General features: G+C 35.3%; 4 protein-coding genes across 4 annotated transcripts; 3 read left to right on the forward strand and 1 right to left on the reverse strand.

Annotated features, from left to right (window-relative positions):
- Positions 1–5,413: 5,413 nt before the first annotated feature.
- LOC132543291 (sodium- and chloride-dependent glycine transporter 2-like) lies at positions 5,414–27,911 on the forward strand. Its single transcript, XM_060206779.1, has 15 exons — positions 5,414–5,546; positions 8,248–8,379; positions 9,312–9,524; positions 10,412–10,433; positions 13,792–13,869; positions 14,942–15,074; positions 16,212–16,346; positions 16,768–16,871; positions 22,512–22,636; positions 22,868–22,983; positions 23,606–23,737; positions 25,898–25,997; positions 26,507–26,607; positions 26,954–27,121; positions 27,729–27,911. The coding sequence occupies exons 1-15, from the start codon at positions 5,414–5,416 to the stop codon at positions 27,909–27,911; spliced, it is 1,875 nt and encodes a 624-aa protein (XP_060062762.1).
- Positions 27,912–30,559: 2,648 nt separating this feature from the next.
- Positions 30,560–33,362, forward strand: LOC132543392 (protein unc-93 homolog A-like). Its single transcript, XM_060206889.1, has 3 exons — positions 30,560–31,450; positions 32,388–32,667; positions 33,124–33,362. Exons 1-3 carry the CDS (start codon positions 30,560–30,562, stop codon positions 33,360–33,362), a joined length of 1,410 nt encoding a protein of 469 aa, XP_060062872.1.
- A 6,526-nt stretch (positions 33,363–39,888) lies between these two features.
- Positions 39,889–44,974, reverse strand: LOC132543350 (leucine-rich repeat-containing protein 47-like). The gene is made up of 5 exons (XM_060206846.1): positions 43,982–44,974; positions 43,546–43,662; positions 42,979–43,097; positions 41,996–42,098; positions 39,889–40,876 (listed from the first exon to the last, which is right to left on the reverse strand). The coding sequence occupies exons 1-5, from the start codon at positions 44,963–44,965 to the stop codon at positions 40,568–40,570; spliced, it is 1,632 nt and encodes a 543-aa protein (XP_060062829.1). The 5' UTR covers positions 44,966–44,974; the 3' UTR covers positions 39,889–40,567.
- A 4,556-nt stretch (positions 44,975–49,530) lies between these two features.
- LOC132543398 (acetylcholine receptor subunit alpha-like) lies at positions 49,531–50,847 on the forward strand. Its single transcript, XM_060206902.1, has one exon. The coding sequence runs from the start codon at positions 49,531–49,533 to the stop codon at positions 50,845–50,847; it is 1,317 nt and encodes a 438-aa protein (XP_060062885.1).
- Positions 50,848–72,089: the final 21,242 nt, after the last annotated feature.

Here is a 72,089-nt window from a genome sequence, read left to right on the forward strand (position 1 = left end):
CGACTTAAAAAAAAAAAAAAAAAATCGAAAACAACCAGTTACAGTAGATCAGAGAACTTTTAATTCGAGGTTAAGGAGTACATCATAGAGAGCTGGTTCAGTATATTTTGAATTCTAAGGGTTTATCGAGGTTGAATGATACATAGTGCAATATAAAGTTATTTATTGGTTATATTTTGATTGAACTTGGATAATATTGATTACCTGTCCTTTGTGGCAGATTGACTAGAAATTGTTCACCTGAAGCAGCAATAACATTGTCGACATTATGTATCCTACGGTCAAGGTAATGCACAGTAAATTATATCGATTAATTAAAATCACAAACACGTTCCGAAATTTTTATATCTATTATAAAATATGAGAGTCGTTATTTTATTATAAATCATTAACGGAATACAAGATTGTTTTCAGCCATATTCGCTAATGACGTAAGATAAAGTTTGTTTCCAACCATAGTCGCTAGTGATGTAAGATAAAGTTTGTTTCCAACCATAGTCGCTAGTGACGTAAGATAAAGTTTGTTTCCAACCATAGTCGCTAGTGACGTAAGATAAAGTTTGTTTCCAACCATACCTAGTGATGTAAGATAGTCAACCATAGTGATGTAAGATAAAGTTTGTTTCCAACCATAGTCGCTAGTGACGTAAGATAAAGTTTGTTTCCAACCATAGTCGCTAGTGACGTAAGATAAAGTTTGTTTCCAACCATAGTCGCTAGTGACGTAAGATAAAGTTTGTTTCCAACCATAGTCGCTAGTGACGTAAGATAAAGTTTGTTTCCAACCATAGTCGCTAGTGACGTAAGATAAAGTTTGTTTCCAACCATAGTCGCTAGTGACGTAAGATAAAGTTTGTTTCCAACCATAGTCGCTAGTGACGTAAGAAACAATAATTTTAGAAGATTTGAGGGACTTCAAGAGAATTAAATGTTGTTTCGTACAGCGAAATGTCGTTCAAATCAGGTATAAGCATACAAATGACTCTGTTCTACATTTCTTTTGAACTGTTTTAAAAGCTTATCCACATTAACTTCCCTTTGTAAATATGTAATCTCGTTTGAGTTTGAATTTGAATGAAAAAGTACATTTAGCTGATAATGTTTTCCTGTATGTATATTTGTCATCAGGTTCCGACAAAGCGATGAAAATCAATAATCAATACTGCAGGATAGTCTAAAAATGTTGTACAGTTATATTAAGAGAAAAAATGAAAACAATTTTGTACCGTTTTAACACGGTATTGTTACTTTTTAGTTTTTTTTCTATTCACGTAACCGGGTCTATTTTTAATGTATGTTTTCTTAGACGCCTACTAGGCTTCAAACTATTCACTTAGAGTCATTGACGAGTCCCACTGAGACGGACCAGTTGCATTAAGTGGTTTAGTTATTGACAGTATCTTATTCCAATTGTATGCCATTAGGTTCTATTAACGCGTGTGTCGTATTGTACAATCTTTGTTTGGGGTTTGCCATAACTTTCATGCCACGTTTTATTTCAAACGCACTTTTGCTTGGCGCTCCTTTGAAATAAATCATTATCTAAATTCAAGAAATATATTGAAATTTGTGATTACCTCAAACAAATTTGAATATGGTAAGTATGGTGGCATATAACTGCCATCTACTTGTCGTGTTGACGTGATAATTTATCGCTACAAGTCGTCATATTAACTTAAATTTTACTTTCTCTAAATATAGATGGTACGTTATTCGGGATGCCTCGGTATTTCGCCAAAGTTTTTGTGATTTCCGGTGAAGAAGAGAAGAAATGGCGGTAGGTAGCTGCATCCAGTGTAGGCATGCTCTTTATACACTAGACTAGGCCTATTGCTTGTTGATGACATATTGATAATTAATTTTCCACGGACCCCCGAACATACTCTGTGGGGTCTCGTCATGTCATCGGGGAAGGGGAATATACATGGAATGAACAACGCGCCAATCTATATTTAGAGAAAGTAAAGTTTTCCCGCATGTCACTTCCGAGCATTATCGCAACATAAAGTCGTGTTGTCGTGATATTTAGGGCGACTTAAAGATCAGTTTAACACGATAATTATCACGACTAGTCGTCTTATCAAGACGTCTTACCATGTTATTATCGTGACGAGTCGTGTTAATATGACGACTTGTCGCGATAAATTATCACGACAACACGACAAGTAGATGGCAGTTATATGCCACCAAAGGTAAGCGTACCTATCAGAAAGACAATTTGAATTGTGTTTATTTCATACCGTGTTTACTACATATTCGTGCATAGATACTGAATATAGAAGAATTAACAGCCTGAAATCTAAAATGAAAACAAAACACTGGTCGGTGTTCCTCGTTCCTAAGTCCACACCTCATAAATACGCTTCAGTATAGTTCACAACTATATCTTTGTACCGCCTATCACCTTTGTAGGAAAAGACATCAAAATTGGAAAAATTGGCCAAAAAATCGACATACTATTTATTCCACTGAATCAGTATCATAATAAGACTGTATTCTGGATTTGATATGACAAAGAAAAATGATAATGATAAGGACAAAGGTTTGATGAAAATATAAACATACCAGCAATGGAACAATATTTATGGATTCCTGTGAAGTTTAGAGATTCGTTATAAACGGAGAGGTCTATATCCTTATCATGAATAGGCAATTTGAATGAACAATAATAAGTTGATTGAGGGGTAGTTCATTCAGCTGCTGCTATTGGCTACGAGTAACTGTAGAAAATAACAGGGGTATTTCAGCAAGGAAGGTATAGTGAATTATCTTGTACAGATTTCTGGTGTAAGATATTTGTGATGTTAATAGCGTGCACTCTCATGTTCGCAAACTGAACCTCCCTAAATAGTCAAGCAGCTGGAGAATTGCGGGTATCCGATAGTTTTAAAAGTGTCATCTGTGCCACATTACTAGTAAGTGATTGAAGTATCCAGACTAGTTTTCACTTGCTTCAAGGAACAGCATGCTCTGAATCCTGATGATGGACACCGAATGGTTTCTACAACTCGACTGTCCAGTAGTGGGTTATGAATAATACTGGGACTTTTCAATATCAACTCTTCTATCCATTCAACCATTCACACAACTTCCTACATTGAGAGTAAACTCATCTGAATACCTTTTAATTATCACAAAAGAACGTATAAGATACATCTTTCTAAAATCGTATCGACAATCCTGCCATAACAGTACCGGTTCAATGTTTCTTGGTCCATCGATTAAATACACTTACATAAGCCTTATGACATCCTCCTCGCTATAACATAGGCTGTTCTGAGACTGATGAAAACTTGAGCCCGAATCAGCTCTCTTCTGTCCTGACGATGTGTTGTATGACCTTTCGTTCCATATTTCTTGCATTTCTAAGATCTGTAAACTTACCCATGAGAGTTATGTTTTGGTCTTGAACAATGGTAACACGATTAAACATTGTGTGTGTACCAGGTTTGTGTGTTTCCTCCGATATTTTCAGGAATCTCCGTGTACATCTTTCTTCTATCATATTTTGAACTAGTTTGATTAAATCTGAGTTTAAATTCAGACTACATCAACATATCGGGTCTTTTTTTTTTTTACAAGTCCAAACGATCAACTAGATTTACAAGCTTTCTTCTTTCTAAGGAAATGTCCTTGTAGATATTTAAGAGACTCCATGATAATAATAAAGATATCGGTTATGTTCAAACATGTACAAAATGGGGTTTCGGATATCCGACAACGTCGTGTAGATTCGTCTCTATTCAAAATCATCTAAAATACTTATTTGTGTTTTCCAAAACAAAAAATCGATACAGCGACCTAATATTTCGATTGATAAACATGCTGGATATATTACAAGATATATGTTTATTTCGCTTGTTTTTATTTTATTTTTATCACGTAAAAGTACAGTCGGCAGCTCTACAGCATTTTCAGTCCCCATCAGCTGTCAAGCTTATCACTATACCAGCGGACAGTGAAACAAACGGAAGTAACTCTTGCAGATCAAAATGCATTACAACTGCTAAATGTAAGAGTTGGCGCAAAGTGAAGAAATTGTGAAAATCCTAAATTTAACATCAAGAGCTATGGTAAATATGTGATTTATTTATTTATATATTTATTTATTTTTGTAATTTGACCTCTTCAGTACACTTCGTAATCATTGTGGAAGACTGTATACATTGTGTACGTGACATTGGCAATCTGGTTTATATTTCACATACAATTCAGATCTGCTTTGTTTTCTAGTTTAGTTTAGACATTTTAAATACCGAGTTCAGTGTTTTTCACACATTTTCAATGACGTAAATGAGATCGGGACTTTGTAACGGCCATAGTAACGTTGTGATGTTGTTTGTTTACAAAAACTTGTGTACGTGTTCCGTCTCCGAAGTAATACATCTCTGAAACATAATAGAAATAGGAACATGCCATCAGGATTTTGAAGTCTCCGACACTGTTAAGTTTTCCTCCAAACAAAATATTTTCCAGTATTTGTCTCTGTTTCGGTTTCGTCACTTTCAGGTATCGTTGATGAACCAGAAGACACTTACTCATCCGGAATACCTGGTCTTATTATCCATGTACTTTAACAGGAGGGTCATATTTTGCCATAGTTTTATTGACTCTGGATTATGGTTTTATCGACATATTGGTATTTTTTTGTTATTTTTTATGACCAGTTATTTTCATCTGTCCCGTTAAATTTAGTTTTCAAAAAAGAACTTGCCGCTCGGGACCGAAGTCAATTTATCTGGAAACACCTTTCCATTGATATCTTTATCCAGAAAGCCTCCTCTTATGATAATTATCAGTCAGAATAGTCATCATGTGTCGTTTAAAATACGAAGTAGAGAGGGATTACATTGGACACAATATTGTCTTGTCGTCGACCTTCTCGGCTGATATTCAACATAACCTCGTTGACGGAAGCGTTTTTCAAATTATCTAAACAGTTTTTTGGTTTTTACTATGGTAATTTTGAAATATTCTAGGTTAGATCATCATAAGGAAAAAAAATCATGTTTTCTTTCAATAAGGATGTCAATTCAGGACCTCTGGTAGGCAATGACAGAACGGATGACAAGAATCAGATGTGAAGGGCAATTGTTCTAATTAATTTGTATATGTTACAGATTGCACCCACTAATTTGTTCGTAATGACTTTATATGATATACAGCACCAGAAACAAATATAAGTCATCAATGACGTCGCCATGTTGTCCAAATACATGTCCCGGTGAATGTATGTTTGCTGTTCTAATACAATATCCAACAGTAACAACCACGTGATTTATCGTCATGCTGTACAAGTTATCGTCCTTTATCGGAGGATTCATTCTTACAACGACAGGGAAAATCTGTTCTGATACCAACGTGTTCATACCATATCCATTAGACAGCTGAGTTTTTTTCGAAAAAAAAAAGGATGGAGAAAAGTAATGTAGCTTCCAGTGTGAAATGGTCTTCCCGAATTGAATTTGTTGTAGCGTTACTTGGATATTCCATTGGTATGCCGGAATTCTGGAGAGTGCCTTATCTTACGTTCCGGAATGGAGGAGGTAGGTTTATAGAAACATCATTCGGGATATAGTTTGTCGTAAACAGCCGCATTATGTTATGCTCCAGTTGTTAAACTTCAACATTTAATAATATGTGTTTTACGTATTCAACTATTTCAGTGCGTAGCTGTCGGATGAATGTGTGAAGTCAGCCGTATCTTATACCCACCACATTATAAAACTGTGATATAAACACATTTATAAATCTTCAGTATCTTATACCCATCACAATATAAAACTGTGATATAAACACATTTATAGATCTTCAGTATCTAATACCCATCACAATATAAAACTTTGATATAAACACATTGATAGATCTTCAGTATCTAATACCTATCACAATATAAAACTTTGATATAAACACATTGATAGACCTTCAGTATCTAATACCCATCACAATATAAAACTTTGATATAAACACATTGATAGGTCTTCAGTATGTTATACCCATCACAATATAAAACTTTGATATAAACACATTTATAGATCTTCAGTATCTAATACCCATCACAATATAAAACTTTGATATAAACACATTTATAGATCTTCAGTATGTTATACCCATCACAATATAAAACTTTGATATAAACACATTTATAGATCTTCAGTATCTAGTACCCATCACAATATAAAACTTTGATATAAACACATTGATAGATCTTCAGTATCTAATACCCATCACAATATAAAACTTTGATATAAACACATTTATAGATCTTCAGTATCTAATAACCATCATCATATAAAACTTTGATATAAACACATTGATAGATCTTCAGTATCTAATAACCATCATCATATAAAACTTTGATATAAACACATTGATAGATCTTCAGGAGCTAATACCACCACAATATAAAACATTTATATAAACACATTTATAGATCTTCAGTATCTAATACCCATCACAATATAAAACATTGATATAAACACATTGATAGATCTTCAGTATGTTATACCCTTCACAATATAAAACTTTGATATAAACACATTGATAGATCTTCAGTATGTTATACCCATCACAATATAAAACTGTGATATAAACACATTTATAGATCTTCAGTATCTAATACCCATCACAATATAAAACATTGATATAAACACATTGATAGATCTTCAGTATGTTATACCCTTCACAATATAAAACTTTGATATAAACACATTTATAAATCTTCAGTATCTAATACCCATCACAATATAAAACTTTGATATAAACACATTTATAGATCTTCAGTATCTAATACCATCACAATATAAAACTTTGATATAAACACATTGATAGATCTTCAGTATCTAATAACCATCATCATATAAAAATTTGATATAAACACATTTATAGATCTTCGGTATCTAATACCATCACAATATAAAACTTTGATATAAACACATTTATAGATCTTCAGTATCTAATACCCATCACAATATAAAACATTTATATAAACACATTTATAAATTGTCAGTATCTAACACCCATGATCTGTTTTTGTAATACCATACATTTTAGGGAAAGGTTGTTGATGCAAGTCTAACATGTGCAGAAGATATGTTGAGTCTGTCTATCACAGCCTTCAAATCACGTTACTATCAGTCTGTACAAAACAGTGTTTGAGATATTAATGCCTCTTTGTTGACGGCCACTATTTCCTATTCATTACACATAAGCACAAAATGATTATAAATAATCTTATATCCTAACTTGAACTTATTTATTCATCTTTTATGTTATCTGAGATAACCCCAGTCTTAATTTATTAGTGTAGCACTTCCTTATAAAGTAAGAGAAATCCCAGCTCCAGTTCGAACTGTTAACATAGCTACACGACATTGGAAATTTTCCTAAAGCGCTTTCGCGTAATCTGTTGAAACAGTTTGACAGGAAGAATCTGCAAGGAAAACGTCAGGTACAGATCGAGACCGAGGCTAGGATGCGGAATATTTGGCACGTGCAGAATTAGTTGTCCAGTCGAACCTGTCCGAAACAACTTGCTTAATGTCATTAGTTTTCAGAATTCCAGCATGAAATAGGATCGGTTCACTCTCATATTTCCGGAAGGATTGTACTATCAAGTATAAGTAAAATGGATGGTTTCTAATTTCACTTAGTTGTTTTATGAATGACGGAAAATTCAGGAATTGTGCATTCTGAGCTATATATATATATCAGGTTCAACATCCGGTACAAGTTTGTTAGTGTAAAAAAGAGAGTTTAGAAGACGGTCATTTATACCTTGATTGTTGATGATGTCAGTCTGATGTTACACAATTCACTCTTGCCATCTTCTGGACAACCATATTCAAATGTCATGTTTGCTACAACTGTTGGCTTCAGCTTTTCAAGCCCCACGTTCTTCAGCACTATTAGGTTTTTGATTCACAGCTATTCTCTACCAAGTGGGAGAAATTTAGCTGTTCTACAAACACAGTATCTGTTGCATGAATAAAGTACTGAATTTCTTTATATCAATTTAGATACACGATAGTTTTCACCCAGCCCGGCATCATCGTAATATTTGCCATATCTCAAATTGATTGTGTAACATGTTCGTCCAGAATGCAAAAGAACACCTACCAATAGCGTTTAGAGATCTATAAACGTTATCCATCCAGATAGTGAATTATAGCGACTTGTGGAGAGAAGAGAAATATAGCTGTATTTGGTTTTATGTATGGAGTTGAGGTATGCATTGTTTCATTACAGGATCTTTCATTATCGCTTACATCCTCCTGATGTTAGTGTGCGGGCTACCATTGTACTTCGTCGAGCTAGCACTGTCCCAGTACTCCGGGAAAGGACCATGGAGGTTCTGGGATATCTGTCCATTACTGAGAGGTGAAAAAATATCTGAAATATCTTATCAACCTTTGCAAAATACTTCTGATTGTTCAGTTTCATGTCAATTAAAGGAAAAAGTGTTTCCGGTTTCCCGACGTCCCAATGTTTTTGCTGCCGACCTATATTTTTTAACTTTTCGGCTTAAACATTACTCTTGTTTGCTGTCAATCCTTAGAAGTCCTGTACTCTGAGGCAAATTCACTTTAACGCTTGATATATATATATATATATACGGAACGGTGTAAAACATTCTGTTGACACCCTCCTGCGAAGGTGATGGTCGCCTTACTGTCAAGAGTAGCTGAGACGTTTTTTTCTCAGTTTGTTACGATGGTAGCTGTAATAGAAGGTTGGAAACTTATATCAAATACATTTCTCGAGTCTAATTCAACTTCAACTTTCAAATAAAAGCAAATCTGCATAGTCGTGTATTTTTTCCAATTTCTTTTTATATCCCAGTAAACAAATAGAGAGAATTAGTATAGTCATCTTGTCTGTCTGTCGGTCGGTGTATTATCCGAAGGAAAACTCCGGCACTCATTAGTACGAGGAAGACTATCATTTTTTGAAAATCGAATGTCACAGATGTCCCATGAAATTGTGATTGTAATATTCAGCATTATTATCAATAAATGTTGAACAGCTGTCAAGACACAGCAATTTCGATCTCAATGAAAAAACAAACCACACCAAACAATAGATTGAAAAATATAAACATGATCTTATCAGTTAGGTTTTTTAATGAACTGAAATGCAGTACGATTTGATGTGTTTTTATGAATGCATGATATTGCATACAACAGAGAAATATGTTGATATTAAGAGGGACTTAAAAGGAGATGCATTTTTAAAAACAGTATTTGGTCCCTTGTATCTAATTATACATTTTAATGTGTTTTTTTCTGGTGTGTATTGTGTACACCTTACAGGAGTGAGCATAGCTGTAGCCGTCATTAATGGTTTGAGTGGTATCAACGCAGCCATCCTTGAAGTCTGGGCTTTTGAGTATTTCGTGAACTCATTTAAGTCAGTCCTGCCCTGGACAAACTGTGACAATGACTGGAACACGCCGTCTTGTCTTAGAGACGGTTCACAGACCAGTAGTGATGTCGTATCAATGTATCACAATGTCAGCAACTACAGTCTACCGGATATCTACCCTTCCAACCAGAATAAAGTAATGTATCTATGTTATAAATATGTAAGTCACTGTCCTTTGTTAAACAGAGAACGATCTCTTTATTGATAGTTCACACACAACTTATCGGGAAATGTTCAAAGCGATGATATAGAGTCAGGACAATGGTTGCAGTGGCTGGGAGAAAAACACAAAATATACCTGCACGTGAATCTAATCGTAATTCGAACTCTAAAATCAGGAGCAAAATATGAAAAAAGAAACTTGTCATGAGTATGTCACCACTAAATACGCGTCGACGACAGTACTCGTGTAAATATTACTCAATTTAAGTAAGAACGCGTCGACGACAGTACTCGTGTAAGTATTACTCAATTTAAGTAAGTACGCGTCGACGACAGTACTCGTGTAAATATTACTCATTTCAAGTAAGTACGCGTCGACGACACTACGCGTGTAAATATTACTCATTCCAAGTAAGTACGCGTCGACGACACTACTCGTGTAAATATTACTCACCAAGTAAGTACGCGTCGACGACACTACGGGTGTAAAAATTACTCATTCCAAGTAAGTACGCGTCGACGACACTACGCGTGTAAATATTACTCATTCCAAGTAAGTACGCGTCGACGACACTACGCGTGTAAATATTACTCATTTTAAGTAAGTACGCGTCGACGACACTACTCGTGTAAATATTAGTCATTCCAAGTAAGTACGCGTCGACGACACTTCTCGTGTAAATATTACTCATTCCAAGTAAGTACGCGTCGACGACACTAATCGTGTAAATATTACTCATTCCAAGTAAGTACGCGTCGACGACACTAATCGTGTAAAAATTACTCGAAACAAGTAAATGACATTACGTTGTCATACGAGAATCAGATAGAAACACATATAACTTTATGTTGCAGAAGGACATAAAATCACGTTGACGACCATAATCTGATACTTGATACTTGATAACGTTTTCTGGCAAAATGTTCATGCTATTTCAGTTTCATCAATAAAAATCTAGAGTAGTCATTAATCTGCATGCCTGTAAATGATATCGTAACACTGCAAAGTATACCTATGTAACACGCCCCCTTTAGTACTAATATTTATACAAGTAGCAAATGGAATGAGGAAAATACACATATTATTTGTGGTTTGCTAAATGAAAATATTGATGCCCTAATGAAAACTTGTAATGTCACACAATACGATCAAGATGGAATTAATATGTGCGTGAGTAAATTTACTAGTTTACTTAATGAATTGATAGACCCGTACTGTACACGTATTGTGAGAAAAAGTTACACAGACAGTGGGCGAATATCTACAAGGGGAGATAAGCCATGGTTTACCGACCTCTGTAAGCAGCGGTACATAGACTACAAAAACGCTCTACGTATTTTCAATACGTGCAAATCTAATCACAACAGAGACTACCTTGCAAGTAAAAAATCTGCATATAAGAAATTAGAATGTAAGTTAAAAAAGGGATACAGATGTTATCAAGGAGATGTGCTGAATTATTTGCGTAAATACAATCCACGTGCATTTTACAAAACATTCCGAAAATATAAAAACAATATTAACACCGATCTAAATGTAACAGATTTTTATCAACATTTTTCTATGCTAAATACAGGCGTGCCCAACACTGATAAAGACATTTATGATTTTTTGTTTGATTGTGATGTTAATTTTGATTCTCCTATATTCAAGGAACTTGACGTTGATATAAAACAGTCTGAAATACGTGAGGCTATTGGAAACCTTAGTTACAATAAAGCTTGTGGTCAGGATGGTATACTAAACGAATATTTTATACACTGTACAGATATTTTAATGCCATGTCTTTTAACCTTATTCAATCATATCTTCAGGTCGTGTTATTTCCCATCCTCATGGTCCATAGGTAACATTGTACCTGTACACAAGAAAGGTGACATTAATAATACAGATAATTATCGGGGTATTACGTTGCTTAGTTCTTTAGGTAAACTTTTTACAGCCGTTATTAATAACAGACTGGTAACATTTGAAATGAAGTACAATAAGATTACAGATGCGCAATTTGGATTTAGAAAAAACTTTTCAACAGTTGACGCCATATTTGCCTTACAAACATTAATTAATCGTACATTAAAAAACAGAAAACGTCTCTATTGTTGCTTTGTGGATTACACCAAAGCATTTGATTTTGTAAATAGACAAAACTTATGGTATAAAATGATCAGAGAAGGGGTTGGTGGAAATATGTTAAAAATTATAAGATCGTTGTATAAAGATGTTAAATGTTGTATAAAATATAATGGTACTCTATCTGATTATTTCGGCTATGAAAACGGATTATTTCAGGGGGAAATATTATCACCTCTGTTGTTCTCCATGTATGTGAACGATTGCGAAATGCAATTTTTATCTGACAATTGTCCATCCATAGAAATACAAGAGATTAACATGTTTTTACTAATGTTTGCCGATGATATGGTAGTCATTGCTGAAACACCAGATGGATTGCAAAAAATGTTGAACTCCCAAGCGAAATATACAGAAAAGTGGAATCTGACTGTAAATACAGCGAGAACAAAAATTGTTGTATTCTGTAATGGGGGGAAATTAAAAGAGAATGAACAATGGTATTATAAGGAGAACAGATTAGAAGTATTGGATAAATTCTATTATTTAGGAGTGATGCTTAATTTTAATGGTAAATTCAGACAAACACAAAAGCATATTGCTGACCAAGGGAGAAAAGCATTATTTGCAATCTTGAATATCTGCAAAAGTAATTTTTTCAATATAGAAACGCAATTAGCGATGTTTGATACATATGTAAATAGTGTACTTAGTTATTGGGCGGAAGTGTGGGGCTTCCATACGGCGCCCGAAATTGAAAAAATACATGTGAAGTTCTGTAAACGTATTCTAGGTTTACATAATAAGACTAATAATGATATGGTGTATTATGAATTGGGCAGATACCCTATGACTATAGTCCGTAAGTTCCGTATTTTCAATTACTGGAAAAAATTTAGAAATTCTGAAAACTGCATTCTTAAATCATGCTATGCTGAGATGCTCGGCTACAATAACAATTGGTTACAGAGTGTTAAACAGGAATTATATAGAATAGGTCTTGGATACGTGTAGGGGAAACCCAGTTGTAATTAATCACACATTTCGTATAATAAAGGAACGGATTTGTGATATTTACAAACAAGAATGTTTTAGAAAGATCGCATCATCCTCAAAGGGTGAACTGTACCAATACATTTGTAATTTTGGACATCAATCTTATTTAACTAAAGCCATTAATTTTAATTATGTAAAGCAAATATGTAAAATTAGACTATCTGCTCATACGCTTAATATAGAATGTGGCCGATATAACAATATAGATCGAAGAAACAGATTATGTGATTTATGCGATATGCATGACCTGGAAGACGTATTTCATTTCATTCTGAAGTGTCCACGCTATGCCGAAATTAGATGTAAATTTATAAAAAAAACTATTATATAAGACATCCCAGTATGTTTAAATTAATAGAGTTGCTGAACAGTAATAAAATCGCGGAAATAAGAAATTTAGGTAAATATTTATTGCATGCGAACAAAATGAGATCACAATTGCTTATAAATTAGTTCTTCACTCTCCACTATAGTACGTACATTTTGTACATTGTAATTTATATAGTACACCGCATAATTGCATGATTGTGAATTGAACTGTATATGGATATTGGTTGTAACTGATAAGTCAGAAAGACTTAAGGTAATAAAAACTTGAAACTTGAAGTACAGGACTCAAAGCTATTATCAAACGTTCGTAATGAGGACAAATGTCACAGCGGCATTAATTATACTCAATTTAACGTTAAAACTAGATCTTTGACAGTGATATATACTAACAGTTTTGGTATTGATTCCCGAGATATGAAATTTACGTTTCTGACAATTCTGATTCATGAGAAAATTGAAGTCTGTATACAAGTTTTTTTTTCTGTCGTTATCGATTTTCATTGTCAAGTCAACGTCACAATTTTTACGATTTTATTCTATAGTATTTGTGTGATTTAATTGTCAGTATGTTTTATTTTTTATTAATATACCTGTATTGACTGTTAAATATATCCTCGAAACTTTAAAACAATATAAAAACAAATATAAAACCTGTTTCGATAATAAAAGTTTCAATATCAAACTAACATAATTTGGCAGGTGAACAACACATATGTATATACATGTAAGACTTATTTTAAATTTCAGAGCGATAAATCCTGGACCACAGAACGAAAAATAAATAACTCTCTCCATTATCCAGTGGATTCTGTAAACGAATTCTGGCTGTAAGTATACATAATGTATACAGTTTAATGGCATATAACGATAGAGCATGTGGTTTATTGCTTTCATGGGGAAAAACATATTTACATTTAAATGCGTTGTTGAAAATTCACATTTTCAGTTTGATAGTTTACTTTTGAAAGGTTAGAGTTTTGATCAGGATAAAACTTGAAATATACATCGGACATAGTTATTGTGTTAATAATTTACTGGCTATGCCAACTTTTAAAAATATTTTTATGCTGCCCTTTATCTGTAGTAAATGTTAATGTATTGAACGTAAGAAGTGGTTGCAGATACTTGACAACGAAACTCCTTCATCTGTTGATAAACAACTCTATTGGCTTAACAGGATAAATACCAACATTCACAGGGCACGGCACTCTATTGGGTTAACAGGACAAATTCCAGCTTTCACACCTAGGGCACGGCACTCTGTTTGACTAACAGAACAAAAACCAGCTTTCACACCTAGGGTACGACATTTTATTTTGTTAACATGATAAATACCAGCATTCACACCTAGGGTGCGGCACTCTGTTGGGTTAACAGGGCAAATTCTAGCTTTCACACCTAGGGTACGGCACCCTATTGGGTTAACAGGACAAAACCTAGCTTTCACACGTAGGGTACGGCACCCTATTGGGTTAACAGGACAACTTTCAGCTTTCACATGTAGGGTACGGCACTTTTTTTAGTTAACAGGACAAATACCATCATTCACACATAGGTTGCGGAACTCTATTGGGTTAACAGGACAAATCCCAGCTTTCACACGTAGGGTACGGCACCCTATTGGGTTAACAGGACAAAACCCAGCTTTCACACCTAGGGTAAGGAACTCTATTGGTTTATCAGGACAATTTCCAGCTTTCACTCCTAGGGTACGGCACCCTATTGGGTTAACAGGGATGAAAAATTGTATAGTAAAGGCATAATTTTGGTTTTATGTTTCTTTTAACCGGTTGTTTTAAAAAGAATATTTTTATAAAGCTTACAAGATATTCTTTTTAGATAAGCAAATCATGGAAAAGCCTTGGCTATCAAACACAATAAAGATAAATATTTTAACAGGTATCGGATTCTGAGAATATCGGACGGATTTGACCACATTGGATCTATTAGCCTTGTGTTTGTTGCCTATCTATTTGTGATGAGGCTGATCGCCGCATTCAGTATGGTTAAAAGTGTCAAAAGCATAGGCAAGGTAATCCATTTTATTTACTATCTCTATTGTCAATAGTAGTACATAGGTAACACTTGTATGCGAACGGAGGCAGTTTATACAACATAATGAACAAAACTGCAACACACACTGTCTTCGCAGTGATGCTAGTTTATGACATTATTTTAAGTATGTTCATATTCTCAGCAAAAGTGCCTCATATTCTCATTTCAGGTCTTAAGAGAAAAAAATGACAAAATCGAGAAATTAGAAGTTTAACGGTATAAATTATTCTTGTGGTGCTACGCAATGTGCAATGTGTGCACAATAGGAAATCTCGATGAAATAAGTTATCGCACATCTGCGCGCACGTTGTGTGGTTCTATCGTAATTGATGAACATTTAGAAATGACTTATCAACAGGGGTAGGTTTTATTTAATTTCACAACACAAAAGAGAACAACATAAAACATTCCCTAATTAAGCCATCATCTTTAGTTTAGACACAGGTTTTCTATCAGATTATAGACAGATTGGTTATATACACTCGTCAATATTTTGTTTACATATGCCACACCTAAGAGTACAGATATATATGTTAACACTAAATGGGCGTCTGTTTTAGTCACGGTAAAGAATCATCTAAATTTTCATACCGGCAGAAAGGAAAATTTATATTCATTACTTATTTCTCACCATTCGCCGCTGTGCGAGGTTTGAAACAATGCGATAAAAAGACTAAGTAATGCAGGGTCCTGTGTTATTTCGAAAACTGTCGAATTATGAATGACTTTTACAATCAGCGATCAATTTTGATATGCCGTCGATGGTTATCAGTCACAACTACAAGAGAGTTCCGTTTAAGTTTGAATCCGTAATATTCGCCAACAATTTTTACCAAACCACACAAGTGCGATGCTATCTCACTGTCGTTTGCTAGATACTATATAATGCGTGCGTGCGGATGATGTATGCACGGTGTATGTACATGTGCACGAAAGGTTTTGGCGTGTGGTGCGTTACTACGACTCTTTTTATCGAATTATTCGTTTTTGGATACTTTTCATCTTGTCCCCTCGAAAAGTTAGAAGTTAGGACGTAATCGTCCACCGTTGCTGACTGGATCCTTGTTAATTTTGACCGAAAATTGCAATCATATATATTATATCTAATCTACAGATAATGTACGTAACCGCTCTACTACCCATCATCTTAGTTCTGATGATATGGATACGAGCACTGACACTACCCGGTGCTACTAAAGGCATGTTGTATTTCATTTCGACGGATATCACAAGATTAGCTGACTCACAGGTACTTTTAATCGTAGGTAATGATACCATATAAAATGTCAACTCCAACAAAGTAAAGATCGTTGTGTCTAAAACTCTTGTCTTTCAATGACGTTGAATATATTACGTTGGCAGAAATAACCGCGTGCAATGCATATGGCGTGAACTGCTGTACTGTCATGGAATAAATACAGACACATTACTACAAATAAAATGTAGTTTTTCATTTCTTTGCGCTATAAATATTGTTGTCTATTACGTCTGGGATAAATCCAGATTTCATAAATTTTCCTGATAGATCTATTATGGCGTATATCATAGTAATGGGTACATGTTTTGGTCTGTTTCTGGCATTTACTAATACATGTTCATTTTCCATGTCTGGAATTAGATTACCAATGATAAAACAGATAAGTAATTGTACGAGTACATTTTGTCTTTAGTTGTGGACCGAGGCAGCATTCCAAGCCTTTATGACACTTGGACCTGGCTGGGGAGGACTGATGATGATAGGGGCACACAGCAAATTCAAAACAAACTGCTTTAGGTAAATGATTTGTCACCATAAAAATCAGTTTGAAATAAGTTAAGTAAGATTAGGAATTACTTTTTTTTCCAATTAAATTTCTAACTGTTGTTTAAAGATCACAAAACCAAAAGCATTTGTTCTGTGTCGAAATCACAAAAATAATAGCATTCGTTCTGTGTCGAGATCACAAAAATAATAACATTCGTTCTGTGTCGAGATCACAAAAATAATAGCATTCGTTCTGTGTCGAGATCACAAAAATCGAAGCATTTGTTCTGTGTCCAGATAAAAAAATAAAGGCACTCATCATATTCATAATTAAGTAAATGTTCATCAGTGTGTTATTCCCTAACCGCTGATAAGTAAATGTTCATCAATGTGTTATTCCCTAACCGCTGATAATTAAATGTTCATCAATGTGTTATTCCCTAACCGCTGATAAGTAAATGTTCATCAATGTGTTATTCCCTAACCGCTGATAAGTAAATGCTCATCAATATGTTATTCCCTAACCGCTGATAAGTAAATGTTCATCAATGTGTTATTCCCTAACCGCTGATAAGTAAATGTTCATCAATGTGTTATCCCTAACCGCTGATAAGTAAATGTTCATCAACGTGTTATCCTTAACCGCTGATAAGTAAATGTTCATCAATGTGTTATTCCCTAACCGCTGATAAGTAAATGTTCATCAATGTGTTATCCTTTACCGCTGATAAGTAAATGTTCATCAATATGTTATTCCCTAACCGCTGATAAGTAAATGTTCATCAATGTGTTATCCTTTACCGCTGATAAGTAAATGTTCATCAATGTGTTATCCTTTACCGCTGATAAGTAAATGTTCATCAATGTGTTATTTCTAACCGCTGATAAGTAAATGTTCATCAATGTGTTATTCCCTAACCGCTGATAAGTAAATGTTCATCAATGTATTATTCCCTAACCGCTGATAAGTAAATGTTCATCAATGTGTTATTCCCTAACCGCTGATAATTAAATGTTCATCAATGTGTTATTCCCTAACCGCTGATAAGTAAATGTTCATCAATGTGTTATTCCCTAACCGCTGATAAGTAAATGCTCATCAATATGTTATTCCCTAACCGCTGATAAGTAAATGTTCATCAATGTGTTATTCCCTAACCGCTGATAAGTAAATGTTCATCAATGTGTTATCCTTAACCGCTGATAAGTAAATGTTCATCAATGTGTTATCCCTAACCGCTAATAAGTAAATGTTCATCAATGTGTTATTCCCTAACCGCTGATAAGTAAATGTTCATCAATGTGTTATTCCCTAACCGCTGATAAGTAAATGTTCATCAATGTGTTATCCTTTACCGCTGATAAGTAAATGTTCATCAATATGTTATTCCCTAACCGCTGATAAGTAAATGTTCATCAATGTGTTATCCTTTACCGCTGATAAGTAAATGTTCATCAATGTGTTATCCTTTACCGCTGATAAGTAAATGTTCATCAATGTGTTATTTCTAACCGCTGATAAGTAAATGTTCATCAATGTGTTATTCCCTAACCGCTGATAAGTAAATGTTCATCAATGTATTATTCCCTAACCGCTGATAAGTAAATGTTCATCAATGTGTTATTCCCTAACCGCTGATAAGTAAATGTTCATCAATGTGTTATTCCCTAACCGCTGATAAGTAAATGTTCATCAATATGTTATTCCCTAACCGCTGATATGTAAATGTTCATCAATGTGTTATTCCCTAACCGCTGATAAGTAAATGTTCATCAATATGTTATTCCCTAACCGCTGATATGTAAATGTTCATCAATATGTTATTCCCTAACCGCTGATAAGTAAATGTTCATCAATGTGTTATTCCCTAACCGCTGATAATTAAATGTTCATCAATGTGTTATTCCCTAACCGCTGATAAGTAAATGTTCATCAATGTTTTATTCCCTAACCGCTGATAAGTAAATGCTCATCAATATGTTATTCCCTAACCGCTGATAAGTAAATGTTCATCAATGTGTTATTCCCTAACCGCTGATAAGTAAATGTTCATCAATGTGTTATCCTTAACCGCTGATAAGTAAATGTTCATCAATGTGTTATCCCTAACCGCTAATAAGTAAATGTTCATCAATGTGTTATTCCCTAACCGCTGATAAGTAAATGTTCATCAATGTGTTATTCCCTAACCGCTGATAAGTAAATGTTCATCAATGTGTTATCCTTTACCGCTGATAAGTAAATGTTCATCAATATGTTATTCCCTAACCGCTGATAAGTAAATGTTCATCAATGTGTTATCCTTTACCGCTGATAAGTAAATGTTCATCAATGTGTTATTCCTTAACCGCTGATAAGTAAATGTTCATCAATGTGTTATCCTTAACCGCTGATAAGTAAATGTTCATCAATGTGTTATTCCCTAACCGCTGATAAGTAAATGTTCATCAATGTGTTATTCCCTAACCGCTGATAAGTAAATGTTCATCAATGTGTTATTCCCTAACCGCTGATAAGTAAATGTTCATCAATGTGTTATTCCCTAACCGCTGATAAGTAAATGTTCATCAATATGTTATTCCCTAACCGCTGATATGTAAATGTTCATCAATGTGTTATTCCCTAACCGCTGATAAGTAAATGTTCATCAATGTGTTATTCCCTAACCGCTGATATGTAAATGTTCATCAATATGTTATTCCCTAACCGCTGATAATTAAATGTTCATCAATGTGTTATCCTTAACCGCTGATAAGTAAATGTTCATCAATGTGTTATCCTTAACCGCTGATAAGTAAATGTTCATCAATGTGTTATCCCTAACCGCTGATAATTAAATGTTCATCAATGTGTTATCCCTAACCGCTGATAAGTAAATGTTCATCAATGTTTTATTCCTAACCGCTGATAAGTAAATGTTCATCAATATGTTATTCCCTAACCGCTGATAAGTAAATGTTCATCAATATGTTATTCCCTAACCGCTGATAAGTAAATGTTCATCAATTTTTTATTCCTAACCGCTGATAAGTAAATGTTCATCAATGTGTTATTCCCTAACCGCTGATAAGTACATGTTCATCAATGTGTTATTCCCTAACCGCTGATAAGTAAATGTTCATCAATATGTTATTCCCTAACCGCTGATATGTAAATGTTCATCAATGTGTTATTCCCTAACCGCTGATAAGTAAATGTTCATCAATGTGTTATCCTTTACCGCTGATAAGTAAATGTTCATCAATGTGTTATTCCCTAACCGCTGATAAGTAAATGTTCATCAATGTGTTATTCCCTAACCGCTGGTATTGCTTCACTTTTCCGGATTCCACACTAACATTATTTACCTTTTGTCATTTGTTGTTTCAGTGAAAGGTCTCTTTAGCTTACGGTTTATGAGAAAGACATACCCTTAAAACAATAAATGTGATCCCCTTTAAATTTTCAATTATGAAAAACAGAAATATGGTTTAATTTACACTAAAAGAGACAAAGGTATTTTTTGAATAATTCTTTATTAAATTTATCCCAACATTCTCAATTAATTTAGCTTTTTTTCTGAAAACGAAAGGAAGCATTCTTTAAGAGCTCTGATCTATGTTCACTTTGCCATTACAGTAAAACACGTTTATAACGAACCTCAAGGGACCAAGAAATTTAGTTCGTTATACAACATAGTTCGTTATACACATACAACGAATTTTGGCAAACAGTCACGTATAATTCGTTATAGGAATTGAACATGCTATAGAAATAACGGAGCCTTATTTCATGATTATATATCTACATGTATAGTATGTCCAAATAAACAGCAATTCACATTGCTTCCAAAAAACTCGAATAGTTACTTGAAAAAAATGACAAATGACAGATTGCTCTTTGTTACTGTCTGAGACCTTGTTACGGGTCTTTTGTGCTATCATTTGGCGATCCAGAGTTTTAATCCAATCCGTAAAAATGTTAGATGTCATCCAGGCTTTAGTGTTTGCCTTATATACAACAGGTAGAGATTTCACACCCTTAAAACATTTCAATTTTTTAAAATTGTACCCAGTGTTGTTGTTGAAATTTCGAAGCTATTTGAAATATCCTTTTTAGTCTTTTCATCATTGTATACTTCACAAATAGTTTGGTATTTAGTTTCAATTGTTAACGCCTTTCGCTTACGAGACGGCGACTACAGAACAGAACGCAAAGATTTTGGATAGATAGAATCAGTTCAGTAACTCAAAATTCAAAAACAATAGAACGCAGGAAACTTACCTGGACACGGGTGTCGATACAGGACACACGGCTAACTTCACTCAGGTGTGACGACTGCCCGAGGCCACTGCGTTATATGGTTATTAATTACCACTGATATTCACCTGAGCGGACCCAAAAGCTGCTACGTGATAGCCATTAATTCGTTATGTGAAATTCGTTATATATTTTGATTTTACCATATAAATGAAAGGGCGATTGACGGGGAATGAAAAACACTACGTTATAACCATTAATTCGTTGTAAGCGTGTTCGTTATAAACGTGTTTTACTGTATAACTTAATCTTACTTGCAATTAAAATTACTTACAATGCTAACAAAGGAAAGAAATATGCACTGTACCACACTTTCATGTTGCTAATCATGGTAGGAAAGTTTATTTTGCTATAAACAGTAAATTAAAAGTCATTCTTTTACTATAAATACACAATGTTCTGTGTTTGAATCTTATATCAATAGTATTCTTGGTTATGCAAGAGAGATATGGGGGCATCATAAATCCCTAGATGTCGAAAAAGTTCACCTAATATTTGCTTGGAGTCAGTAAAACTGCTGTAATTGATTGATTGTATTCTGAATTAGGTAGATTCTCAATATACATTACAAGGAAACTGAATTTTTAAAGTATTTGATTAAATTGAAATGTACTACAAACTGTGTCTTAAAAGCATGTTTGGACCACAGGATGGAATCGAATGATGAATGGGTAATAAATATCAAAATGGAACTAGACAATTTTGGATTAGCTTATCTGTGGGATAAAACAGACATATAATGTTGTACATATAAAATCATAGAATTAGTGATGTGTTCAAGAAGAAGATATTATCTGGAATTAGCCAGATGGCACGAGGAGAATTATACCAAATATTTAGTCGATAACTTTTGTTTGCAATTTGATCTTATTCAACCATAGATACAGTATACAAAAGATGTTATCCAGAATTTAGACTTTCGTCATATAATCTAAATATTAAAAATGGTCAGAAACAGAATGTTCCCAAACAAAATAGATTATATAAACGTTGTAACTTAGAAGAAATTGAAGAGAAATTCCACTTCATATGTCCATTTTATCTTATTTACCCCCCCATCCCCACCCCAAACAAAAAATAAATAAAAATATGAAAATATGAAATCTTATCTATAGGACGCCAAGTATATACAAATTTATACAATTATTAAGTGTGAAATGTGAAAGAACTTTAAAAAAAATGTAAATTTATATATTTAGCATTAAGAAAATATTGTTTGATATAGTATGTTTATGTATTAATTGTATACTCTTCGCCCCCCTTGCATTTGGATATCTCTGTATGTTTATATGTTGTTACCTATGGACCGAAAAGTCCTTGGAAATAAAATAAACTCGAAACTTCAACTTAAAAACTCTTTCGTCATTCAGCGCGTCTGTAATATCGACATCAGCGACCTTGACCTTCGGATTAGTCAATGGACTCGTTGTGTTTTCCGTACTTGGTGTGATGTCCGAAGAAGCTGGTGTTCCTATAAAAGACATGATGACCTCAGGTTAGCAACATCACATTTACTGTAATGTTCAAATACGTCAATGTGCCTTTTATATTAAACATTTAACGATAAATCTAATAATAAACAAATATGCCCAATCAAATTTAAGAACTGGATTGAAGTAGGGAGAAAAATGCTTATGTCATATAGCTGGACAATTGTAGAACAGACAACTGACAGGGAACGTAATTATATATAAATTATCGCATTGTCTACTTTCATATTCCACAGGTGGTTTTTCCATTGGGTTTATCGCCTATCCCAAAGCCCTGAGTTATTTCCCTTTACCACAACTTTGGTGCGTTATTTTCTATCTGGTCATTCTACTACCAGGACTGGATGTTATGGTAATTTTTCACATATTATCCTTATAACATAAAAATAGAGGTACAAAAGAAGGGCAGATTATCAATCACTCTTCAATGAACCTCAGAGAATATGGACGATTGTAAAATATGTTTTGTTCAAATTGGGTAATAGCAGTCCAACTCGGTATCGTTTTTTTCTGCATCCGGTCAGTCCATCGCCATAGTAACGAGACAGAGAAAGGTGCCTGTTCACTTCTTCAAATGATAGTAACATAGCGATGGCACATTTACTGTGATCAATGCCCGGAGTTGTGGTATGAGGACATCGGATTCGGAGAAAGGATGGACCTGTTTCAATTACATCTAAGCATTATAATCAGTTTCAATTACATCTACACGTTATAGTATGTTTGTGATATACTTGTTTTCCTCAAAATCAGTATATTTAAGACTATTGGAATTGAAAAGATAATTTGAACTATTATGTATAATGTCAGTTCATTACTACCAGTAACTCTAAAGCTTGAGCCTCAGAGAGTTGAACATCATCTTTATGGCATTCCTTGGTTTCTTTATCAGTTTCAAGAACATTATGTTTGATTCCCTGTGTTAATTGATATTAATAAGATATTGTTTATAAAAACGGTTCATGTTTCCTAAGGTGGTTGATACAGAACCTTTCCTGATGGTACTTGAAGAGATGTTTCCAAAGACTTTGAGTCATCGGAGGATTCCTTTGCTTACAATCGTTAGTGTTGTGATGTTCGTTCTTAGTCTCCCCTTAGCTACACAGGTAAGTCGGTGATTTTATTCAAAGCGTCATCCAAATTTCATCCAGCGATAATGTTATCTACGTTTCATAGGCTCTATCAAAAAAGTATTATAGATAAGACCACGAAATATCATTTAACGCTTGTTATTTAAAAGAGATTTCAATCGGACACGAACGGGAATATTCTGCATGGAAATATTAACAGACAAGTAACGATAAGGCCGAAACTGTTATGCATGTGTTTCATTTTAAGCAAGACAGGCCGACCATTTTATATTAGGGAGTACGAATCATGCTTTTATCATGAATTCCTTAGGAGTTTAAGCAGGGCAGAGGGTAAGGCATATATTTTGGTTAGACCCAAGCGCGGAGCACTGAATAAACGAAATAACGATATTCTGATATACGTTTTAAACTTCCACCTTAAGATTCGGATCATTTCTGTTTTGACCTTTGAAAATAAAACACCTAAAGCAACAGCAAAATGATTACATCCATCACATTTTACAGCTAGATATACCCCAGCATGTTTTCTTTCCGTTTGTTGATCTGTCTTAATGTATACTGAAAGGATAAAGAAACGCAGGGTAATATTTATTCCGATATTTTGAAAACGCGTTTTCCAAATAAAGTGAAACTTTGTGGATTGAGTAATCAGGTCATATTACACATTGTCATGTATCGAAAATTTAGTCACGGTACAGTGCGCAGCTCTGGTAAATGGAGGAAGGAAAAAACAAGAATCTCGTGCACCGTGTTGTTCTGGTCTCATGCAGCGTTGGTCAAGTCACTCTTCGTTAGTCTTTATACAGACCAACTTCTTCCCTAAAATTAATTGAGAATTTGATTCGTTTTAAGAATGGCACGACTCACAGAAGTTCAGAGGGGTCAGGTCATTCAGATGCTGATGCAAGGACAGCTGCAAAATCAGGTTGCTAGGCACTTTGGTGTTAATGTTTCCACCATAGAACGTCTTGTAAGACGTCTTCGTGAAACTGGGCGATTGGCCGATCGACCTAGGTCAGGACGTCCGCGCGTAACGTCACGGCGTCAGGATCGTTATATCGTCGTCTCTCATGTGCGTAATCGGCGCCTTACTGCCGTTGAGAGTGTACTTAATGTTCGTGGAAATCATGGGTGTCCTTTAATTTAAAAAACTCTAAGGAATCGATTACGAGAAGTTGGTGTAAGAGCACGTCGCCCCTACGTAGGTCCACACCTTAACCCTGCTCGACGTCAGCGTCGTATGGCCTGGGTCGCTGCACATGCTCCACGACGGTTTCCATTGAGGCAGTGGAGACAAGTTTTCTTCAAGGACGAGTCTCGATTCTGTCTTTATCGATCCGACGGCCGTTCAAGGTGTATACCGACGTCGTGGCGAACGTTTTACGGACGCTTGCGTTGAATAGGTTTGGGGGCGGTTTTAGTAATGGTGTGGGGAGGAATCTCACACGGGTTAAACTCACAGTTGGTTGTTATTGATGGCAATTTAACAGCAGCTAAGTATAGAGATGAGATCCTCCGACCCCATGTTATCCCTTTCTTACGGCAGCATAATCTAACCCTCCAGCAGGATAATGCTAGGCCCCACGTTGCAAGGATTTGCCAAGTCTTTCTGGCGAACAACAACATTCAACCACTAGATTGGCGACCATATAGCCCTGATTTGTCCCCGATAAAGCATCTTTGGGACCAGTTGGCTAGACAGGTTCGAAAGCGCCAGCCACCCCCTGCTACTCGAGAGCAGTTGACCAGAGCTCTGATTGAAGAGTGGGACAACATCCCCATAAGACGGATTAACGCTCCCATTAACTCTGACCAGAAGAATAAGGGCCGTGACCACAGCAAAGGGCGGACACACAAGATATTGATGACTCAGTTCAATTTCAATTTCAAAATCCTGTGGGTCCATTCAATTTAATCGTTAGTACCTCTAAACCAATTGTCAGATGCAAAATACAGACTTTGGAAATTTTTAAGCTTTAATTTATCTGTAATTATGCAAAATTTCGTTTTAAATGAAGCCCGATATCATACTTAATTTCTGGTTTAAAGTTCATCCTGCGTTTCTTTATCCTTTTAGTATAGTTGTTTGCTTATTACATTGAAACACGTGAGATACTGTACATACTCTTTGTTATTGTGTAATCGTCTCCGTGATCAGTGTGTTGTATTGTATAGGGTGGAGTGTACTTTTTCCTCTTGGTAAACTGGTACACAGGAACCTGGAGCGTTACTCTTATCTGTTTGGCTGAATGTGTAATCTTCGCTTGGATTTATGGTAAATAATTTCTTTAAATATTGTAAAATAGTTAAGTTTCGTCTTTTTTTTAGAATTTTATTTTAATTCACAAGGCGTATGTGTTTGTATGGAACCTCTACATCCACTACAAGTTCAGTTTTCCATCAGATTCCGACCTTTAAAAAGATTACATAATTATTGAATGTCTGTTCACATGAAATAATGCCACACGCAAAAACGAATGTCTTAGCACCCCAAATATATCATTTCACAGTATAACGATGGTGGTTGGACTGTGTCTGTTGATATCGCAGTTGTCTCCTCCTTTTGGTACTCTTTCTTTGATATCAATATCTATACAATGAGTTACTTTGAGTTATTAATTGTTTTTCTCTGTGACGTTATCAATTTTCAATTATGTCGATTCAATAAAACAATCTAGATATCAACACGACGGAAGAATGTGACGATGCTTCACATTAAAGTGATATTCATACAGCATTTTTAATATCACATCAGTTAATTAATTTGGAAATGTTACCTAACAGGTGCCCACAGGATCGATCGTGACGTCCGCTTGATGATTGGTCGCCCACTCCCTGTCATCGTCCGCTTCAGCACTGCTTTTATTATGCCTGTGTTTCTCACGGTATTAACGCAGATATGCTTTCAACTTATGAAAAACAAAGCACGTACTGTGCACACAGGAAATTATTTGTGGAATTTTAAGTGCAATCAATAGTATATCGGTTTCTAAATTTTGTACTTGATTGAGATTCTGTGTCGGCTTAATACTTTCCCCAAAAGAGATAAAAACAAAAAGTTGCATTAAATAGTAAATTATTCTATCAGAAAACGGAATAAAAATACCTCTGCTTCTTACTAACCACCGTTTTCACGAAAACCCTGTCTATAGCTGTCCACACCACCACCTTTGTGTGTAGGCTTATTCAAATATGTTGCTTTACCTTGATTATTGCGTTGTCTTATTACAGTGCCTCCTGTTCATCAGCATATTTACCTATAAACCACCGTCCTTTGGAGATTATGAATACCCTCTGTATGCTAGAGCTATTGGATGGTGTTTTATACTCATGGCCATCTTGCCAATTCTAATGTTCTGTGTGTGGATCATCAGCAAGGAAGAAGGATCATTGCATAATGTAAGATATCAAAACATTTAATTGCTTTCTACTTACAACCAACAAATTGCTCTAGAGTAAAGAAGTAATAGAAATACAAATGGTCAGCATAGTCTGTCATACGAGGGAAATGCTTTTGATATTTAGAGGGGAAAGTACAGTCACATTGACATTTTTGGCTAATCAGTCGACTGGTTGGTTGGCAGGTTTTTCGTCTCCGTGTCTCCTTCAACGGTGTAACATAAATGTAGTTATATATATATATCTGATATTTTGTTTATTTCACATTTCATATAATTATCAGTATTCATTTTATTACACTGGAAACGTAATTATATATTTTTCAGCATTTTCGCAATTTTCCGTCTCGCTTTTTTGTTTCTTTTTTTTTTTTTTTTTGAGACATAATTTGACATGGGAAAGGAGTTATTAGGTTTTCGCTTATTTTCCCATCCCATGTGTAGGCGTACTAATGTTGCATCGAACAAGAAAAGGTTGTCTAAACTAACTGGAGAACATTCGCAAAAAAAATTGCAAGGGGCATTAGGTGTATCAGATTTTAAAAGATAAAAAACGTGACCGATATATCTAGAACAGATTAAGTAAATACTTAAATTCTCTATTACAGCGACTTCAACATCTGTTACGGCACACAGCACAGTGGTCACCAGCCTCCGAGAAGGTCGAGGACGTACACAGGGCAACAGAATTGATGGCGAACTTTACATGGAAACAACTCTTTTGGTTTAATTTAACAGGGAAAGGGGGTATCATCATCGACAAAAGAAAGGAAGACGTGCCAATGTTGTAAAGGGACAGAGACTATCTATGAACATATGTGAGGTACATAGTGCTACAAGAAAGTCAATGTGAATTATGAACAAAATTTTATATGCTTCACTGGACAGCCACATCTTTACTGACCTTTACATGTACAATGACCTGCAGGTTCCTTGGAGACTAAAACTGGCAGAATTGTCTACCACCTGCAATCTGATAAACAACCACACAAGGTTTTATCATTTAAATGTCAAATCATTATTTATGCTAATTAAACTCATTTAGAGGAGCAATATGCTCATCACGTGCCTATACAGATAAAATCACATTTATCATATTAGTCATCGTATATATAATATAATATAATATGATATACTATAATAGTGTAATAATTCAAGCCATATTCGATTATGATAATGTAATGTTTTATCAGTTTATACAATGGACGAAACACGAATTAGTAACTAGGTACTTCCTCCTGACTTACAACATGTATACTCTAACGACAATAAACAAAATATACTCGAGCGAAATTTGTCACTTTTTGTATGTTTTATATGTAGCCATTCTGCTACATTAAAGGAAGAAAACGGCACCGCCAAATACCGAGTGGGTATGTCGGTCTTACGATTGGTGCTTTTGCATTCTTCATCATCTAGGGAGAAGAAGAAAACCAAAATAAAACGCCGACATATTAACTGCATCATAATTCATTCCAAATGCAAACAAAAATTTATGAAACTGCAAAACATGATAGAACGGAGACTCCTGAAAACGCATTAAGGAAAATAAGACCAGGTGTTCCCGAAGGGTGCGCGTCTTCTCCTTCATCGTCAAGGAACTCTTAGTCAATCCAATTATGTAGTGTCACAATCCAAAATTAGTACACGTTAAACAACAATGGAATCACCAGGTGTACAAGAAGCTTCATAATGCAAAAAGAAAGAGATTTTTCGGAGAGATTACTAAAACGACCGCAAAAATTTCCTCATAATCTTCATCAATCTGCAACTCTCGAAATCTTGTGTGGTAAGTTTGTCTATCAGTTGCCGACATCATGCAAGAAAATCGTGATACTGGAAAGAAGCCCTAGCATATCGAATCAGCTACAAGAGGTAAACACCATGGGTTGGGGTTGCAAGGCAGATAATACCCAGATCCACTCAGAACAATGATAACAGAATACAACTTTAAAAATATAAAAATGTTGATTATCGGCAAGAAAACTACTTTTTCTTGTAGCTAAGGTGATCGTATGCTTATTTATGATGCAGAGAATGTGTAGCTTAGTGTTGATGTTTACATCCATACACCTGTCTGTCGTGGTTATAATAGCTTGTTGTGTGCCTAATCTATATTTTGTTTCATCAATGTTTCGTGGCCAGGTCTGTATTTATTCATGTATTGGACTGGACAGTAAACACCTGACCAATCGACTGATGACAGCACTTGCACGGACATTTAATTGTAAATTCCCTCACCGTTGCACCTGTACATACAACACTGTCTATTGGGTCTAAAACTGGAAATCCAAAACTCTCACACTGCTAAAAAATCAACACATACGTACAAAACATCACACACACAAGCATACAAACCAAATAAACACTATACAAGTATCCACCCCCACACACCCACCCCTGCCATCTCGTCCTATATTATTTCATACTGACAGCGCTAGCATTAAGCAATTAACGATAGCTGATTGAAGTGTGATTAGTGATATACGATAGTCTACTGCTGTTATCCATTGTGTGTTCTATGAGTTTGAAATTGAATGTGTTGTATCGTGTTAATCTAGAAATAAACAATTCTAAACAATAGTTCAGGCGTTGGTTTGTTGTTCCACGACCTTCAGAGGCTTACAATAGCGCCAGAGTGGGGCTAGAGAATAAAACTAAGCGGTACTTTCACAGTCATTGCTCTAACCCTGGAAACTCAAAATGAAATATTTCCTGGAGGGGGAGTATGTAACCCTGGTAAAATACTAGCCACAATGTACCGCTCGACTGGAGAGAACTCTTTAGCTCGATCAGTTGAGCGTCAGACTAGTAAGTCAGAGGTCCCGGATTTGAATCTTAGCGGAGGTATTGAAATAATAAACTCAGTATGATAGTAGAGATTGGATCATGAATTTTTCATCGAGTGTTAAACCAACGTGATGATGATGATGATGATGAAGTACCTTTAAATAGCTTGCTTTATATATTTAATCAGGCTCGTATGTTCACATACAATATAAACAAGTCCAGTGTACAAGAACATTGTATAAGATTTAAATGCTAATTACACACAAGTATAATAACACACAGCTCTACTATGACATATTCGTCTGAATAAATAACACAATAATGAAGCAAAAGGACATATTTGTTCTAGAAGATCAACAACAATGAATCTAAAGAGAATTTATGTGTAACTGAACACATAGACATTCGATCCTCTGTATCACTACAATCAATATTATCACTACAAATTACAAAATTGCTAAATTATCTGACAGTTGCATTGTTCACACATAGGCGAGTGTAATGCGTTATCAGTATCAGCCGATAACAATAGTATCCCTATTCCGATAATACATTCACAATCTTGACCACTGTCCAGAGAGCATTTTAGATATTTGTTCCGACATTTATATATAAGCTTCAGGGATTTAATCACGACTAAATCGTTATTATGGAGGATGTCATTCTTGACCGTATCACCATGACGACAGATGACAAGGAGGGACTTGTGGATATGGAAGAAGAAGACAACATCAAGACTAAGAGAGAGTGCTATAAAATTCTGGCTGTGATAAGTACTATATGGATATTTACGTTTACTGCCTATTCAGGACTACAGAATCTAGAGAGTAGTTTGAACCCTGGAGTGGGAACGTATTCCCTAGCCGCGTTGACAGGAGGTGGACTTGTGTCCTGTCTTCTAGCTCCAGCTGTACTCAATTTCATCGGTCCAAAATGGGCACTCGTTATATCCTGGGTGTGTCTATGTGTATTTATTGGAGGGAACTATTACCCGAAAAACTACATTTTGATTCCTGCAGCAGCGATAGAGGGATTATCAACCGGGATAATGTGGACTGCACAGGGCATTTATGTAGCACATGCTGCCATGCAGTTCTCTAGCATATCTGGAGAATCTTTCGATAGCGTACTAAGTAGGTTTTTTGGGATTTTCTGCATGGCATTCCAGAGTACTCAGATCTGGGGAAATCTCATCTCTTCCGCCGTGCTCCAGCATGGTCACAAACCACCTCCAATGCCAAACACTACTCTGGTGTGCGGGGCAGACGAATGTCCCACTAGTATGTCAATACCAGCTCTTCCGGAGACTACAATCATTTACATACTCATTAGTATTTACATGGGACTTACTGTCATTGGGCTCTTTATAACGCTGTTTTTACTGAAGCCTTTGAAGAAGAAAATGGATCAGGAGAGTATAGGCAAGTTACTTCTGTCAACTGTTAAGTTACTGGCTACAGACATCAACATGGCTTTGTTAGTACCTTTTAGTTTCTACACTGGCTTGGAGCAAGTCATCATGTACGCCGAGTACACAAAGGTAAAAAATCACCAAGTTCATATACATATAAACGATGTCATGTGACCGGCTATATGCCATGTTCTTGATATGTGTTGACATTCATGGCTATATGAACGCAAATAATTTACAATAACATTGCTTGGTATCCGTTTGAGTTTCGCCTACAATTGGTGTATTCACATTTGAATCGATATGCATCTTGGAAACCTACATAGCATAATGTTTTGACTACAGAAATATTAACAAAAATAACTATATTTGTGGTACTGAAAGTCTGAGAAAGCCTGTCGACAACATATGGTTCTGTATTATAAAGTGTTTACACGACGCTGATCATAAGTAGTTGTTGTTCTCGTAAAGCTTCAGCTTCATCAACGACACAAGCCATATCTAATTTGGTCAAACCAAGTAGGTAATCTCACGTTTCCAAATGAGAACAAGATAAACAATTAGAGAATCACCAAACATACTGACTAATATCAAACATGTCCAGCTTACCCTGATAGAGTTAACAATGGGGAGTTTCGTTGCAGCTAGGAAGAAGACGTTTCAGGACACTACAATATCGATAGGTCTAACTCCTAGGAAATTTATCGCAGATTCCGTGCCATTAACTACTCCAGGTGAAAGTTGACGAGATATAAAGTTTTCATTAAAGCACCAATGTCTGGGTTACGTTTATCTTCGAGTTGGAAGACTTCCTGGAAAAAGAACAAGAGTAAATGAAAGTAGCTATCGGATAACTAGTAGCCTCATCTTTTATGGGGATGAAACTTCAATCTTTCCTTTCTATATACAGCGGCACATACTCTGCGTTTCGTCTCCAAGATTGTACAAAAGACACAAGTGAATAGCAACTTTTAATATCATAGATTTAGATACAGTAGAACCAAGCAATGAATAGAATTAACATACGTGAACAGAGTTATTAACTGTCCAACATCTTGCATTTCAGTCGTTTGTAGCCTGCCGACTAGGAGTTGAGTGGGTGGGTTACACAATGATATGTTTCGGAGTTTTCAATACCATGGGCTCCCCTCTAAGTGGAACCTTGGCCAAGTACGTTGGACGAGGCTTGTTACTGTTAATTGCCTTCCTTCTAAATCTTGGCGTCCTTGCTGGCCTCCGATTTTGGGCTCTCCCAGAGGATCCTACCTTTAAACAGACGATATTGTTCTTTGTGTTCCCAGGGATATGGGGACTGGCGGACTCTATATGGCAAACTCAAAGTGCAAGTAAGGCCCTTTTTATCTAAAGCAAAACCTCTCTTTATCTCTTCTGAAACAATGAGATTGATACTTACACTGTAATTTGAAGGAGAAAACAATAGGTATTGATGTGTTGATAATGTGACTATTACACCTTTACCAATGGGCACAATATAGAGGTGCAGAATTACGCGGTAGATTCACATTAGCTAATTTCTTTTATCCCATTTTAGTAAGGATTTCACATGACAAATAATTAATATCTTTTATATAAATTCAGTATAATTTTTTGAAATCGATTACAATTACGCTATTGAGAAAATACTGAGATAAACCCAAACAACACGATGCAGTACTTGTAATATCCTTACAGTTTCAATACAACCATGGCTGCTTCGTTCTCGAGGGAATGCCACGATAACACAATAACACGTTATATATGATAAACCAATTAATTCTAAAGTGTACCTTTATTGATTTTAGCCCTTGTGGGAGTGGCCTTCAAAGACAAACAAGAACCGGCGTTCGCTAACTTGCGATTGTTCCAGGCAATGGGTTTCACTGTAGCGTATCTATATAGTATACACCTGTGTGAGTTCATCAAGTTGTACATCGCGGGGGCCTATGTCACTTTGTCTATGGTGCTAGTGGCTGTTGTCGAAATCCGCCTTCGTAGACAAGCGAGCAGCAATGACATCCAGATGAAATCATCGGAATACTGAACACTACGATCAAGGTTTTAAAGCATTGGGTATACTAGTATCACATTCAACTTTCAACCTGCTGCTTGACATCCTTGGTTTCAAGGGTGGCTACTCGTTATTTCAAATTAAAGCGGCATTAAGTTAGTAACAAAACAACTTCATCAATCAAAAGAGTTCCAAACATCAACATCATCAAGTATATTAATGATTTAAATGTTATATATCATAGATAAACAGCGAATCATCTATATGAATTAAACAACTTTTCATAAACCATATAACTTCGTGACAAACACCCTCTGTGTGTGAGTTGTCAAACTTCATGACAATGAATATCCTCAGTATGTCAGATTCGTCAACCCTCCTGACAAAAAAAAACCCTCTGTGTGTAAGTGTCGCCATTCCTCAAGACAAAAAAAACCCTCTGTGTGTGAGAGTCGTCATTCCTCACGACAATAAACACCCTCTGTGTGTGAGAGTCATCAACCCTCATGACAATAAACATCCTCTGTGTGTGAGAGTCGTCATTCCTCAAGACAATAAACACCCTCTGTGTGTGAGAGTCGTCATTCCTCACGACAATAAACACTCTCTGTGTGTGGGAGTCGTCATTCCTCACGACAATAAACACTCTGTGTGCGAGAGTCGTCATTCCTCACGACAATAAACACCCTCTGTGTGTGAGAGTCGTCATTCCTCATGACAATAAACACCCTCTGTGTGTGGGAGTCGTCATTCCTCAAGACAATAAACACCCTCTGTGTGTGAGAGTCGTCATTCATCAAGACAATAAACACTCTCTGTGTGTGAGAGTCATCAAACCTCGTGACAGTAAACACCCTCTGTGTGTGAGAGTCGTCATTCCTCAAGACAATAAACACCCTCTGTGTGTGAGAGTCGTCAAACCTCGTGACAGTAAACACCCTCTGTGTGTGAGAGTCGTCATTCCTCAAGACAATAAACACCCTCTGTGTGTGAGAGTCGTCATTCCTCAAGACAATAAACACCCTCTGTGTGTGAGAGTCGTCATTCCTCAAGACAATAAACACCCTCTGTGTGTGAGAGTCGTCATTCCTCATGACAATAAACATCCTCTGTGTGTGAGAGTCATCAACCCTCATGACAATAAACATCCTCTGTGTGTGAGAGTCGTCATTCCTCATGACAATAAACACCCTCTGTGTGTGTGAGTCGTCATTCCTCATGACAATAGACCTCCTCTGTGTGTGAGAGTCGTCAAACCTCGTGACAGTAAACACCCTCTGTGTGTAAGAATCGTCATTTCTCAAGATAAGAAACATCCTCTGTGTGTGAGAGTCGTCAACCCTCATTACAATTAACAACCTGTGTGTGAGAGTTGTCAACTCTCATGACAATAAACACCCTCTGTGTGTAAGAGTCGTCATTCCTCATGACAATAAACACCCTCTGTGTGTGAGAGTCGTCATTCCTCATGACAATAAACACCCTCTGTGTGCGAGAGTCGTCATTCCTAATGACAATAAACACCCTCTGTGTGTAAGAATTGTCAACACTCATGACAATAAACACCCTCTGTGTGCGAGAGTCGTCATTCCTCATGACAATAAACACCCTCTGTGTGTGAGAGTCGTCATTCCTCAAGACAATAACACCCTCTGTGTGTGTGAGTCGTCAACTCTAATGACAATAAACACCCTCTGTGTGTGAGAGTTGTCAACTCTCATAACAATTAACACCCTCTGTGTGTGAGAGTCGTCAACCCTCATGACAATAAACACCCTCTGTGTGTGAGAGTCGTCATTCCTCAAGACAATAAACACCCTCTGTGTGTGAGAGTCGTCAACCCTCATGACAATAAACACCCTCTGTGTGTGAGAGTCGTCATTCCTCATGACAATAAACACCCTCTGTGTGTGAGAGTCGTCATTCCTCAAGACAATAAACACCCTCTGTGTGTGAGAGTCGTCATTCCTCAAGACAATAAACATCCTCTGTGTGTGAGAGTCATCATTCCTCAAGACAATAAACACCCTCTGTGTGTGAGAGTCGTCATTCCTCAAGACAATAAACATCCTCTGTGTGTGAGAGTCGTCATTCCTCAAGACAATAAACACCCTCTGTGTGTGAGAGTCGTCATTCCTCATGACAATAAACACCCTCTGTGTGTGAGAGTCGTCATTCCTCAAGACAATAAACATCCTCTGTGTGCGAGAGTCGTCAAACCTCGTGACAATAAACACCCTCTGTGTGTGAGAGTCGTCAACCCTCATGACAATAAACACCCTCTGTGTGTGAGAGTCGTCAACCCTCATGACAATAAACATCCTCTGTGTGTGTGAGTCGTCAAACCTCGTGACAATAAACACCCTCTGTGTGTGTGAGTCGTCATTCCTCATGACAATAAACACCCTCTGTGTGTGAGGGTCGTCATTCCTCAAGACAATAAACATCCTCTGTGTGCGAGAGTCGTCAACCCTCATGACAATAAACACCCTCTGTGTGTGTGAGTCGTCATTCCTCTTGACAATAAACACCCTCTGTGTGTGTGAGTCGTCATTCCTCATGACAATAAACACCCTCTGTGTGTGAGAGTCGTCATTCCTCATGACAATAAACACCCTCTGTGTGTGTGAGTCGTCATTCCTCATGACAATAAACACCCTCTGTGTGTGAGAGTCGTCATTCCTCATGACAATAAACACCCTCTGTGTGTGAGAGTCGTCATTCCTCATGACAATAAACATCCTCTGTGTGTGAGAGTCGTCAACCCTCATGACAATAAACACCCTCTGTGTGTGAGAGTCGTCATTCCTCATGACAATAAACACCCTCTGTGTGTGAGAGTCGTCATTCCTCATGACAATAAACACCCTCTGTGTGTGAGAGTCGTCATTCCTCAAGACAATAAACATCCTCTGTGTGTGAGAGTCGTCAACCCTCATGACAATAAACACCCTCTGTGTGTGAGAGTCGTCATTCCTCATGACAATAAACACCCTCTGTGTGTGAGAGTCGTCATTCCTCATGACAATAAACACCCTCTGTGTGTGAGAGTCATCATCGTCATTCCTCATGACAATAAACATCCTCTGTGTGTGAGAGTCGTCATTCCTCATGACAATAAACACCCTCTGTGTGTGAGAGTCGTCATTCCTCATCCACAATAAACACCCTCTGTGTGTGAGAGTGTCAACCCTCACAATAAACATAAACACCCTCTGTGTGTGAGAGTCGTCATTCCTCATGACAATAAACACCCTCTGTGTGTGAGAGTCGTCATTCCTCATGACAATAAACACCCTCTGTGTGTGTGAGTCGTCATTCCTCATGACAATAAACACCCTCTGTGTGTGAGAGTCGTCATTCCTCATGACAATAAACACCCTCTGTGTGTGAGAGTCGTCATTCCTCAAGACAATAAACACCCTCTGTGTGTGAGAGTCATCAACCCTCATGACAATAAACACCCTCTGTGTGTGAGAGTCATCAACTCTCATGACAATAAACACCCTCTGTGTGTGAGAGTCGTCATTCCTCAAGACAATAAACATCCTCTGTGTGTGAGAGTCATCAACCCTCATAACAATAAACACCCTCTGTGTGTGAGAGTCGTCATTCCTCAAGACAATAAACACCCTCTGTGTGTGAGAGTCGTCATTCCTCAAGACAATAAACACCCTGTTGTGTGTGATGCTGTCTTCACATTATTCTTTACAAACTTTAGGGGCTGGTACATTGTATCTTGTCTGCTGTCTTCACATATTATTCTTTATAAACATTAGGGGCTGGTACATTGTATTTTGTCTATAGGGGCTGGTACATTGTATCTGGTATGCTGTCTTCACATATTATTCTTTACAAACTTTAGGGGCTGGTACATTGTATCTGGTATGCTGTCTTCACATATTATTCTTTACAAACTTTAGGGGCTGGTACATTGTATCTGGTATGCTGTCTTCACATATTATTCTTTACAAACTTTAGGGGCTGGTACATTGTATCTGGTATGCTGTCTTCACATATTATTCTTTACAAACTTTAGGGGCTGGTACATTGTATCTGGTATGCTGTCTTCACATATTATTCTTTACAAACTTTAGGGGCTGGTACATTGTGTCTTGTCTGCTGTCTTCACATATTATTCTTTACAAACTTTAGGGGCTGGTACATTGTGTCTTGTCTGCTGTCTTCACATATTATTCTTTACAAACTTTAGGGGCTGGTACATTGTGTCTTGTCTGCTGTCTTCACATATTATTCTTTACAAACTTTAGGGGCTGGTACATTGTGTCTTGTCTGCTGTCTTCACATATTATTCTTTACAAACTTTAGGGGCTGGTACATTGTGTCTTGTCTGCTGTCTTCACATATTATTCTTTACAAACTTTAGGGGCTGGTACATTGTGTCTTGTCTGCTGTCTTCACATATTATTCTTTACAAACTTTAGGGGCTGGTACATTGTGTCTTGTCTGCTGTCTTCACATTATTCTTTACAAACTTTAGGGGCTGGTACATTGTATCTTGTCTGCTGTCTTCACATATTATTCTTTACAACTAATGACTGATGGCAGTTCCCTCTTATCAGTTGTGCTTTTGGAAGAAATATTGATAAAGAAATAACACAACAGAAATAGAAACTTTAATTTTTTTAATTTTGAAAATATCTATCTTTTGGTGTGGTAGTAATATTTTAACAAAAACAACTGAAAATAAATATGACAGAAAACTAAATGCAAAAACTAAAACCTTAATGGCTAGAGTGTACCGATATTCCCCATTATAAGGTAAGTTTAAGCTTCCATAAAAAAACAATAAATGCGAGAACAACCTAGCTGAAGCATCAAAAATCTCATCATTAATGAAAATTTAGAGAGTGTTTATAGGTTTCTGCATTAATTAGTGACAAACGAATATGATTCTATACTGGGGGGGTGGGGGGGTGGGGGTATTTTTGTTGATTTCATGAGTACTCTGAATCTGTAAATTTGCAAGTATATGTGCATGAAAAACTAGCTTGGGTTATAATACAAAATACTATTCAGTATCATATTCTCATCTACTTTTAAATTTTATAACATAGCACATGATAAATCATGATATTATTTTAGAAAAGTTTCTTTGCATGAAGATATGCAGGAAAATTGTAATAAAATGGAATCATTTGAAAACAGGACAAACGAAATTTGTTATAATACAAAATTCACTCAACTTTTAATGAAAGGAAATTGTTCTAATAGATTTGGTTTCAGTTCCAGTTGTAAATGACACATCAATCCCAACCCAGTACTCTACATATAAAATTTTGAATTTAAAAACCCAATTTCAAAACATTGGAAGTTTCCATAACGTTTAAACTCAGTATTTAAAAATATGATTGATGATAAATCTTTTGAGGTCATACAATTGATTTAGATTTTGGGGCAATTTACAAAGACTCAAAAATAATTTATTGCTTAAATCATGCTTTAAAAGTTAGATGTAACAGGTAGTATATGGGTCCCATAGAATTCAGAGTACAACAATCATACTTAGCTCCCTTACAGTATTTGTATAGGCAGTTTTCTTGTATAGTATACTGCTTGTTACAACATATACAGCCCCAGTAGGCTTGTTGTCATGTGATTATATTACAGTCAGTGTATGTTCCAGAAATGCAGTCATGAACCCTTAGCATCATATACAAGTCTGAGTCCTTCACCCTTTCTATTTTTCACATGTAATGCACATCTAATACATGAAACATTGCCATTACTGTTCCATGGCTGTGATAAGAATATAACGACTTATACAAGCACTATGTTCTTCTTTCTGAATACCTTCATTTTTTATACAATGTATTCACCACTGTACTATACAATAATGAAATAAAGTTTAAACTAATTAAGAGTGTTTTTATTGTCATATTAACACAAGTCAGTCATTTACTGGCATGATCATTACAGATATCCACTCTTTATACTTGTACATAAAGTATAACGGACATCTTTTAATGAAATTGCTGATCTGCTTGCAAAGTTTAGTGGAAACATACTGAAACTGGAATACAAAGAGCAAATCTCTTCCGTACTTTTTGAAATATACACAAAGACAGTTAACAAGTAAAGATAGCATGACAATAACAATAAGCATTTCTTAATCACATGTGTATATCAAAACAATACAGTAGTTGTCTCCCTTCAGGTCACATTGGCACTTTGTATATAAAATATTTACAATATGACTGTAGTATTCTGTTACAACGTACAATTAAATCTATTCAAGCAAATTATTTTAATAGCAACATTTGGCAGACCCATAAACTTAGAATCTTTTTTTTAGAAGTTTTTTGTTGCAGTGATTTGATAGGCTAAATATAGTCAGAACACAAAATAAAAATCCCTAATCATCCAACATATCATTTTTATTAGGAAAGTATTTCATTACAGGTACTGATCCATTCTATGTAGAAGTTACATTTTCTTTCCCTAACATTTTGATCTTCCATAATTACTTCCCTTTATTTCAGTAACAGAGTGTAACCTGGAGGGTTGAAAATATTGAAATGTCAAACACAAATCACTGTTTCTGCAGAAATTATCTTTATTAAAAATTACAAAAAAAATGTACTTTCTATTTAATTGAAAAATTTGATTAATTCATTTAGAACTAGATGTACACATGAAAAAAGCCAACAGGGCATTACCCTGTGGATATCTACAAGTATACAAATTTCATAGAATCTTGTATATAAAATAAATTCATTTTATGCATTCTAAATAGATTAAATAGCACTAAAAGGCTGTAAAGTTACACGTCTCTAATGTTTAATATTTGGTGACAAAATAAACTCTAGACTTCAACATTTTTACTTAAAAAGAATATAAACTTTTTAACTCAAACCAACTAAATATCTCCAGCTGGTACACAATCTTATACGCTTAATTTTAAAAAAATGAACACTTCCGGACTCCGATATTGATATTGAAGAAAATAATCAAGAGGGATTTGAATTCATGATTGACTCCACCACTATTGCAAAAATAAATCCAATGTGAAATTTAAGTGATTTACAGTGACTGGTGTCCCTTTATATCTGTTGGACAGAGGTATGTGATAGGACACAGATATTGAAAGTGTTCGTGTAAATCCTCACTGATATTATCATATCCTTTTTCCAGATGGTATATCTCAGTTCTTCTTTGTATGTATTGTTAACTTTAAATCTGTTCAGTAGGAGAGTCCTATGAAAGTTCCATTACTTTCAATCATCGTAACTCCTGATTACCTCTACATTTTCACATGGAAGATCTGTACGAGATGGGTACACCACCTTCATCGTGGTGTCACAGTCCAAAATGCGAACCTGTTCTACTACTAGCCGCTTGGGGGTACTGTTGTCAGCTTCGGGCTTAGCACTTGCACTTGCTTCATCACCATTGCCCTTGTTGGCTCTGGCCCCACATCCCATCTCCAGCATTTTCAATAACAGTTCATCCATCGCCTTCTTACACACATCCAAGCTAGTGGAACTGGTCACTTCTATAAACAGCTCAGTTGTTTCTTTAGAAATCTAAACAAAAGAGATAAACCTGTACTCACACAAAGCTTTCAATATTCGCATACCTTATTTGACCCAATAAGCCCCCATTTCCCTATCACCACCCCTCCCCCTATTTTTCAGATACAAAAGTTCAGATCTACACACCTATTTATCTTCATTCAAGTGACCTTCGGGTGGTCCTTTAAACACAATGTATATTACACCACATGGCTGTATTGCAAGCATTGATAAAAGATTTACAACTGTGTGGTGCTTATAATATCAGTTTGTTGACATTTATTAACTGTAATCTATTGTATGTAATGAATTAAATGTTTTGATTGAACATCTGCTCTGAGATGTGATCCAGTTGTTCAGCAAAATAACAGGAAGTATGACTGTCCATGTGTTCACTGTGTCACCCATGTGTAATTTATCACTCATGTGTAACCTTGTTTTAATTGTGTGCACATGCTATACATGTTTTTGTTCGATTTGACAATAAAATGTACACAGTTATACATTTTTTGTATAGTTTTTAATGGTTTACTTCTGTTTTTCTCATCATCAATGCCCCAGAAATGTAAAGTGAATCAGAGCTGGCCAGCATCTTTTTTACTGATGAGTGTACACCAATTTGATCGCAATAAGTGTCCACCCCTTTTCTTAATTGTTTTGAGCACCCTTGGTGGGTTGAATATAAAATATCTGTTTATGAATCATATTTATTTTTTTTTATCTTTTAACTTAACATGTCAAAATATAGAAATATAACCCGTAAAGCTTTCCTCAATTCTTAAATGAAAACGTGTGAAAATTTTGGGACCCTATGTACAGTCATTATTTGTACTAGTACCTTCATAAATTGTACATAAAATTGAACATTTATGTTATATTACAATGGAATTATTTACACAGGAGAACACAATTTGGAAAAAAATCTCTAAAGCAAAATTGTCATGGTCATGTTAATGTTAACTTAGCTGATCATGTGCTTTAATTTTCAACACATTTCATTATAAAATACACTGTAGAATATTTGTTGCAATAGATCTGAAAAAATATTAAAAAGAAAAACAACATAAGATCCATTTTTAGCTGGATACTTTGACAGCAAAGACAAACTTTGATAATTTTATGAAGCATTACCTTGGTCTTGTCACTGTTTGTGATGGGTGGAAACGAGATGACATCACCCTCACCATCTACTAAACATGGGTATTGCACTTTGTCTTTTAATAAATCCAGATACCTGAAAACATTAAATAAAAAATTTGATTGATTAAAATGTAGGTAAAGGATATACACAAATTCAATCCTTGTTATGCTGAAAGTCTATCCCACACATTCACCCAATGATCAAATTCTATTTCCACATAAAATCTATACATTTTATGAAAGAATTTTGCATGACAATGGTATTGAAACACAGTAAAAAATATGGTTAGATATTTTAAAGTTGTTACAACTAGCTAAAGTACAATAATGGTAGCCAATGACAATGGTAAAGAGAGTGTCTCACTGTCAACATATAACAAACAGGTACAGTGATATTTTATAATAACTTGCTTATTTTCAGAGATTATCTCCCTTCATTAACTAAAAATCACAATTGTACAAATATAAAAAAACAAAGAATCAGATATATATGGTTTGTAAGAAGAAAGCAGGAAAACACATAGCTGTAAAAAGACGTAATGTACAATGTATCTTACCTACAAAGATGACACAGGTTACACCATTAGCATGAATAGACACGCCGGTTTTCATTTGATAAGGTTTTGAATTATTTATAAAACTCTATTCAAGGCCAATCACTTATATTCTAAAATTGAATCTGACTTAGTTCAGAATAGATCTAAGGAATGTACCTTTACTTAACACAGTGGATAACATGACAGAGGAGACAAAAATTGATGTTAACACGAAGTAATTTCTTGAGAGAACGTTTTCTCAGAAAATGATCTAAAATAAGGCAAATATTAAAATCTTTTATATTTTGATTTCCTCTTATCCTAATTTCTGGCAGAAAACACCGACCAAATTTTCAACAGCTCTACGATACATGTCTCATTAGAAACCTCAAACTACAAAAAGGTTAAACATAAGCATGTTTATTATTAAAGCCTTACTGATGAATCCCAGAGAGCGTATTTCTTTTCTTCTCTCTTCTGTAATCTTCGGCCTCCTTTCGCAGATCAGCCATTAGTTTTTCTCCTGACGACTCTTTCTTCTTGAACAGGGGCACAATCTGACCAACATAAATATGTGGCATTCACATGTAGGTCTTATTATAAAAAAAAAGGATCAATCTGAATTAACAGAGTAATGATGTGGGAAAAAGTCCATAAATTTCTCAGTCCACATAATACTGGAATCAGAATTAGTAACGGCTGGTTTGTTTACATCTTGTAAAAGCCACTGTTCATGTATGCTGAACTATTTGGTGAGTGCCTCTAAAATAAGATGTTACATCCTACCTAGAACAGCATTGGACAAAATTCTAATTGTTCAGTTAAACAAAAGCCTGGAACATATCTGTCATTTGTATATCTCTGCATTTTGTGTTTTTATCTACAAAAAGGATACCTAAAGTTCTGCAAAGATCATTGAACACATGTTTCAAATGCAGAAACACAGCTCCATGTTACTACCCCTTTGCAGTTTGAAAAGGGGAGATAACAAAGCCCACTGCTTACCTTTAGAACAGGTGGGAACATGGCATCATAGGTAAGGGGTTGCTTGACACTCTTCAGATCATGAGTTGCGATAGTGGCAGCCTGCCTTTTCTGACATATCCCATCATGAAGCTTCGTCTGAATTATAATGAATATAATATGAAAAAAATGTACATCGGTAATACAGAATAATATACATGTAAACAAATTTTTCAACAACGGAATACATTGAATGTTTTAAATGATAATGGATATAATTACTACAACAGTAGGCTGGTAAAGTATATTACAGTGAAAATGGCGAAGCAGTTTGTTACACAAATATTCATGCAATTTTCTGGATAACAAAAATTTAATTTGTGAATGACAGCAACCAAGTTGCTTTTAATGCAAACAGAGAAAATAAGATATTATAACTAAAGTAAACCATATGTATTACACACTGTCAATGCATTACCTGTAGAGTGATGAAGTTTTTAAACATGTTCACTGACTGTTGGAAATCAAGTTCTCTGACAATACAGCAGACAATGTACTGTCTAACAGACAGAACTGCTGGTTTCAACTGCACTGTAAATCCTGCCTCTGCTGCTTCAGCAAAATGTAAGATGTTAATCATGTTCTTTATGATATCTTGGACCGCTACTTGTTCTTTCTTCCCACCTTTCTTTTTCTTCCCTTTTCCCTTCTTTCCTGTCTGTTCCTGCTCTTTCTTTAACTGTGTTGCAAGATAGTCTAACACAGATTTATGGCCACATTGATCTACCATTTTTCCGAATCTTCTATCTTTGAATTTGTTTCCTTTCAAATTAAGTTCTTTGAGTTTTGCACATTCACTCAATTCAGATGGAACCTCCACCAGCTTGTTGTTTGATAAATCTAAAGTATTCAAATGGGTCAAATCAACAACATCTGCAGAGAGTTCGGTGATATCATTGTCGTTTCCTAAAATCTTGCTCAAGTGTACAAGAGATGAAGAGAAAATCCCTTCAGGTAGTCTCTCTAGTTGGTTGTGTGAAATGTTGAAAATGTGTAAAGCTCCTAGAGACCCCACAGCTGGGAACTCGGATAATTCATTCATAGATACATTCAAAGTCTGCAAATTTGTTAAGGGTGAAATATTATCAGGAAAAGAAGTAATCTGATTATTGGACACATCCAGAAGCTTCAGCGACGTAAGTTTTGTGATTTCATTCGGTACAGACGTGAGGTTATTGTTGTGCAATACCAAATCAGTGAGATTTGTCAGTCGACCGATACTACATCCAACATCGGAAAGGCATGTTTTCGATATGTCTAGAAAATTTAACAGAGACAAATCGAAAAGGTTTTCGTCAATGCCACCATCCTTGATCCTCCGACTGATCTCTTGTCCATGAAGAGTTAGTTCGCGACGGTTTTCAGAGGCTGCCAGCTGAACTTCGGGCCATGTGTTAGCCATTGCAATAGTTTAAAGCTTCTGCATGATCGCGAGTACGATATTGACGCGTACAAAATTAAAACCGTTTTAAAGTCGATAGTCCGGAAAAGCAATGTGTTTCTAATATAATATATAGATAGTATACGAGAATATCATGCCTGAAAAATTTAAGATGTGTGTAGCAAACAGTGCCTTTAAAAACGAGAGCGAATACGCATGACTGTTAGTTTTAGAAATAAGTATGTTAAAGTATACGATATAGCAGGAATCCCGAAAATGATTGATATAAATATTGATGGTGTGTTTACACGAAACGTATGCTGAATGACCGTTTTAGTGATTACGTTATCCGCTGTATCAAGTATCGCAATGATACAGATTTTGTTACTCATCACCAGTGAGTTAAATGGACTTTAATGGATGATGTCACGACTGTCAAACGAAATTTCAAACTTTAAATTGTTAGTTATCATTATGGACTTTGATACTTGTATATTCTATTTGAGTGATACATATAATGAATTATCATAATTTTTACCGCAATAAAAATGAATCATCACTTAACACTTAACAGTATCCAGCCACGTTATCATTTTGTATATTATAACATCACATGATTATCAGAACACGAGTTAAATGGTCTTATTGGATTTACATTCATTCGCGGACTTCCGTGTTTTCTACTGAAGGGGGTGGGGGTTGGAAAGATCTGAACTGATATGCTGCCTTATTACGACACATGCTATCTTCATGTTTCCCTTTATTTTCTCTCTTTCTCCACTGTTGGTGTCCCTCTTGACACCTCTCCTCATATGATCTTGGAAAATGTGCAGACGTTTACCTCCGTAAATAACCAAATATTTAGCGGCTGTTGTGACAAACAGATGAAGTTTTGTAGTAGACCAATGCATTCTTAAAGGAAATAAAGTACAGAACTACCACACATGCTTTTCATTTAGGTTATTGAGAATATCGATTTATCAATTATATACATTCCATCATCTAGAGGAAAAAAATTAGCCGGAATTTCAATACAATATGTTATTTACTTGTACATTACCCAAATGAAATTTTGACATACAATACATATTGGTATCCTAATGATACATTCTTTTGTAGGCGTGCTTCATATGGAGCATCAAAATTATTTTGCAGCAAATTAAGTATAAAAAATGTTAGGCTGAGTTTCAACAATGTACCATGCTGGCGTTGTCTTTAATTTAGATAATATCTATATTAGAATTCTTGTAATTAATCTTGTTATTTACATTACAAGATTTTTTTTAGTATTTTCTTTAACCTGTTTCCAACTCATCGATCATTACCTACTAACGTTTACAGTGCGCAAGAAGGACTCGTTGCCAAAACAACGCCTGCGATGCACTTTAGGTCTTCACGAACGCATGCATAATTTACCATATCAATTTAACACTTGATTGAACGATACAGTTAAATCACAGATACAAGAGAAGACTCCATTCTAATGTCGTCAAATGATGCATTATGGATGTGCTTGGTGTGATTTGGTACTGTAAGCAACAGTACATGTACTGTTTTAACTATTTCTTAGGTTCATAAAGTGATCGAAAAGTTTTCTAACTTTGCCGTGGGAGGTGCTTGCTTGAACAGTCTTTCTCTTTTTGATATACTCCGTTTTTCCTCCTCCACGTGACACATTAAAGTGATAAATATAAGTAAATATGTTTTCTTTCATAAACCGTTATGAAATTATTTTAAAAAAGTGATTGCAGTTCTGCTGTGTCAGAAATGTAGAGAAACTGGTTTAATAATCAATATCCATTTTTCAAACGTGCTCCAAAAATTACATGGCATCTCACTACAATTTTTCCCGTCTTTTAGATATCACCAGATTAAACGTCATACAGTAGGCAATATTGTCGTTACCCCGAAATCATGTGTTTTTGGAGGAAGCTGAGTTTGTCGTATTAGGGAACATTGATTTTACATTGATTTACATAGATTCCTGGCGAGACTGCTGAAATACTGAATATCGATCTACGCAAAAGTATCACACTTATGCAATTTCCCTATGATTAAGTTTACTTTTTTTCAATGTCTTGAATGGAAAATTTGAAGATGACATGTGCTGAAATTGATTTGAGAACATAACGTATACACCTCTATAATTAATAAGACATATTGTTACCTACGGTAACGTCAACATTTACAGCAGAAGAATGTTACCAATAATCGATTTGTTCTTACATTCAGTATGTAGAAATAATGCATACTTTGTATGTGTACTTTCTTTGTATTGGACCATGCACTGACTACTAATGACCTCATTATGTGGAAATTAGCAAGTTTGAATGTTTACTGTAAAGTGCTATTAATCATGAGAAACGCTGATTAACACAAACATGGGTAGCTACATGTATGTAACCTTTGTAAATACTAGGCGCAGTATACCGATCGTCTGGAAAGAACTGCGCTTTAACTCGACTAGTTGAGCGTCATACTAGTAAACCACAGGTCCCGGGTTCGAATCATGGCGGAGGCATTGAAATAAACTCTTACATCTAGAATAAAAAAAATTTACCCTGTTGTAAAGGTTAGATGCCCAGTTAAGTTGGCATTCCAACTGCCTAACGCTCTAGTTGTATATCTTAAGTCTTATTTTGGTGCATTTCACGAGGTTAAAATATCTGTAAAGCAGATAAATATATATTAGTGTTTTTCTTTAAAAAATAAAAGAGGGAGAGTTTGTGCAGGCAGTATTTTCACTGCCTAGAGTCTAACAACACGAGACTACAATATTATTTCGGTAATTCATAATAGATACACTCTATCATCGCCTAGTATGATAAAAAAAAATAACCAGGCGGTTATTCACCGCGACAAAACGATAATCATCGTCTTTTCGCCCCGCATAATTCAGGAAATCAAATGGATACTATTGTATGGTGGCTGATTTCTGCGTGGCGAAAAGACGATAATTTTCATTTTGTCGCTGCGAAAAGACGATAATTAGCGGGGTGAATAACTTCGCCCCGCTAAATAGCGACGTCAAGTTTTCGTTATTTCGCCTTGAGTTTTGTCGTCTTTTCGTTATGTTGCTGCGAAAAGACGAAATTTAGCGTGAGCGAAAAGACAATAATTATCGTTCTGTCGGGGCGACAAAACGAAACAACGAAATGGAAGAAATCAGCCATCATACTATAATGTACCACTTTCGTTCTTTCAAAGTGACGAGCTGATGACTAACACATGTACGCATTTTCCGGGTAAGGAAAATATCTGATTAACTATCAACTTCTGTTTCATAGGTAATTGGTGAATCTTCACATCAGAATGGTCGCACAGTTACGTCTTTTGACAGAAACCTACCTTAACGATTATGCCATTTTGAAAGGTTAACGGAAGGGAGTATTGTAAGAATCTTCTACCATTAGTGACCTCCCTTCAAGGACATCCGTTGGATGTTTGTTACATTCCTTTAGATGTATAGACTAAAATTCAAGCGTTGATATGAAAACTTGTACTCAGTTCACGCACTGTACGTGCATTATTAATCATTTGAGTTATATTTGAGCAGTCACCAAGTTAACATATGTACATGTGCCTGATGTGTGAAATGGCGCTTGTAGATATTTCTTGCCCTTAAAATTCTTCTTCTTCTTCTTCTTCTTCTTCTTCTTCAGGAATGTCAGAATTTTCTCGATTTTGTATAAATGGTGGGTTTGCCCTCCCCAACCCCCTGTTAATAAATAAAATACCCATGATAAGATTTGATTTCACGCCATGTCCCTGAGAAAGCATTTTTACAACACCTACGGTATCCGTTATTTCAGCCCATGTTTCGATATTGCCCTGTTACTGTGATAGCTCCAATGATGTCGTCATATACACGGTACAGTGTGTTCAGCAAACGAAACGAAAGCAGAATACCATGAAATTTACATTGTATTGATTTACCCCTACAGTTTAAAACATTTAAGGGACATAGATCTGTTTTGTGAATCCCATGATCATCAATAGACATCCGCTATGTCTGAGATAAAGACAATTAAAGTTCGTTTACCCTGTGCTCATTCAACCATGTCATTCCGGATTAATCAATTTAATCAGTCAACTACATCTGAACATCAGGAATTCTCGCGTGATTTCCCGCGTCTGTATGGTGATGAAGATAAGAATATCCTTCAAAACGTATACCAATGATCCCAGGGCGCTACATACGCATTTACCAGGTCTGTAACCAATGGAACGTGTAAACACGATCTAACCAATAGGAAAAATGCATGAAAACACGTGACAGGTAGTAAGAAAAACCTCTTCTATAACAACTGCAATTTAGCTGCGGATTCATATTATTACGACTGCTTCTGTTGACACTGTGTAAACGGAATCGTACCACTATAACAGAACGCAGAGACATCTGATGGGTACCATTTGTAGTTTAACTGAGAAGTATTGAAAGGAAGCATGTTGTTACGATTTTAAATCATACGTATACTACCAGTCAGACTACCTGCCATTACTGCTTTGTTGTTTTATAATTTAACCTCCGATTTTTTTTCTTACTCCCACACCACCTTCCCTTCGTCAAAATGTATTCGTGCACGATGCCATTTATTTCTATATCATTGATGGTACTATCATTACTTCGAACAAGCTTGTGTTCCGCGATCAACAATACTCGTTTGTTGGGAGATCTTTTAAATGGCTACCAGAGGTTTACGCGACCTGGTGCTGACTACTCTGTTCCAACATACGTTAGTGTTGAGTTCGATCTCCTCTCAATTCGAGATTTCGTTGCATTGACAAACAAATTTGCAATCACTGGAGTTTTTGAATTGTCTTGGCACGACGAGAGAATTTCTTGGGATCCAACTGCATACGGTGGTATAGAAGACATACATATACCTCAAGAATTGGTGTGGAAGCCCGAATTAATCAACACAAAACCGTTTACAGTCGTGAAGCCCATTGGAATACCGACGTTTGGGATTATATATCATTACACCGGAGACGCTTTTTGGATACCCGGTGATAATTATGATACCTCCTGCGAAGCTGATGTAACTTACTACCCGTTTGACTCACAGACATGTACCTTCAGATTCTCGGATTGGACACAAATACCTGGAACTATCTTTATAACCTCTTCTAAAAATGAGTTAGGTCTGAAATTGTACGTCACAAATCCTATGTGGGACATCACCAGCACCGTGATAGAGACGGATCATGACGAGTTTGGAAATTTCGTGTATTTTGATATTCATTTTAAACGACTTTACGGGTTTTATGTACTAAATATGGTTTTACCAATATGCCTGATCAGCTTCGTGAACATATTTGTATTCTTCCTGCCAGCAGAATCCGGTGAACGGATTGGGTTTTCAATTACAGTTTTTCTGGCGCTGTCGGTTCTTCTTACCATACTGGCGGAACATCTACCTAAGGCTTCTCGTCCACGAATCTCTATCATTTGCTACCTCATATTCTTCCAAACAACGATAAGCATTTTTGTCTTGTTAGCAACCATTCTAAGTTTGCGTTTCTTCTTTCATTCAGACTCGGAGGAAGTCCCGCGATTCTGGCAAAGATTTATACAAATAGTAGATCTGAAATGTGTATGTCGGAGAAAAAAACGACAGATTTCAAATGCAAACGCTGAAACAAAATCAATAACTTTGAGCAAAGAGTTGTTCGCCACGGACGTAGAAGATAGTGTAGATTTGAACGACATGAAAATCATCGGAAAGGAGAAACGCCCTCAGGATAATTCAGCTCATCAGGGCGTGGATACCATGGCTCGTGTCACATGGAAACAGGTTGGACAAGCCTTTGATAAAGTATGCGCTGTAGTATTCTCATTATTGAACATCATAAACATAGCAATATATTTTATGATTATGTATGTAAATGGTAAAATATAGATTGTATTATAAGGAAGACTGTTCTTTAATCACCATGCATGCACATAAACATAGACGGCTAGTGTTTAAGCCGGATCATCGAAACATGATTCCTGGCTGTGACGAAATTATGAAATAAGGATTAGACAAATGTTTTGTTATCCGAAAAAGGATGATAACTTAATGAAGGAAATGTTTATATTACCAGAAAAAAATGATAAGATGATGTAATGAAAGCAGTGTCTATATTGTCAGAAGAAAGAAAATTGTTGATATTATCCGGAAAAAGGACGATAAGATGACATAAGGAGAGAAATGTTTATATTGTGTGAAGAAAGATAATTTTTTTATATTATCCGAAAAAGGACGATAAGATGACATAAGGAGAGAAGTGTTTATATTGTGTGAAGAAAGATATTTTTTTTATATTATCCGAAAAAGGACGATAGGATGACATCAGGAGAGAAGTTTTATATTATCCGAAAAAAAAGAGAATTGTTTATATTATCAGAAAAAAAGACGATAAGATGACCTAATGAGAGAAGCGTTTATAATGTCTTGAAAAAAGATGACTTGTATTTTGGTATCCAAGAAGAAAAGCTATTCGATATTTCACATTGTCCAGAGTTACTCCAACGTTTTGTTAACATGTTAAATGTTTTCGGAATACAAAGATATGGTTTTACCAAGAACGTTAGCATGTGAACTCCATCATCTGGAAGCAGTTACCGTTTTTAGAAATAGATTTAGATAGACGATTGGTTTAGAGAGAACTTATCAGGTCACATAACATTCATTGCTATTATAAGAATATTGGAATAGTTAGAATTTTAAATAAGGTCACAAAACATTTCAGTACTTTGGTGATGAGTAAAGGTATATGCTTTATGAATTCAGTATGTGTAGACACACTCATTACTTTATGAATTCAGTATGTGTAGACACACTCATTACTTTATGTATTCAGTATGTGTAGACACACTCATTACTTTATGTATTCAGTATGTGTAGACACACTCATTACTTTATGTATTCAGTATGTGTAGACACACTCATTACTTTATGTATTCAGTATGTGTAGACACACTCATTACTTTATGTATTCAGTATGTGTAGACACACTCATTACTTTATGTATTCAGTATGTGTAGACACACTCTTTACATTATGTATTCAGTATGTGTAGACACACTCATTACTTTATGTATTCAGTATGTGTAGACACACTCTTTACATTATGTATTCAGTATGTGTAGACACACTCATTACTTTATGTATTCAGTATGTGTAGACACACTCATTACTTTATGTATTCAGTATGTGTAGACACACTCATTACTTTATGAATTCAGTATGTGTAGACACACTCATTACATTATGAATTCAGTATGTGTAGACACACTCATTACATTATGAATTCAGTATGTGTAGACACACTCATTACTTTATGTATTCAGTATGTGTAGACACACTCATTACTTTATGTATTCAGTATGTGTAGACACACTCATTACTTTATGTATTCAGTATGTGTAGACACACTCTTTACATTATGAATTCAGTATGTGTAGACACACTCTTTACATTATGTATTCAGTATGTGTAGACACACTCTTTACATTATGTATTCAGTATGTGTAGACACACTCATTACTTTATGTATTCAGTATGTGTAGACACACTCATTACTTTATGTATTCAGTATGTGTAGACACACTCATTACTTTATGTATTCAGTATGTGTAGACACACTCATTACTTTATGTATTCAGTATGTGTAGACACACTCATTACTTTATGTATTCAGTATGTGTAGACACACTCATTACTTTATGTATTCAGTATGTGTAGACACACTCATTACTTTATGTATTCAGTATGTGTAGACACACTCATTACTTTATGTATTCAGTATGTGTAGACACACTCATTACTTTATGTATTCAGTATGTGTAGACACACTCATTACTTTATGTATTCAGTATGTGTAGACACACTCATTACTTTATGTATTCAGTATGTGTAGACACACTCATTACTTTATGTATTCAGTATGTGTAGACACACTCATTACTTTATGTATTCAGTATGTGTAGACACACTCATTACTTTATGTATTCAGTATGTGTAGACACACTCTTTACATTATGAATTCAGTATGTGTAGACACACTCATTACTTTATGTATTCAGTATGTGTAGACACACTCATTACATTATGAATTCAGTATGTGTAGACACACTCATTACTTTATGAATTCAGTGTGTGTAGACACACTCATTACATTATGAATTCAGTATGTGTAGACACACTCATTACATTATGAATTCAGTATGTGTAGACACACTCATTACTTTATGAATTCAGTGTGTGTAGACACACTCTTTACATTATGAATTCAGTATGTGTAGACACACTCATTACTTTATGAATTCAGTGTGTGTAGACACATTCTTCACTGTATGTGTTCAGTATGTGTAGACACATTCTTTACATTATGAATTCAGTATGTGTAGACACACTCATTACTTTATGAATTCAGTGTGTGTAGACACATTCTTCACTGTATGTGTTCAGTATGTGTAGACACATTCTTCACTGTATGTATTCAGTATGTGTAGACACATTCTTCACTGTATGTATTCAGTGTGTGTAGACACATTCTTCACTGTATGTGTTCAGTATATGTAGACACACTCTTCACTGTATGTATTCAGTATATGTAGACATACACTTTATGTATTCAGTATGTGTAGACCCATTCATCACTTTATGTATTCAGTATGTGTAGACCCATTCATCACTGTATGTATTCAGTATGTGTAGACACATTCTTCACTGTATGTATTCAGTATGTAGACATCACTGTATGTGTATTCAGTATGTGTAGACATACTCTTCACTGTATGTATTCAGTATGTGTAGACACACTCTTCACTGTATGTATTCAGTATGTGTAGACACACTCTTCACTGTATGTATTCAGTATGTGTAGACACACTCTTCACTGTATGTATTCAGTATGTGTAGACTTACACTTTATGTATTCAGTATGTGTAGACTTACACTTTATGTATTCAGTATGTGTAGACACATTCTTCACTGTATGTGTTCAGTATGTGTAGACACATTCTTCACTGTATGTATTCAGTATGTGTAGACACATTCTTCACTGTATGTATTCAGTATGTGTAGACACATTCTTCACTGTATGTATTCAGTATGTGTAGACACATTCTTCACTGTATGTGTTCAGTATGTGTAGACACATTCTTCACTGTATGTATTCAGTATATGTAGACATACACTGTATGTATTCAGTATGTGTAGACACACTCTTCACTATATGTATTCAGTATATGTAGACACATTCTTCACTGTATGTATTCAGTATGTGTAGACACATTCTTAACTGTATGTATTCAGTATGTATAGACACACTCTTCACTGTATGTATTCAGTATGTGTAGACCCATTCATCACTGTATTTATTCAGTATGTGTAGCCACACTATTCACTTTATTTATTCAGTGTCAGAATTTTGACGGCTTCATTTTTCATCATGGAAGTAAATATATACAGATATCCACACAACATCAGTTTTAACGTTAATTAATTACACGATAACACAAATCAACACCAACCGATCACAACGGTAAACGATATAACTAATTGATTTTATCACGAATATCTTATATGTTTCTACAACCCTCCTGTGTGAAAGTAAATATTCTCGAGTTGATTGAATATGTCCAAGCGGAATTGAAGTACTAAGAGGCATCATTCACACAATAAGAAACGATAGCACGGTAATTTAGTAAATATATCTTAACAATAATGGAGAGGGTCAAGTTAACAAAAATCATTACCGATAAATAATACCCTAAACTTGTTTTCTTTACCACCAATCCCTCCCCTTCTCTCTAGATATGAAACAGAACCTTTAAAACGTATTTCACAGTATAACCTGGAAATGTAGGCGAATTGTGTTAAACATTTATCAAGCAGAATTGTGTTGTTGATGTTCAGATAAATGAAAATTAGGAGATTTATTGAATCATATAGCTAGTGCTATTCCCAATCTAGATTTTGTGTTTTCTTTCGATAACTTTGGGGTTTTCCTCAATCGCTTCAAAGCCTTCAAAAATAAGGTCCTTAGCAGCACAGACGAGTCCTATAAGGATGAAACAGTTGTATGGTGCAGTGTAATTTATTACGTCTCTCTATTGTATCTAACTCTAAATTAGTATGTAAATGGGCTATTATCATGTGTGTCATTTGTACTGTGTTGTGTTTTGTCTTTTAGCAATAAAATATGCTATCACCTAATCACGGTTGATAATGTTTTATATTATTAGTGAAAATTGAAAACAAATTGAAAAAAAGATGAAATAACGTGTGTTGAATATAAGAGTATTATAACAGAAATTATAAATGTAAGTAAAACAAATCTAATACCTGTCTTTATCCTCACGTGAATGTTCTGTTATCGTATAGGGTCATGGGATATATAAATATAGAAGTTAAAAAAGACACAAGAATCCATACAAACAACATCTTACTGCTGGCTCATCTAACTGTCCAACTAAGCCTTTGTCAAAACTACTAACTGACAATGCCATCAGATTTGGTTAGTCTTATGAAACTGTAAACAGAATAAGTGGAATTGGTATGTGGATTTTTGAGAACTCCAGAGAGCAATTTATAACACCCTCTTCTAAATCATTAAAAAACATCCGTACACACCATATTGTAAATTGAAAGGACGCATTTGTTCAGTTGTTATGAGAACTTACTTCTCCAAGAAAGGTGAACGATGTTGCAAATTTAAGGTTATGATCTAAAATTCTGAAGTGTATTTCGTAAAAATTACGTCCAAATCAAAGAAGAAATATACTGAGAACGTTTCTGGTCGACAACATCTTCGCCGAAATTGCTTTTTCTCGAAAGAAATAGGACTAGTGTCTTGACTTGATCAGGGAAACGCCCAGATAACAATCACAATGCGAATGGTTTGAGCTATATATAGAAGGATTCAATGTAAAACCCTAAGAAAATTGGACTATGCTTATCGTGGTGTGCAAAGAATAGCACACCATTCCAAATGCATAGTTGTACCAGCCTGTATATAGGACGTTCATATGTATAAACGTGAATGGTCAGAACCCAGTACTACCGAATCTCACATAGGTAATAATGTCTCTGTGTACAGGACATCTTTGTGATACCGTTTAGTGGATAGTAAGCGATACAGTGTCCAGGGGTGTAAGACGAAACATACCAGTTAAAGTACGTCATTGGTGTTCCGTCCTGAAACTGCCAAATACCTTCTAAAGTGGGGTCAATTCCATCGAGAAAGTACAAACCGCCTGTAAATAGTAAGATATCAAAGGCATATTAGCGGAGTTATTTGATAAACGCAATTAGACTGAATCACTGAAAAAAACATCTTTGAATATATCTCATGTTGTAGGATAGTACGAAAATTATCAAATGAATAACACCTATCAATAAGAATTAAGAATTAGACACAGTAGAGCCAAATAATGAATCTAACTTCATCACACAGCTGCATTCGCCAGTGATTATAAAGGTGACTGAGGGAAATTAAAATTTATTGAAAAAAATTCAAAACCTAGATTTGAGATCCACTAGTCCCATAATCTAATAAATTTTCTGATATTCATATGTGTGATGATTTAAAAAAGAACAAGAACACGTGTTTAATTCTGAACTAATTAACAGTCCATCAGCAGTATCTGCTACCTGCAGTCTTGAAGCCTGAACAGAAACACAAGTGAATAACACCTTCCATAAGAAATTTAGCATTAAATACAGTAAAGCCAAAAATGAATTGAACTGAATAACACTGCTGTTTCTATAAGACTCCTCAGCGAAGCGACTGATCGAATTAACATTCATCAATTCTTGAAACGTTATTAATTACGATTTTTAGGAAGAATGCCTGCAATTTTATATTTTATAGCAAAGATATCTTGCATGAATGTTATACGATATTGTGCACTGCAAGAATCCTATTTATACTATTGGTGGATTTTACGTCCCCGAGATTTGCCGTAATCTGCTTGCCACGTGTTAATTCCTTATAATAGTGGCACGGTTACAAGAAACACACAAGTATTTGATGCTGTTATAAAATTATCTGAAAATTAAGAAATTTATTCATTTATGGGGCTGCTGCACCTCTCCGTCTAGATGTTAACTTATCTTTGATCACTTTGGATTTTCCTTAGCGCCCAATTAGCTATAAAATTTAGGCCCTTAGTATCACTGACGAGTCCTAGGTGGACAGTTGTATGATGAAGCATCACTGACGAGTCCTAGGTGGACAGTTGTATGATGCAGCATCACTGACGAGTCCTAGGTGGACAGTTGTATGATGCAGTTTAATGATTCATTGTTTGGTCTACTGTATCTTACTTTAAATTATGAAATGGTACTATCCTCTTATGTGACTTTTGTAATACACATAATAACTTTTAATTATAAATAAGACAGGTTGTTTACCCGTTCCAACCTCGGTAACCATGGCGTCGTACTTGGCTTGGGAATCAATTCGAGCCAATGTTGCCCCATCCGCTTCACAGCCAGACTGTGCTGCTAATTTTGCCGTCCTTTTTCTCACTGCTCGGAAACAAGCAACAGGGTAAGAGGCGTATCCTAGTGAGGTGTTACATATTGGCTGTTGCACTGAAAGAGAAATTAAAGGCTGTGATGGCTATTATTATCATAAAATAATCAGTAGTATTGTTAGCCTGATCACGTCAGTCATTTGGTGTTATCGAAGAGATATGTGATTGATATTTCATGTTAAACTCCTATTTCAGAAAAAAGGCGTTCTTCTCTTCGTTTAGATTTCTTAAACGTATTAAATCTTAAAGTCTCGTCATTATATATTATAGACTTTATCTATTGGATAAATCAATGCCTAATGTTATAATCCATTTGTTGTATGTTAAATATTTTTTGCGTTTTACTTTTCATTTTTTGTTCTCAAAGATTTTGCCTCGCAAAAACGTCATCCTCGTGCTTAATCGGAATAATGGTACATGACTGAAAATTTTCTGTCTGTTAAAATAGTCCCCGTTATTCCTAAGTTCATATGAGGGTGCACTCGCATACCCCAATAAGGACAGCCGTAAATTAAACTTTTTAATAACTTTTCGCCATGCAAATATAGAGGTATTGTTACACATGGACAAAGTTTAAGTATGCAGAAAATACAGAGTCAAATCATACGGACGTATTTCCTTAAATATCTTAATATCACAGATGGATCTCGTTACTACTAGACAAGCAATCATAACAAGTACATGGAAGAGAAAACTGCGAAAGTCACAGAGTCAGGCAAATAAAATGTATAATACAATGTAAAAAAAAACAATAAAAAACAAGAACAAAACAAAACAAAAACAAAAAAAATCTGTCAACACCAAAAAGTCAACATCGATATACAAAGCAAAAGTCAACGTCATCATACAAAGCAAAAGTCAACGTCAATAAACAACAAAAAACCCGATTAACGAAGAGAATCAAAGGATCTACACTGAATCACTGACTCAATATACAAATAAACAATCATAATATAAACGCTTTACAATAAAATGGAGATGAGAATTAGCGTTAGGTGTAGAGACATCAGGACAAACAAAGCAAAAATAATAATAATTATAGTAATAAACAAAACAAAAAATACGTGAAACAACACCGTGAAAGGAAAATAGTGTATAACTTTCGTACAAGGCTTTTTCGCCATCCCATCAAACTACTAGTTTCCACTTAGTGTTAAAATCGCTCTTATTTCGTACAAAACGTATATATTAGCATTAAATTAAGTCTACTAATGGAATAAAGTGCGAAATGAAACTACGTTAACGTATGCTGTTGTGCCTAGCGTTAGTTTAGTTCTATTATGGATTTAATAATTGGTTATTACTATATTCTATTAGTATGAGTTAACAATAAGACACAATTAAGTCAGATGATAGATTGAACTGTATCATAAATATCAGAAGTGGTATAAATAAATTTTGAGATAAAGACATGTAGTTGGAAATATTATTAAGTTTTGTCAATGGTGGATGATTTCAAATGAATAAAAAGTATATATATATATATTATTCAAGGATATTAAAACGAGACATACAGGTTAATTGTAACTTAACTCACTATTTCTCTATCTTAGCTTTATTATTATAAATCTATACTTGTAAGAATAAAGGTTGTAGAAACTATAGGATTTTGTAACTTTACCACATTGTAGATCTCCAAATAGAACTGTGTAACCTTACCACATTGTAGATCTCCCAATAGAACTTTGTAACCTTACCACATTGTAGATCTTCAAATAGAACTGTGTAACCTTACCACATTGTAGATCTCCCAATAGAAGAACTGTGTAACCTTACCACATTGTAGATCTCCCAATAGAACTGTATAACCTTATCACATTGTAGATCTCCCAATAGAATTGTGTAACCTTACCACATTGTAGATCTCCCAATAGAACTGTGTAATCTTATCACATTGTAGATCTCCCAATAGAACTGTGTAACCTTACCACATTGTAGATCTCCCAATAGAACTGTATAACCTTACCACATTGTAGATCTCCCAATAGAATTGTGTAACTTTACCACATTGTAGATCTCCCAATAGAACTGTGTAACCTTATCACATTGTAGATCTCCCAATAGAACTGTATAACCTTACCACATTGTAGATATCCCAATAGAACTGTGTAACCTTACCACATTGTAAATCTCTCAATAGAACTGTGTAACCTTACCACATTGTAGATCTCCCAATAGAACTGTGTAACCTTACCACATTGTAGATCTCCCAATAGAACTGTGTAACTTTACCACATTGTAGATCTCCCAATAGAACTGTGTAACCTTACCACATTGTAGATCTCCCAATAGAACTGTGTAACCTTACCACATTGTAGATCTCCCAATAGAACTGTGTAACCTTACCACATTGTAGATCTCCCAATAGAACTATGTAACCTTACCACATTGTAGATCTCCCAATAGAAGAACTGCGTAACCTTACCACATTGTAGATATCCCAATAGAACTGTGTAACCTTACCACATTGTAAATCTCTCAATAGAAGAATTGTGTAACCTTACCACATTGTAGATCTCCCAATAGAAGAACTGTGTAACCTTACCACATTGTAGATCTCCCAATAGAACTGTGTAACCTTACCACATTGTAGATCTCCCAATAGAACTATGTAACCTTACCACATTGTAGATCTCCCAATAGAACTGTGTAACCTTACCACATTGTAGATCTCCCAATAGAAGAATTGTGTAACTTTACCACATTGTAGATCTCCCAATAGAACTGTGTAACCTTACCACATTGTAGATCTCCCAATAGAACTATGTAACCTTACCACATTGTAGATCTCCCAATAGAACTATGTAACCTTACCACATTGTAGATCTCCCAATAGAACTGTGTAACCTTACCACATTGTAGATCTCCCAAAAGAACTGTGTAACCTTACCACATTGTAGATCTCCCAATAGGGAACTGTGTAACCTTACCACATTGTAGATCTCCCAATAGAAGAACTGTGTAACCTTACCACATTGTAGATCTCCCAATAGGGAACTGTGTAACCTTACCACATTGTAGATCTCCCAATAGGGAACTATGTAACCTTACCACATTGTAGATCTCCCAATAGAACTGTGTAACCTTACCACATTGTAGATCTCCCAATAGGGAACTGTGTAACCTTACCACATTGTAGATCTCCCAATAGAAGAACTGTGTAACCTTACCACATTGTAGATCTCCCAATAGAACTGTGTAACCTTACCACATTGTAGATCTCCCAACAGAAGAACTATGTAACCTTATCACATTGTAGATCTCCCAATAGAAGAACTGTGTAACCTTACCACATTGTAGATCTCCCAATAGAATTGTGTAACCTTACCACATTGTAGATCTCCCAATAGAAGAACTGTGTAACCTTATCACATTGTAGATATCCCAATAGAACTGTGTAACCTTACCACATTGTAGATCTCCCAATAGAACTGTGTAACCTTACCACATTGTAGATCTCCCAATAGAATTGTGTAACCTTACCACATTGTAGATCTCCCAATAGAACTGTGTAACCTTACCACATTGTAGATCTTCCAATAGAACTGTGTAACCTTACCACATTGTAGATCTCCCAATAGAACTGTGTAACCTTATCACATTGTAGATCTCCCAATAGAACTGTGTAACCTTATCACATTGTAGATCTCCCAATAGAATTGTGTAACCTTACCACATTGTAGATCTCCCAATAGAACTGTGTAACCTTATCACATTGTAGATCTCCCAATAGAACTGTGTAACCTTATCACATTGTAGATCTCCCAATAGAATTGTGTAACCTTACCACATTGTAGATCTCCCAATAGAAGAACTGTGTAACCTTACCACATTGTAGATCTCCCAATAGAAGAACTGTGTAACCTTACCACATTGTAGATCTCCCAATAGAAGAACTGTGTAACCTTACCACATTGTAGATCTCCCAATAGGGAACTGTGTAACCTTACCACATTGTAGATCTCCCAATAGAACTGTGTAACTTTACCACATTGTAGATCTCCCAATAGAACTGTGTAACCTTACCACATTGTAGATCTCCCAATAGAATTGTGTAACCTTACCACATTGTAGATCTCCCAATAGAAATGTGTAACCTTACCACATTGTAGATCTCCAAATAGAACTGTGTAACCTAATCACATTGTAGATCTCCCAATAGAAGAATTGTGTAACTTTAGCACATTGTAGATCTCCCAATAGAACTGTGTAACCTTACCACATTGTAGATCTCCCAATAGAAGAATTGTTTAACTTTAGCACATTGTAGATCTCCCAATAGAACTGTGTAACCTTACCACATTGTAGATCTCCCAATAGAACTGTGTAACCTTATCACATTGTAGATCTCCCAATAGAACTATGTAACCTTACCACATTGTAGATTTCCCAATAGAACTGTGTAACCTTATCACATTGTAGAACTCCCAATAGAACTATGTAACCTTACCACATTGTAGATCTCCCAATAGAACTGTGTAACCTTATCACATTGTAGATCTCCCAATAGAACTGTGTAACCTTACCACATTGTAGATCTCCAAATAGAACTGTGTAACCTTACCACATTGTAGATCTCCCAATAGAACTGTGTAACCTTATCACATTGTAGATCTCCCAATAGAACTGTGTAACCTTATCACATTGTAGATCTCCCAATAGAACTGTGTAACCTTACCACATTGTAGATCTCCCGGTGCCCACTGTCCGTCTGTCTGACAAATCTGAGTGGAGTTGCCATACTGTGTAAGGCCATCTGGACAACTCAAGTCATTGACGGCTCCAACAGTCAGGTTCACAAATGTGTTAGTAACATTGAAAGGGAATTCAGCACATTCTGAAAGTGATTGTAGCATACTAATATTGCGAAAAGAATGATAATTAGATCAAATATTGTACAAAAGTCACATCAGTGTAAAACACGCTTCATTCTCTTAAACACATACAAAAAGTATGTATGCAAGACATCGATAACACTACAAACTGTGTACAGGTCAATGTATTCAATCTCAGTCATGGATAGGATGACAAGTTTGCGGAAATAGTTGATAAAAACTGCCGCGCTGATGGTTAATATCTATCATCACACTCGAGAACCTGATCTCTCGAGGAAAACACTGTAGCAAAAGTCGTATTTTTTTTTAGTTCATCCAAACTGAATTTGGTTGATATATCTAAATACTTTGAACACTTAATAGTATCGTTTTATTTTAAAGAAATAGAAAATACAAAAACAAAACAAATTTTTAAAAAAAGACAAAAAACTTAATTGATATTCATACATATTTCATAGCAAGCATGCACTTCTGTTCATGAAAAACGCGATACACTTATTCAAAACCAAATAAGACAAAAGTTCAATAACAAGAAGACGAATGGTTTCGGAGGAGTCCTCAGTTTGTTAAATGCTTAAATATGCTGCTTTATCACTTATGTGAAAATGACTAAAAGATATTCGAATAAAGATTTAGGATATTCAATTTAACTGTTGTCAGTGATGTTCAGGATCTAGTCTTGAAACAAAGGAGGTGATTGCGGAAAATCGAAATTGATCAATACCGGTATAAAAAATTACCCCTATAATTCATAAAATTTCAAACCATGTCAATAGCATGTTCATATTCTGAACCGTGCCACCATTCAAATGAATTTAAACGTGACATGCGCATTACTATACTAAACTCCGCTAACAGTGTCTGCCAAATGCAATTTCAATGGATTTTACAAAATGATTTTAAAAACATGAGAATGACACTCTTTAATAATAATGATAATAATAATAAACTTTATTTTCTGAGGATTACATATTTAGCCAACGACTAATCTTCCATATGGTCCTCTTGTTAGTAAAATACAGTATATATGTGTTAGTTAAAAGCTACATATTGTATATACATAGTAAACCTGTAGTAAGAGAGCAAGATATCACAGATAACAATTCGGATTGGAATATCACAGGATGCACAAATATCATTATATAGCATACCTTTCGGTAAAAGATTCTAATAAGCCAGAGCATAGTCGAGTAATTGTCAATTACATTGCATTGTATCATGTTTCTGATTATCAATAACTTTCCAATCGTCTAAAACATGTGTAGCCACTTATTATATTGACAGGTCTTACCTGTAGTGAAACACTGATGTCCCGTGGTTAACGATTGACACACATGCCGTTCACCGCAGGATGCATTGTCACATTCAGCGGCGAGAATCTGAAAAAATGGGAAAAGACCTTTGAAATTTCTTACACAAATGAACATTCATAAACGATTTAAGTCCTTTTTCTATTTCCTTGATATGAGCATGGTTCTTTTTGCCATTAAGTCCAGTTAAAACTTTCATGAAAAAACATTTTGCAATGAATAAATTCTTTTCAGACATTATTCAAAGCGAGAGAAAATCCCTCGTGATGTTTACTTTCGTTCTTAACATTAAGGGAGGCGGGGTGGGGGGTGATAAGATTTCTGTCATGAAGTTTCTATGCCATTTCTGTTCTAAATGTTTATTGGGGATATTGCCAGGCAATACAAAATATGCAATTACACAAGGAAAATACTGATGGATGGTACATAGCATTTTTGTGCTGTGACAAATGACGTAATTCTATGGACAGAACCACATGTATAAAAACGTATTATATTGGCAAATGTGTTCAAGGTCTAAAATATTTTAGGTTTCTACAATATTTATCTTGGTAAATATTGCTTCTAATTTACAATGCTTTTGAAAAAAGATAGCCGCTTTTTACGAAATAATAAAAAATACAAATACTTTAAAATTAAGATTTAAAAAACTGCATTTCGTGCATTTATAAATCAGCCCCGCATTCCAAAACGTGCTCCCTCATTTTTAATAGACTATTATATTTAAACACACAAACAAAACAAAAATAAATAGTAAAAGTAGAATGGCTCTGGCCAGCCATGATAAAAAAATATGTAAAAATGTTTTATAACAAAAGATATGTATAGAAATGTCTTAGCAAGCACGGTATTCCGTCTTTCCTGGTTGGTTGGATTTTAACCATGAAGACTGTAAATTGTCAGGGCGCGGCGTCACCTCAGTTTTGTTTAGAGATAGCGAAATGGATTAAGGTGTATACAAAAGTATTATAAGAACATTTACGATCATTGTACGAAATGGTGATCACACGATTAACATTTCAAATTGTTTAGTACATCATTTGAAATTCTTATATTAGTTTTGGTCAATCTTGGTAACGCTTTTAATATATAATATATATAAATTAAGTGGGCACGGAAAATTCATCACATTTTCACCATATATATATTAACTGAGTCTTAAGTATTATGACTTTGATATCACTTACCTGTTTCAGTTCATTGGATATTGTAGTTTTGTCCACAAAAACCGCGTTCGAAGGTGAGTATGCAATCTGAAATCCTGAAAGGTGTTTCCCTAGACCACAAGAAGTGCCGTGATGTAGAAGACCGACACAGTCTTGATGGAGAAGACATTTCCGTATACATTGTAGGAGACCGTAGGGTTGTACCTCCAGGAAAAGCCCTGACTGTAGACTTATTCCTTCCTGTACCGGAATAGCTGTACTTATTGTAATCCCGGAGGATGACGTCACGGACACTTTAATTGTTTTATCTAACAATTCAGATCTCGCTAAAGTACCAAGATAAAAATAAAGGACTAGTAGAAACATACTGGATGTAATCCTGAAAGACATTGTGAAAGGGTTCTAGACCTACTGTATATGACCCCTCTCAATTAACATTAAACCAATATACAGACTATTGGAAAAAACCTTTTGTAAACATCAAATTCCTAACAAGGAATTATTGATAAGCATGATCTTTTCATTAATGTTTGTAAAGTTGATTCAGTACGTACAGAATTGATTATAACTTGATAAACACAGGAAGGTTGTGAGTAACGACGAAATACTAAATTTAATTTGTTTAAACAGTATGAATTGTTTTTGTTATGTGCGAATATTTCTTCTTCTCCACCAATAACCAATTGGATTGTATTATTAAGGGGTTATGTCATAGTTTTATCGCGACATTTAGGTCTAAGATGACAGATTACCATGGTCATTTTAATAATCATTTTATCGTTAACATATACAACTTATATTACAAAAAACTCTAAAAGGAAACGGTTTAGTTCAAGAACAACTGACGGAAAGAATAATTGAGGGAAATGAAATATCATCATTGAATTATAAATTTGAATAACTTGAAATAAGTTTTCTTTATACTAACACTTATCCAAATTAAAAGGAAATTATAATTGTCGATGCATCGAAAGAAATTATGATATAATTACAGGCGATTGAAGTAGGTCACGAATTACAGTAAAACAGTCATTGGGATATATATCTTGTTTTCTTTTTATATCTAACTTATTGTCATATACAGAAATAAATATCCCATCAGAAATTTCTATGTCGATACTACCGAACCTTCACATTACTGATGTGGCAAATCTCACAAATATCTATTTCATTCTAAAAGTAGGGAATCAATGTAAAGAGAATTCATCACTGACATATATAAACAAATGCTGGGAATAATGTTTCACTGACGATGTAGAGATTTCTACTCATTCCTTTATTTAATTCGATGTCGACAAAACGAGGCTTGTATACATTCCGAATCAATGTTTGTTATTGTTATTATAATACCATCTCTATATTTATAAATTATACATCGCAGGTTATCTATCGTTATAACTCTATTTGGTGTTATATTTATAAGTTATACAATACAGATTATCTATCCTTATAAGTCTACTTAGTGTTATATTTATAAGTTATACAATACATGTTATATATCGTAATAACTCTACTGTATTAAGTTACATAATTTCTTGAATCTTTGGTGATCGGGGCCACCGATGTCAAACAGTCATTAAAATTTATAATAAATCTGTATACCATAAGGAATTTGAATTCGACTGAATTTTGTGATGATCGGAGAGAAGATTGTGCATAAGACACTCAAGTGAGTAGCGCATTTAAAAACACGTACACATTTAAGGTTAAATACGGTAGAACCAAACAATGAATTAAACTGCATCATTCAGCTGTTTCCTCCTGATAAGACTCGTCAGTGATGATAAAGGCCTAAATTTTTAAGCTTAGAGGGTGTCTTAAGATAATCCAAAGCAACAGAAAGAAAGATCAAAATCCAATCGGAGAGATGTTCTAGCTTCATAATTAAATACATTTCGTAATTTCTATATATCTGAAAACTTTAGAACAAAGTTAAGCACCAGTATATATTCTGAACTGTGCCACAATTTGAATCAAATATAACGTGACACGCAGGTTACGGACAACCTCGGGAATTTAAAGTCCACCAGTAGTGTGTACCGACTGTAATCTAAAAAAATACACTAAAAGGAACAGTTCATTATCTTAACTGCATACAACTGTTTCGTCCTTCTAAAACTTGTCAGTGATGTTAAGACAGACAGACAGACAGACAGACGGACAAACAGACAGACAGACAGGCTAATAAATAGATAGTGAATATGAACATTATATATGAGGCTATAAAATATACCTTATTTGATGAAAATTAATGACAGTTGACAAGAACAACAAACATATGTAATGGTCCAAATTAACTAAGAATAAGAAAAATGCAAATGTATGAAAAATTGATTTTAACAGAAATTTCAAAGTACGGCGTCGGAATAAGAAGTAACGTGTTTTTCGGTGGTTGAAATATTCGGAGTGTAATAAAACGTTTGACAAAATAGGATGCATTTTTAGCATTTTCATTCCTTAAACCCGTAAAACAGAACTCACGAAAATAAAAGCTTTGGGAGTTAATTGAAACCCGATACATGTTTAAAGTGTGGTGGATTTTGAGATTCATGATGTTAGATTTTGTGGCAATGTCGGGATTGGGTTATCTGTACTGATGAAATAGCTTATAACTTCAAAAATTGGTTTTCCAAATTCTTTGATTTGATAATTTTGTCGTTATCAAAGCTTGCAACATACCAAACAGAAGCTTATATTAACGTTCACAATAAACATACATTTTGCCTCAAGCTAAAACTTGCTAAGCAAGTGGTTATTATTCTTAAAACAACAAGAAACTAACAACATATTCACAAAATTTTAATTCAAATTTAAGAATGATGACATTTAATAAAATTTAAGAGAAGGAAGATTTACATGCAGACACTTGGTGAACAAGAGAGAAAAAACTGCTCTCCAAAAGAGTAATTATCGTGCTTCATCGCCGCCGGTCGCCATGTATATTTTGGTCAATCGAATGTTGTCACGGCCTCCTATGAGACCAGAATATATCATAAGGAAACCGCCAGAAGTATTTATGTGATACCATACATGTTACACCCCCCCCCCCCCCCCCCCCCCCACCCCCACCCCCGCCCTAATGTACGCTACATGTCGTCAAACAACAACAAAATTTAGAAAGAGAGTGAAATATCAATTTTACGACAAAAATATTGATAGATTAAGTCAAAGTCGTGGTGCAGCTTGCATTTTTTTAAAAATTGCCTGACAAAGAATTGAGCCGCGAGTGTTTTTCGTATGTTCTACAGAAAATCGAAAAACAAATTTCTTTTTCCCGTCTATAAACCAACCTCAGCTCTTTAGCGTGCGTGTTCTTTACGGTTGTACCCTTACTGTACAAAAAAAACTGTTTCATATTATAGTTCAGTCCAGTTAGTAGCAAATTGATTAATACTCACTGACAAAGCGAGACAATTACTATGGTACGTTTCAGCACAATCATTTTACGTGATTAAACATTGATAAGAAAATACTACAAATAGAACTAGTCGATTATCACGAGACTTCCAAGAACAAAACAGTGAAGGTCAAGAGGTCACCAAGCACCCTGTAAACGTCGCCAAATAAAACTAAAATTCAATAAAGTAAATAAAACTTAATTGACTGAGAACAAATTTGTTCACACAAATATTTGCTTTTCAAATAACCATTTCTCTTTTTGCACTTAAAATATCTGCAGTTGACAGACTTATGATACTGTAAACGAAACACAACTGTTTTAGATTTGTTAGGTGAAGTAAAATACGTTTCGCATGATTGATTTCACAAACTCACATATTTAATCATCTATTTCATCTTCACATAATTGGGTGTTAACCAGCGGCCTATTTCTACAAGTAGTAGGATGTTATCAAAATTATCATAATACGATTGTACATCAACAATTACATAGATATATTATGTAACATAACGCTTTAAATCATATCTATTAAACATTCACACACAGTATAGACACTATACAAGCCCGGGTTTTATACAGCAGAAGTTACATACGAGGGCAAGACATACCATAAAACCACACACAAAATACAAAAATCCATAGTTTCTACTCAAATTAAAAGATGATACTAGTACATAGTGACATGTCTGGAAAAAGTAGAATTTCATAATTTTCACAACACTGGTTGGAAAAATTAATTGATTTCAAATCAAACCGTAAGACAATAAATTCAGTCGAATGTATTGTAATATTTAAGGTAATTAATGGGCCATAGTCTGATGACGTCATCATAACCACGTGTAGGCCAATTCAGAATCGATATCGTCCAATGCACATTTTTATCCCATTTTTCAAACTTGAACCAAATTAACCCAAAATGTTAAAGTTGTCTCCCTTTACATGTTCTGTAGCAGTCGAGACATGGCAACTGATCAACCGCGATATATTTATATATAGTATCATCTTGACTTCAGTAAGCTATATAATTAAAAACGACAATTGTATACACGTTTTCTCATTCTGTTTTTTATAAAAGAATGTCGGCGCGCGCGTCACCAATAAACATGCAGTAAAAGAATTCATTACAATAAAAACATGTGTCATGGAAACGTGACATCACGCACAGACATGATTTTGTAACAAATATATATATCACAATGATAAATAGAACTTCAGATAGAAATTAACAGTATACATTCATTACCAGTGATGAAGATATAAAACGTATATACACTGTATCATTTAAGAACGACTGCTGTAGAAAGCTGAAAGCAGACCATTAGTGAAGACGGGTGGTAGTAGCCGACAAAATATTCAATGAACAAATGGCTTCAATCAGTAGGGAACAATAAGAAACATGAGGAGATATAGGTGGCTAGTTCAGGTTAGACTTGATCCTTTCTTTTTTGTCTCTTGAGTATGTGTGATATTAAGTAAGATGAGGTAGGTAATTCTACGAATATAGCAGAATAAGTCTCTACATCAACATATAGGCTAGTAGTCAGTCTAGGAACGATCAGCAAGCAGAAAACGATGACAAAGAATCGCCTTTAGTTTGAGGAGATAAAGTGACGTCTATAGTATGAGGTGATAACGTGACGTCTGTAGTATGAGGTGATAAAGTGACGTCTGTAGTATGAGGTGATAAAGTGACGTCTGTAGTTTGAGGTGATAAAGTGACGTCTATAGTATGAGGTGATAAAGTGACGTCTGTAGTATGAGGTGATAAAGTGACGTCTGTAGTATGAGGTGATAAAATGACGTCTGTAGTATGAGGTAATAAAGTGACGTATGTAGTATGAGGTAATAAAATGACGCTTGCAGTAGGCGTAATAAAGCGACATCTGTGGTTCAAAGTGATACAGTGACGTCTGTAGTATGAGGTGATGAAGTGACGTCTTGAGTATGAGGTGATAAGGTGACGTCTTTAGTATGAGGTGATCATGTGACATCTGTAGTAAGAGGCGATCAAGTGATGTCTTGACTGTGAGGTGATAAACTGACGTCTTTAGTATGAGGTAATAAAAATGATGTCTTTAGTATGAGGTGATGAAGTGACGTCTTTGGTATTAGGTGTTAAAGTGACGTCTGTAGTATGTGATAAATTGACATCTGTGGTATGAGATGATAAAGTGACGTCTGTAGTATGAGGTAATAAAATGACCTCTTGAGTGTAGGGTCATAAACTGACGTTTGTAGTATGGGGTGATAAAGTGACGTCTTGAGTGTAAGGTGATCAACTGATATCTGTAGTAAGAGGTGATACAGTGACGTCTTAAGCATGAGGTGATGAAGTGACGTCTGTATTATGAGGTAAAAAGTGACGTCTGTAGTATGAGGTGATATATGACGTCTAAAGTATGAGGTGATAAAGTGACGTCTTAATTATGATATGATCAAATGACGTCTGTAGTATGTGGTGATAAAGTGACGTCTGTAGTATGAGGTGAAAAAGTGACGTCTGTAGTATGAGGTAATAATATCGCGTCTAAAGTATGAGGTGATAAAGTGACGTCTGTGACATGAGGTGATAAAGTGACGTCTTTAGTATGAGGTGATGAAGTGACGTTTGCAGTATGAGGTGATAAAGTAATGTCTGTATTATGAGGTAATAAAGTGACGTCTTTATTATGAGGTGATAAAGTGACGTCTTTATTATGAGGTGATAAAGTGACGTCTGTAGTATGAGGTGATAAAATGACCTCTTGAGTGTAATGTCATAAACTGATATCTGTAGTTAGAGGTGATAAAGTGACGTCTGTAGTATGAGGTGATAAAGTGACGTCTTAAGTATTAGGTGATAATATGGCGTCTGTAGTATGAGGTGATAAAATGACGTCGGTAGTATGAGGTGATAAAGTGACGTCTTAAGTATGAGGTGATCAAGTGACGTTTGTAGTATGAGGTGATCAAGTGACGTCTTTGGAATGTGGTGATAAAATGACGTCTGTAGTATGAGGTGATAAAGTGACGTCTTTAGTATGTGGTGATAAAATGACGTCTGTAGTATGAGGTGATTAAGTGACGTCAGTAGTATGAGGTGATTAACGTCATGTCTTTAGTATGAAGTGATAAAGTGACGTCTGTAGTATGTGGTGATAAAGTGACGTCTGTAGTATGAGGTGATTAAGTAATGTCTGTATTATGAGGTAGTAAAGTGACATCTGTGGTATGAGGTGATATATTACATCTGTAGTATGAGGTGATTAAGTGACGTCATTAGTGTGTGGTGATAAAATGACGTCGGTAGTATGAGGTGATAAAGTGACGTTTGTAGTATGAGGTGATAAAATGACGTCTGTAGTATGAGGTGATGAAGTGACGTTTGCAGTATGAGGTGATAAAGTAATGTCTGTATTATGAGGTAATAAAGTGACGTCTTTATTATGAGGTGATAAAGTGACGTCTTTATTATGAGGTGATAAAGTGACGTCTGTAGTATGAGGTGATAAAATGACCTCTTGAGTGTAATGTCATAAACTGATATCTGTAGTTAGAGGTGATAAAGTGACATCTGTAGTATGAGGTGATAAAGTGACGTCTGTAGTATGAGGTGATCAAGTGACGTTTGTAGTATGAGGTGATAAAGTGACGTCTTTGGAATGTGGTGTTAAAATGACGTCTGTAGTATGAGGTGATAAAGTGACGTCTTTGGAATGTGGTGATAAAATGACGTCTGTAGTATGAGGTGATGAAGTGATATCTGTAGTATGAGGTGATAAAGTGACGTCTGTAGTATGAGGTGATTAAGTGACGTCAGTAGTATGAGGTGATACAAAAGTGACGTCTGTAGTATGAGGTGACAAAGTGATGTCTTTAGTATGTGGTGATATAGTGACGTCTGCAGTATGACGTAATAA

The sequence above is a fragment of the Ylistrum balloti genome, unplaced genomic scaffold (genome assembly GCF_031769215.1).
Source record: "Ylistrum balloti isolate Yb309-2 unplaced genomic scaffold, AGI_CSIRO_Ybal_v1 Utg369580, whole genome shotgun sequence".
Classification (NCBI taxonomy): Eukaryota; Metazoa; Mollusca; class Bivalvia; order Pectinida; family Pectinidae; genus Ylistrum; species Ylistrum balloti.

Excerpts from the sequence above, each read along its gene's own strand:
- LOC132543392 (XM_060206889.1), top strand. The coding sequence starts at position 30,560 with ATGGAGGATGTCATTCTTGACCGTATCACCATGACGACAGATGACAAG. Across the intron at positions 31,451-32,387 it reads TGTACGCCGAGTACACAAAG|TCGTTTGTAGCCTGCCGACT; the intron begins GTAAAAAATCAC and ends CTTGCATTTCAG. Across the intron at positions 32,668-33,123 it reads ATGGCAAACTCAAAGTGCAA|CCCTTGTGGGAGTGGCCTTC; the intron begins GTAAGGCCCTTT and ends TATTGATTTTAG.
- LOC132543350 (XM_060206846.1), bottom strand. The coding sequence starts at position 44,965 with ATGGCTAACACATGGCCCGAAGTTCAGCTGGCAGCCTCTGAAAACCGT. Across the intron at positions 43,663-43,981 it reads AAAACTTCATCACTCTACAG|ACGAAGCTTCATGATGGGAT; the intron begins GTAATGCATTGA and ends ATTATAATTCAG. Across the intron at positions 42,099-42,978 it reads ACGCTCTCTGGGATTCATCA|GTATCTGGATTTATTAAAAG; the intron begins GTAAGGCTTTAA and ends TAATGTTTTCAG.
- LOC132543398 (XM_060206902.1), top strand. The coding sequence starts at position 49,531 with ATGCCATTTATTTCTATATCATTGATGGTACTATCATTACTTCGAACA.
- LOC132543291 (XM_060206779.1), top strand. The coding sequence starts at position 5,414 with ATGGAGAAAAGTAATGTAGCTTCCAGTGTGAAATGGTCTTCCCGAATT. Across the intron at positions 8,380-9,311 it reads TATCTGTCCATTACTGAGAG|GAGTGAGCATAGCTGTAGCC; the intron begins GTGAAAAAATAT and ends TACACCTTACAG. Across the intron at positions 22,984-23,605 it reads TACCAGGACTGGATGTTATG|GTGGTTGATACAGAACCTTT; the intron begins GTAATTTTTCAC and ends ATGTTTCCTAAG.